General features: G+C 44.9%; 1 protein-coding gene across 4 annotated transcripts; it reads left to right on the top strand.

Annotated features, from left to right (window-relative positions):
- Window positions 1-13,753: 13,753 nt before the first annotated feature.
- LOC147438368 (uncharacterized) lies at window positions 13,754-69,135 on the top strand. Of its 4 annotated transcripts, XM_086487668.1 has the most exons (8): window positions 13,756-14,123; window positions 14,223-14,531; window positions 14,792-14,961; window positions 15,028-15,276; window positions 15,408-15,542; window positions 15,656-15,838; window positions 68,279-68,440; window positions 68,510-69,135. In XM_086487668.1, exons 1-8 carry the CDS (start codon window positions 13,979-13,981, stop codon window positions 68,981-68,983), a joined length of 1,827 nt encoding a protein of 608 aa, XP_086343794.1. In that variant the 5' UTR covers window positions 13,756-13,978; the 3' UTR covers window positions 68,984-69,135. The 4 variants fall into 4 exon arrangements, with proteins under 4 accessions (XP_086343793.1, XP_086343795.1, XP_086343794.1 ...); XM_086487667.1 differs by having other exon boundaries at window positions 13,754-14,531; window positions 14,825-14,961; XM_086487669.1 differs by lacking the exon at window positions 14,223-14,531 and having other exon boundaries at window positions 13,755-14,123.
- The last annotated feature ends 2,954 nt before the right edge of the window (window positions 69,136-72,089 follow it).

Raw genomic sequence — 72,089 nt, 5'->3', positions numbered from 1 at the left:
GCTCTAGTTTCTTTTCAATTTCTTTGCCCACTTCCTCACTAGTGCTTTGTGTCCACCAGTGGTGATGGTTCTCTCTTTTGCACTTCCAAAAGTTCTTGTGTAATTTTTACTAGCTTCTGGCATCCCTCCAATTTAGTTGCGTCTAGCCTAGGGTCTGGGTAATGTTTCCTTTTTTTTTTCTAAAATTTTCCTAATTCATGACCCCACTTGATATGCTTCCAATGCAGCATTAACACTTTATCCAGTAAAGAAGATCCTCTAGAATTCACTATCATTCTGTAAATTGAAGTAGACTTGGAATGCTTCTCAAGAAATCCTTCCGCATTCCTAGGTATGGTGTTTTGTTTCTATTTTCTCGAAGTGGTTCTATTATTTTTGCTTCTCCTAGATTGATAAGATTTCTCACTACATATGAAGCTTCAAGATTTCTTGTTTTAGAGTTGGCTTGAGCTCTCATTATTCCGACATTCACTAGTACAATAGGTTCTCTATCTAGTAAACTTGATTGAAGTACTCCCATTATCATAGCAATACATTATTGGTGGCACCATGTTGATAGTAGTCTTACTCTTATTGCTAGGATTATTAGGAAATCTTTTAGAAAATGTCCACCTTTAGTGCCATAATCATTGCAATACACTATTGGTGGCACCATGTTGATAGTAGTCTTACTCTTATTGCTAGGATTATTAGGAAATCTTTTAGAGTTGGCTTGAGCTCTCATTATTCCGACATTCACTAGTACAATAGGTTCTCTATCTAGTAAACTTGATTGAAGTACTCCCATTATCATAGCAATACACTATTGGTGGCACCATGTTGATAGTAGTCTTACTCTTATTGCTAGGATTATTAGGAAATCTTTTAGAAAATGTCCACCTTTAGTGCCATAATCATTGCAATGCACTATTGGTGGCACTAAGATCTTATCAGGATGAGGACACTTATTCTTCTAATGATCTAGTTCTCCACAATTATGACAACCAGTTGCCCTAGCTTTTGTGTAGGTGGTGGTTGTTTGCTTAATCATTGGAGATCTAGCCCCTTGATTTGTAATAAGATACAATGAAGAAGCCTTTGACATAACACAATCGGCTAGTTATACCATAGACATTGGTTGTGGTACACATCAATCTCACTATATGTGTTGTGATAGGTACTAAGGATTATCCATCTACATGCTCTTTAGGCTGAATAAGTTTAAAAGGAATTAAATATTTCTTAGAAATTTTGTTGACCCAGAATTGGTTGATGTCTCTCCAATTTCATTGCAGGATTTGGCATTTGAGCCATGTGTGGTGGATACCTATGGATGAGTTGCACTTGTAATCTCATGGGCACCTACTACGCTATTCCCTCATACTAAGCCTATAATAGCACTCATGGGTTTCATTATTTTTTCATTTTCATTCTACATCACACTATTTTTGTGGCTTAGTGTTGGAAGCATCCAACACCAGTAGCCATTTTAATCTTCTCCATGAGCACATTTTTCATTCACTATGTATAGATTGACAGGCTCTCTACAATTTTGTATCTGTTATTTTACTCTACGTGCCTTGGAAATTGGCCATTTATTTTTAAAACCTTATGCGTATAAGTGAAGTGTAGGTCCTGTGAAAGGGAAGCGATCACCTAGAGTAGAGAAGGAAAAGAAGGAGGCTGTGGAGGTGGAAGCTTGGAGCCTTATGTACTTGCTTCATGAATCGATGAACGCATGCTATGAAGTTAAGTCCACTTTCTTCTCTCTCGCTTTTCATTAAAGTTGTGTATTAGTGTTTTGATGTGTGTATAAGAACTAATCACTCTCTAATCTCTTAATTGCCTATTGTGTGTTTGATTTTGGTGTTGTGTGCATGATTAGAGTAATGTGTAGAGTAGGGTCTCTGCATATTTAACTCTCATTAGAATCCCATAAGCTTGGGTGAGCTTGTAATTAGGATGTGCCTACAAGGAATAATAGAATGCAACCATTAGCTTTGTGTGATAAGCGTAAGGTTAGCGCGTGTGTGACCACTAATCCTCATCATTAGTTCTCTCTTTTTCCTATTATAAATGCCAAATTGAATGATTTACCTACTCTTTCTCAACTCATAGCTCTCACACACTCACCCATGTGTGATGCTTTCATGCCCTAGCCGCATTGCTATTATCTTTGGATGGGCATTTTTGTTGATTCATTGGAGCTATGGTACAACTGGAGCCAACATTCGGTGCCATTGCTGGGGATAGTAGCTTAAGCTAGAGGAGATTTGTTAGTAAGAGTGAGTGTTTAGTAGTAGATTTAGATGTAATAATCCCCTACATTTCTCTAACTAATCAATAATTTGTGACTAGTTGACTAACAATTTGAGTGCTATCTATGTGTACATGCCTAATTAAAGCCTTGAACATCACTCTTGTGAAAGAAAATTATAAAACCTTCATGTAGATTTGACTGATTTTGTAGTGTGTAATTAAGAGATTTTCACTAATTATCCTCTCTAATTGCATGTGCTTTAAATGCTACACATAGATAAATATTTGATTAGATGTGTGCTTGTCAATCTTAAGTGTTTGATTATTTTGAAATGGAAGCTACACTTGAGATTTTGTGATGGTGTGTTGTAGGTCAAAGCGGTCTTGGAAGTGCAATTTTGGAGCGCCCCCCCCCCCCCCCTGGCCACCAATAGAAGCATCAATTGAACTGGAGAATCAACACAATTTTTGGTGCAAATGTGAGTGCATTAACCCACTCATTTTTCATTTTGCTGATCTATGTGCACATTTTGGAGTAAAGATTAAGTACATGAATTTTGGTCGAATTTTAAGTGCATTAGTGTATGTCTATGTGTAGGAAATGTGCACACATGTGGGTGCAAATGTATGGAAATTTTGGTGCCAATGGATTGATGTAAAGCAACTGGATACTCGTGGTTGTTGATTTGCTTATGATTCATCGTTTTGAACATTCAATTTGCATCAAAATGCCGTCAAAATTGTGCTAGACTTGTATGTGTGCATGGTTACGATTTTGAGCATTTAATTTGCATCAAATTGTCATCAAAATTTTGAATTGTGATGGAAATTGCATCATAATTGTATGTGTGTATGCTTATTAAGTGATTGTGCTTAATGTGCATGTTTATACACTTGAAAATTAATTTATATATGCTAATTGATGTGCAAAATGGAATGATTGATAGGCTAATTTGATTGTGTTTTTATTGATGTGCAATTTTTTCCCCCTAATTAGACTCATTTGTTATTAAAATTGGGTGAAAAACAAAAACAATCCAAAACTATTCAATTTTTATTAGCACTTTGATGTCTAATTGAAATGTCAAATTTTATTGCTAAATGTGTATTTAAAGTAAAATTGGTTGCATGATTCTTAAAGAAATTGGTGAGCTTTCGGCTATTTTTTGTAAATTTTAAGCAAATTTTTGCTAAATTTTTCACAAAGAATAATGAAAATGAAATAACCTTGATGCAAACAGCCTATCTAGAGCATGCATTGCAAACTAGTAATTTTCACTAATTTTTGGATCAATTTTGAGATTTTTTGGATTTTTGGGTAAATTTTAACTTTTTTAATTGTTTGCATATTTTCCAAAAAAACTAAATTAAAAAAAGTATCTACACCCCCATAGTCATCCACATCTCTTTCTCTTCTTTTTCTTATTTTTGGTTATTTTTTGCAAGCTTTTTAATTTATTGCATATTTTTTGGTTTTTGAAAAAAAAGCAATTTTTTTTAAACAAAATAAGGGGTTCTTTTAAAAAAATTGCAAAAAAACAAAACAAAACAAAATTAAAATACAAATTTTAAAATCTCTCTCTCTCTCTCTCTCTCTCTCTCTCTCTCTCTCTCTCTCGCTCTCTCTCTCTCACACACACACACACACACACACAGTTTGATTTTGGTACTTCACTCACATGTATTGCCTATGGTACTAGAGCCCTAAAAGTTCCCTATGTGGGTGCTTTTATTTAAGAAGCAAAAAAATCTAGGCATACAAAATAAGAATGCATGTCAAATGATTTTGAACTAATGTGAGAAGAAAAACAAGAAAGATGAACTGGAAAAGACTTCCATTAAGCTTCAAGTGAAAAATTCAAGCTTTTGTTTGGAGTTGTAAGAGTTAGTTAGCTTATCTAAGATAAAACACACAATTAGCGAATCTCGCATTTAGATAATCTTCCTAACTTAACTAGTACTAGAGTTGTTGTTTTAACCCTTAGTTATAGCTAACTATTTGATAGACTCATATATAAGCCCAAAAGTAATTAATTTTGGCAAGTGTTATTTATTTTTCCTTATTGGCAATGTAGAATTTCATAATTCTTTGCATTTACTCATTACTACAGATATTCTTTGCCTTCCCCTTATGCCTTATTGATGAGCTTGCTACCTTATCAACTTTTTTCTTTTGCATGCACATTCTTTCTCATGCATCCACCTCAACATGGCTTTGTTAAGGATGACAGCTTAGGATGGGGGAAGGTTGGAAGCATCCAACACTAGTAGCCATGTTTATTTTCTCCATGAGCACATTTTCCATTATCTATGTATAGATAGACGGATTCTCTACAAGTTCCAATTTGTCTCTACTATTTTACTCTATGTGCCTTGGGTGGCTAGCCATTTACTTTTAAAATCATAGGCATATAAGTGAATTGTAGGCATGTAAAAGGGGGGAGAGAGATAATTTTGGAAGGATAACCTAGAGTAGAGAAGGCGAAGGAGAGCTATGAAGATGGAAGCTTGGAGCCACATGTACTTGCTTCACAAATCGATTAATGCGTGCATTGAAGTTGAGTCCTCTTGCTTTTTATTAAAGTTGTGTATTAGTGTCTTAATGTGTGTGTAAGAACTAATCGCTCTCTAATCTCTTGATTGCTTTTTATTATGTGTTTGATTATGGTGTTGTGTGCATGATTAGAGTAGTGTGTAGATTAGGATTCATGCATATATCACTCTAATTGTAACCCCATGAGCTTTGGTGAGCTCGTGTTTAGATGCACCTACAAGGATAGTAGAGAATGCAATGAAAAGAACTGCATCAGGGTAACATATGTGTGACCACTAATCCCTTTCATTAGTTCTCTGTTCTTCCTATTCTAGTTGACCACTCATGATTTCCCTACTCTTTCCAACTCGTAGCTCTCACACACTCACCCATGTGTGATGCTTCCATGCCCTAGCCAGCGGGTTGCTACCATCTCAGAATTGATAATTTTGTGGATTCATTGGAGCTATGCTATAAGAAAGCCAACAAGGACAATTGTATGAAGTCAAACTTATCACATCAATTCTAGAAAGCAAAAATAAAAAGTTAAATTGTCCTTCATATTGGGGTTTTGACTCAATTCACTCGTAGACATACTTGAGTACATCTCAGATTTCAAGTTTGGGCTAAAAATACCGACCCGAGAGCAAGATAGAGGCAAGATTTGAAATCAGAATTGTGTTGCAAACCTGAATGGAGATCTGCCATTGTTCATGAACTAGATCAGTAGACATATATGCTCTGTATAACCTTGCTGTTTTGAAGCAGGACCCGGTTTGTTTGTTGGACCAAGTAGTACCAGTGTCTTTAGAAATGTCAATAAGGTTGTGGGAGCCTGTCACAGTGTCCTAGGTATCCTTCTCAGCACCATTAATGACATGTCCCTTCAGCTGCCATCTGTCATTGATATATTCAACCATGTTAAAGTCTCCAATTAGTAGAATAGGACCATCAAGGTCTTGAAATTTTGTCCAAACCCTACATCTATCAATAGTAGACTTGGAAGCATAGAGACTAATAATGGTGAAGCTAAAGGGAGCTATTAGAGACACTGCAACCCATTGATGGGTAGGAGAAGGAAATAATTTTTTAATATGTCCAGCATGCTTATGATTGACCTCTAGCGTAGCTCCTCCTTTTCTGCAATCATGTTCAGTGTAGTACCAATTGAATAGATTTTCACTCTGTGTTTTGATTCCCTGCACGCAAATGAAGTGTTACCATATACATGTGGTAGTGATGTGTGTGAACACACTAGTACCGTCGGAGCATTTTTTCCCTCTTTAGGAGGTTTTTTCCCCCGTGCATTGTATATACGCCCATCACTCTAGGGCTATCTATCTTTCCATTGCACACTAAGTAACACACTCTCTATTGTGTGCCTTGAGCTTCCTTCGTCTTCTCCAAGCCGTGTGTTTCTCTGCAACCCTAATTCCAACAATTGGTATCAGAGCAGGTCACTTCCTCCCGGGCTTAGTCGCCAGCTGCTCCAGCACACGCCTGCTCACTTGCTCAGAATTTTGATTTGGGCTCATTTCGGCCTCCGTTTCCACTACAGACAGTACTGAACAGGCTATTTCGTCATTTTGTGCAGAATTTCTGTCAGTGCCGTTTTCTGCATAATAGGTGCCTTATAGTCTTCTACGGTTTGTGCTATATAGCACAGGTTGTTCCCGCTTCGTTTCTCCTATTTTTGGGCAGTTTTCACATCAGGTGCAGCATTTGCCATAGCTGACAACAACAACACAGATGTGTTCAAGATGTTTGTTGTTGAGGACAGGTTGGATGGGGACAACTACCCTATGTGGGCTTATATGATGCAACATGTTCTTGTGTCAAAGGGTGTCTGGAACATTGTGCAAGGCATTGATGTACGTCCTAGTTCTGAGGATGTAGGCGATGTTGAGGATGTTGCAGGTCTTGCTGCAAGGATTGCAGCTGTTAGAGTTGTTTTGCCTACGGCAGAACAAGCTCGTTGGGATGTTAAGGATGCGCAGGCTCATGCATTGATTGTGTTGTCTGTGAAGCGCACCATTGTTCCTCACATCCGTTCACCAAAATCTGCAAAACAGGCTTGGGATATTCTAGCAGGTCTTTATGTAAGCCGCAATGAGGCTAAAATTGCTTTGCTGCATAAGGAGCTGGAGTCGAAGATATGCATGAGGAAGATGATATGGACACTTTCCTTGCTAGTGTCAAGGATATCAATGAGCAGCTTATTTCTGCAGGTGAAGTCATTTCAGACAGTTCCCTTGTGCAGACTGTTCTTGATGCCTTACCAGATTCCTACCTGACTTTTGCTAGTACTTGGAGACTGATGACCTAAGGAAATCTTGAAGTTGTCAAGTTTGATGCATTATGCACATTGCTGTGCAAGAGTCACTTTCTAGAGAAAACAGGACTAGGCAGCGTGCAGTTGAACAAGCTTTTATTGCTTCTCAAAGAAAGGGTGGTAACAGTAATGCAGCCACTTCTTATGGTTCTGCTGCGAGTGGCAAAAATTCTGTTCCTAATGCTTCTGCTGGCAGCACTTCGTCTGCAATTCTGGTGATAAGGGCAAAAAGAAGATGCGTTGCCATTATTGTAAAGCTAATGATCACTTGATCAAGTCGTGTCCTAAGTTGAAGGCCAAAGAGGCTAAGAAGAAAGAGGGTGGTTCCACTGCAAATGCTGGTTCCACTACAAATGCAGCCAGCCATTGTTGAGTCTTCTGTGAAAGGAGACTGTGTTGCTGATGTTGATGCAGAATGGGCTTTTAGCACAGAGTGCACTTACAATCCTGCTGTCCATGATGCATGCTTGTCAGTTGTTGCTGCAGATTCACATGTGTGGTATTTCGACAATGGTGCTACAAAGCACATTACCTCACATCGTGAATTGTTTACCTCTCTTGAGTCTGTCCCTCATGGGAATTCAGTCACTTGTGCCAACAACGCCTCTTATCCAGTTCAGGGAGTTGGAAAGATTGTGCTCACTTCTGCCAATGGCAGTTCCTTCACACTTGTTGATGCACTTTATGTACCTGGGATCAAGAAGAATCTCTTGTCTGTATCCGCACTTGCTAGGCTTGGACTTGTAGTCAAATTTGTGGATGACAGATGTACAGTTCATGATCTCAGTTTTGGTGATGAAATTGTTGCATCTGGGCTTTTGTGCCGTGGGCTGTATAAGCTCACTTTGTATGACAAGTGTGGACAAAATTTTGCAAATGCTGTTGCAGATTCAAGGGCTATTTCAGATGCAAAACTTTGGCATGCACGTTTTGGTCATCTGAATTTTGCCAGTTTGCTGCGTTTGTAGAAATCTGATATGGTTGCTTCTTTGCCACCTCTTGAAGCACCTATCAAACATTTTTGTGAAGGCTGTATTTTGGGTAAGATGCAGCGTTCTAAGTTTCTAAAGGATGGTTCAGTTCAGGCCACATGCAGGTTGCAGCTTGTGCATAGTGATGTTTGTGGGCCCATGCAAACTCCGTCCTTAGGCAATTACTTGTACTTCGTGACTTTCATTGATGATTACTCTAGGCATGCATGGGTATTTCCGCTTAAAGCGAAGTCCGAAGTTTTTATGTGCTTCAAACAATTTCTGGCTACGGTTGAAAATGTCTCGAAATGTACTATGGGCACCCTCCGTTCTGATCGAGGGGGGGAGTATATGTCTCATGAATTTAATGCATTTCTGGCTAGTCGTGGGATAAAACACCAATGTATAGTGCCTTATACACCTCAACAAAACGGTGTTGCTGAGAGGAAAAACAGGTCACTGACGGAAATGGCACGATGTATGGTCAAAAGTCAAGCTTTGCCGCATTCTTTTTGGCTTGAGGCCATTATGTGTGCCACTTATGTACTTAACAGGTGTCCTACGAAAGCTTTGCAGTCTATTACTCCATATGAAGCATGGCATGATAGAAAGCCTTCTATTGAGCACATGCGTGTTTTTGGCTGTTTGGCATATGCTTTGGTGCCACAAGTGCAGCGCAGAAAATTGGATGATAAGGCTGTCACATGTATTTTTGTTGGTTATAGTGTTGAAAGCAAAGGTTACAGGTTGTATCATCCGCAAACAAAACGTATTTTGGTTTCTCGGGATGTAGTGTTTGTGGAAGATTCTATTCAGCCCTTGCTGTCATGTACTAGAGACAGTAATGTAAGCTCACAGGACATTTATGACACTTTGTTGCCTCTTTTCAGTGGTGGAAATACGAATGTAAGTTCCAATGAAGCAAATGTACAGCCTATGGGGGTTTCTGAAAATGTTTTAGATCAGCCTATTATTGATGCAGATGTACATGATGTACTTGATGAGGAAAGGGCTGAAAATGAGCACGCTAGAGGTATGCCAAAATGGCTGGTGCACACTTTGTGTGACAGTAAATTGGATGCACCTTTGTCTAGTCATACTCATTCAGGCTCTCGCCATGCATCTTATGCATCAGATTGTTATGCTTTGGCTGTGTCTAGTTTACATGATGTTGAGGAGCCTCTATCTTTTGATGAAGCACAGAATTCAGAAAATTGGATGGTTGCCATGCAATCAGAATATGTTGCACTTATAGAGAATGACACATGGACTTTATGTGATTTGCCTCTTGGCAAAAAGGCCATTGGTACGAAGTGGGTTTACAAGTTGAAACGCAAGCCGGATGGTGAGATCGATCCCCATAAGGCTCGACTTGTTGCAAAGGGTTATGCACAACAAAAAGACATAGATTACGAAGAAACTTTTGCTCCCACTTGTTGTATGACTACTGTACGTTTTCTATGTGCATTGGCAGCTCATTTTGGTTGGGATGTACATCAATCAGACATTGTTACTGGTTTCTTGAATGGTGACATATTTGAGGAAGTTTATGTAATGCAGCCTCACGGTTTTGTCATAAAAGGACAAGAGGACAAAGTGTGCAAATGTAAGAAGGCTTTTGTATGGGTTGAAGCAATCTCCTCGTGCTTGGTATGAGAAAGCTGACACTCATTTGGTTAAACGAGGCTTTCGTAATAGTCCAACAGAAAGCACATTGTATGTAAAGCGTGAGGATGATAAATTTCTCATTGTGGTTCTTTATGTTGATGATTTGCTGATCACTGGACCAAATGAGAGACATATTACTGAATTTAAGGCTGATTTGAATGTTACTTTCAAGATGAAAGATTTGGGGCTGTTGCATCATTACTTGGGTATACAGTTTAAGCAGTGTGATGGTGGTATTGCCTTGTGTCAGAAAAGTTACATAGAGACATTGCTATGTAAGTTTGGACTTGAGGATTGCAAACCTCTTGCCACTCCCATGGAAATAGGTTTGAAGTTAAGTCTACATGATGTTGGCGATCCTACTAATGTCACTCTTTACCAAACTGTTGTTGGCTGCCTCATTTATGTATGCAACACGAGGCCGGATATTCAGTTTGCAGTCTCACAGGTCAGCAGATTTATGCATAGCCCAGCGTCTAAGCATTGGCAGGCTGTCAAGAGGATTTTCCACTACCTTAGTGGCACTTTACATCTTGGCTTGTTTTATCCCAAGGGGGGATCATTGCCGCCAGACTTACATGCTTTTTCGGACTCAGATTGGGCTGGTTGTTTTGACACGCGAGTGTCCACAAGTGGTTTTTGTTTCATGCTTGGCAGTTCATGTATATCATGGTTGAGCAAGAAGCAACTTACTGTGGCCACTTCGAGTTGTGAGGCTGAGTACAGGGCAGTCTTCACAACTATGGTTGAGTGTGTATGGCTCAGACGCCTTATGGCTGATTTGGGTGTTGGACAGGACATTGCCAACACTATCTACACTGACAGTCAGAGCGCATTGGCAGTTGCAAGGAACCTAGTTTTTCATGCTCGCACAAAGCACATTGAGGTGCATTATCACTATGTCAGGGAGAGGCTCTCAACAGGAGAGATCAGCTTGGCTTATGTGCCAACACAGGACAACCTTGCAGATCTTTTCACAAAGGCATTGTCTCGTGAGAAGCTTGAAGCTTTCCGCAAAGCTTTGGGCTTACTCCCCTTTGTGGACTGATCCTGTCCTCAGGGCATGGCACTTCCCTTTACTCATGTGCCAGCTCTCGTTCACCGCATCACTCCAGGGGGGATTTGTTACCATATACATGTGGTAGTGATGTGTGTGAACACACTAGGACCGCCGGGGCATTTTTTCCCTCTTTAGGAGGTTTTTTCCCCCGTGCATTGTATATTCGCCCATCACTCTAGGGCTATCTATCTTTCCATTGCACACTAAGTAACACCCTCTCTATTGTGTGCCTTGAGCTTCCTTCGTCTACTCCAAGCTATGTGTGTTTCTCTGCAACCCTAATTCCAACATGAAGTTGGTTGAAATGCTACTATCATGGCCAATTCTTGATTGTCATAGCCCTCACTAGATTAGTGAGTCCTTTGTAGTTATAGCTGAGGACTTTTACTTTGGGGCAATTCATTTCTTTTGAAGTCTTGGAGGGTTTGAGTTGGGACACTGATGCATGGTTGGGATTTGAGGTCTTCTCCTTCTTTCTTTTGGTTTTGGCGGGTTGGGGTAGAGGGAGGGTCTCCTCTTGGCCTGAGTCATTAGGATGTCCATAGAAGGCGGTGGTGAAGAGGCTAGTTGTTGTTTTGCCTCTAAGTCATCCTGATGTAATTCGTCCAGAAAGATTCTGTCATCCTCATTCAAATGGTTGTCTTGTTGGATACAAGGGAGTCTGTTATCTTCATCATCTAATGAGGAATTAGATGAGGAGTCAATGATGCCTCTAGGGTGGTTGCAAGGGTTGTTAGGTGCCTTTAGATTAGACTCTTCATGAGAGGGAACCTCCATTGGTTTATCGGGAGAGAGAGGAGCTATCTGTTCCTTGGCTTGACTTGGTTTCTGTTTATTTTTTTCATAATCATAATCAAAGGGATCAAAAACACTTTCAAGATTAGGGGCAAATCTATTCTTTACCATCATGTTTCATTGTCTTTGTCCTCTTCCTCTCCCCCCTTGCCTTCTAATATGCAGGTTGGAAGGCATTATCCTTATCTGTGCTCTACTGAGTAGGAGGGGCAACATGATGTAAGATGGGACAGTTTTTGACCAAATGTCCTTGTTGCATTCAATGATAGCAGGCATTGGGCAAATGTCTATAAAGGACTTTTTGAATGTGTAGGAGGTATCCTTGGGAATTTTTGAGAGGAATCTCCTGTTTAAGTTCCTGGTTTAGGTCAACCTCTATCGATAGCTGAGGGTCCCATTTGAAATTAAACCCCCCTCGAGCCTTTTGGCCAATGACCCTTCCTATTCTCCCCCCAATTTCCTCCAACCATGGGTAGTATTGGACAGGGTAATCTATAAAATCTACCCATAGAGGCACTTTAGAAGGTTTGTCACCTTTAGGGTTGAGACCAACATACCATCTAAAAAGAGATATGGGTGTGTTCTTAATTATCCAATGACTGCTACCTATAACCTGCAGAGCACTTTCAGGCTTCTCAATTAAGAAGAGGTAATAATTATTAGGGAGGTACTGGACACTGTTAACTTCCCAATTTTTAATAGACCAGGTCTGCTGAATCCAGTTCTTGAGGATGTCAAGGGAGGGTCAAGGACCATGACAGAGGCCTATCAACACTTTGTCTTGTAGCTGCTTTTGTTAGGCATCAAGGGTGTCAGATTGGATGATGAACACATCATCCTGAACCATGTCCCCTTTTGAGTCTTCACTAAGATTAGACTTGTTAGGGCTAGGACTAGGGGGTGGAGAAGGCTGACTAATCTTAGGGATTTGAGTGCCCTCCCTAGTGGGGAAGGTGTTAGGTTTATCTCCCTCATTGTCAGTGCTTCTACCATTAGTGTGGTGCTGGTGTTCTTCATGATGTGCAAATGTAGAATCTACAATAAGCCAATTATTTGAGATAAAGAAGTTGTGAAGAATGTTACCTGGGGGGAGCCCCCTGAGAAAAGCTTCCGCACATATGTGGTTGTGGTTGGCAAGCCAATCATTGGATTGAGGAGATGTGGGCCATAGCCACCATACTGCTGCCCATTGACAACTTGGGCAAAGATGGGACAGAGAACTATTCTGAATTGCATGCCCATGTTGGGCCCGACCTTTATCGGAGGAATCAAGGATGGGGCAAGATGACAAGCTTGAGGGGGTGAACTATTAAATTGATGTTGCAATTGGGGTAGAGGAACAACTCGAACAAATTGATAGTGTGTTGATGGAGCTTGTGTCCTCACATGGCTGATGGGAACCACTGCCAAGAAGCAATAGCAGTGGAAAGCGGCCGCTGAGTGAGGCCATCCCTAAGGGCCTCCTGGAGTGACATTGGGGGAACCCCCTAGGAGGGGGTAAAGGACCTTCATGCTCGATTAGTGTGCTGTCACCCGAGGAGAAGGGGTAAACGCTTCCCAAGGTTGGAGTGAAGGTGGCTATGGCGTTGTACATACCTCGCATGAAAGGCTGTCATCCACTCTCTCTCTCTCTCTCTCTCTCTCTCTCTCTCTCTCTCTCTGAAGTATGGATTCCCTAAGGCATTTGACTTTTTGCCAACTTTGAGAGATGCATACATCTGCTGCAAGGTCATTTGCTTTCGAAAAATGCAGCTTGTGTGTAATCCATGGCGTGTATTCAGCCTTAATTTAGAGCCGAGTCCCGCTATAGCCTTATAAGTTTAGTGGGACTTATTTAATATCATTATGTAATGTTCACATAATCACACACTTGTTTTAATACATTCAAGGGGATAGGTTACGTAATGCTAGTAGTGCCTTTAACATTGATGTTTTCTCTAGGATTACCCCTCCATTCGGAATACCAACGAATGAAAAAGGGCTTATTTCTTTTCCACCTCCCTCAAATCAAAGAAAAGGTATTTGATAAAACGTGCAACCAATGAGATCAAAGCATTTCTTAAAAGTAAAATGATGTGTGACATCTTTTTCCAAAGCATGCCACTTATCCTACTAATCTCATTTATTAAAACACAGCGGGACTCGGCTCTTAGTTTACTTGGATGGTGGACATCAACCCGGCGCCGCCGAGATCGAGGCACGGATAGAGCTCGGCGCAGGGTAGACTGCCATCTGGAAAGCTGTTGGCAGGGCAGGCCTTGCAGCGCCTCCCGGAGCTGAGGAAGACGTTTTGGGTGAACCCGGTCTGGTGTTCTAATGAGAATACACGTCTGCCTGCGAGAAATATATGGCAAGGCGAGAGAATGTGAATAGTCATAACTATGGCTATTATGACTAACCAATGCCACAGTCATTTTTTGGTGCTTAGGCCCGATGGAATTTCTTGGTCTGCTTTTTCTTTTCGAGGATGCAAGGTGCCAAACCCGAAACGAGTGGCCTTTTTTTGCAGGAATGCGCAGGCAACAGGTGAGAATGACGAGGCCTGGAAACATTTCACAGCCTCCTCTCGCCCGTTAAATGTCACATGTTCTACTGCAATCTTCATGCTTGCCTCTATTGCTTTAGGCATCAGGGCTGCCTCGGCATCTGCCTGTGCTTTTCAGGGTGAGCTACCTGGTTATCAGGGCCTGCCTTTAATCAGAGAGGAAGTAAAGGCCATCTCTGAGTTGGAGGTCTCCAGATTTTCTTCGACCTCAGGCGTTACAGCTTTACCAACCGTAAGAGAATTTCTGCAGGTGCAGAATACGGAAGAATATGAATGTGATGCGCATGAGGCATGCATAGACAGTGTATTCAGAACACCAAGGCATTATTCAATCAAGAGGATGCAAGAAACATTGATTGGCTTATCCAAATCACAATCCAAGTCTTCATGTGAGAAAGTTTCTTTCAACTTCGTAGGTAGTGAAATTGACAGCAGTGTCAGTACTCAATTTGTTTAGAAGTAGAGAAACAGAGGAGAGTGACTTGTGCTTTACTGGCTGGATAAGTTTGTTACAACTTATTAGTGCAGGAGTTGGAGTGAGGTTTAGGCGTCTGTTTGTTAGAAATTTATACCATACAGGAGTGTGGCTATATTGTCTGCAGTATTGAAAAAACTGGGTGGTATCTTATTCTAGTTTGCTGTCTTATAGTTGACAAAAGTTCATGGATACAAAATTTGGAAGGTGCAAAGCTGGAGAGGTCTGCTGAAGGCAATGATATGGGGAAGTCTTCTCAGGAATGGGGCTCGGTGCCCTTCAAGTTGACAGTACCTTTGAGGGTTGTCAGCCTTAGAGGTTCTTTGCCTCCCATTTGGTTCAAGGTATGGCTTATATCTCTGATTGGGGGATGTTATTATTGTTTTGAGCTTACTCATGTTCGTGTATAGGATTTCTTGCTGTCACAAGGCAAAAGAGTCAGATTTTCGGTGGAATATCAGAATAGTCTGAATGAGATTATAATAGCTCTGCGCTCAGCTGTGGAAAAAAAGGATGTAAAGCCTAAGTCTATCTTAGCTGCTGACCTTGTCACTGTTGGAGACTCGTGGCTTCCACTTGCTGTTTCTGGGGGTTTGATTGAGCCCATAAAAGATGCAGAGCAGCAAGATTGGTTCAAAAGGTTGAACGTGAATTGGCAGGTCATTCTCTTTTACCTAAGTTTGTGCTCTACTATTTAACTCGGTGACGGAAAATTGCATTTTCTGCATTTGCACTTACAATGCAATGCTCTGTAACAGTTCTCCTAAAGTTTGAGGATATTGGGCTTCAGGCTTTTGTTCGAAGAGATCAATATGGTGATCTCACTCCGGAGGGACTCGTTTGGGGAGTTCCATATCGATGGGGAAGCATGGTAATAGCTTACAAAAAGGACCAATTCTTAAAGAATAACATACCTGCACTTGAGGTCTGGACACAATTTTCTGTTTGTTTCATTTAATTTGGGCATTTAAATCTCCTATGTGTGTATAAATTAAGAATTACAAAATGACGTGAATTTTACCTTTGAATGCCATACAGGATTGGCAAGATCTTTGGAGGCCTGAGCTCAAAGGACAGATAGCCATGGTAGGCTCACCGAGGGAGGTGGTTGGGGCTGTTCTAAAGTCCCTTGGGGCATCTTACAATGCTCAAGATTTTGATCGTGATGTGAAGGGAGGAAAAGAAGCTGTTAAACAACAGTTTCTTGCTCTACAGAAGCAGGTTTGGTTTCTAAGTTTCTTTTGTACATATATATTGTGCCTTCCATGGGCTGTGGGGTATGTTGGGGGAGACAGCGGCAATTGGGAGTATTTACTACGGTTCTGTGTGGAAGAATCCTTTTGGAGATGCAGGAGATGTCACTTGGAAGGAGGAGAGAAATCTGTGTTCTTGGAGGTGATGGCAGGAGGTATCTGTTAGAGTTTGGCATCTCTCTGGATTTGTCCAGTCGGTCCTGGGATCTCCTTGCGGCAGGTGATAGGAATGAGGGTTGTTTTGTGGCTGTGCCTGGCCAAGGCAGGTAGAGGTTTTCTCATGTGGGGCTATGTCTAGCCATGTGTAGTGCGGGGTTTTTGACTCTGTCCATAGCGATATAGCCTTTTGCAGGCTTGCGACATTTTGTCCCAGTTTTGTCCTATATTTCCCTATTGATCTTGTGTGCCCCAGAGGCCCTGAATCTTTATTGCCTATTTTCGCATATTTGCTCCAGTATTCCATGTTGTGGGGGCTAAGGTCTCGGTCGGGCAGCCTTCCTAGTGTCCTATATAGGTGAGGGCAAGGGGTGGCATTTTGTAACAAACTTGGACACTCCAAGTCAAGATTCCACCGTGACACGAGAGAGAATCACTTAAAATACTTCATAACTTTATAATTACAGTTCGATTTGGTCGACACGGCCCGGCGTAGTTCCGTGCCAAGAGAGATTGGCCCCAAAGACTGGCGCCCCTTCTCGGTATTTCTTTTATATTAATCTTTGAGCAAAGTACAACTCCCTCAGGGACCTCTTCTCTCAGACTCTGCGTCCAGATGCTCTGAAGAGTGAGGCCCTGAGGGCTCTTTTATTCTTACATTCTTACAAGGGATGCCAAAAGCAGAGCCCCAAAATCAAAAGCAGTTGAACTCAAAAGCTTTCAAACTTTAAAAGCTTTTAAAATAAAGCAATTGTTCCAAAAGCAACTAATCCCAAAATCTTCCCAAAAGAAAGCAAGAGCGTGATTTGCGGAAATCCGAACAGCAGCCATCGTAATTTTCGGCCCTGCCACGTCAGCATCGTACGGAATTTGCCACGTCAGCATGTCAGCGGAATTTTCGGGATTTTGCCACGTCAGCAATGCAGTGCAAAATGTTGGATTCTGCCACGTCATCTTGTTGCTGTGTGTCCGGGCATGCCACGTCACCAGTTTGTGACATACCCCCCTCTTGAAAGCATTGTAATCGCCCTCGATTACGCCTGCAAAATAGATGAGGCCATAAACTGTCTTAGTAGACACTCATTGTTAGTACTGACGCACTAGACACGACACATCTAGCACATGTACAAAGACGACAGTCATATTACTGCACATGACATCACATGACAAATTACATTCAACAATCATTCCAATCACAGAAACTTCATTTTAAATCTCAGACCATGACTGCAAGCAACGTATTTAGTAACCACATCTAGATCCATTTCGGACCTCACTGATGTCGGTTTAACTAATCCCATATTGCGATCATGTCTAGAGATTTTTTTTTCGAGTCAAGCATTCTCGTGTGCAAGTAGTCATTTGCCTCAAGCACTGTCGTGTGCGAGAAATCTTTCACCTCAAGCACTGTCATGTGAGAGAAATTTTTTCTGGGAATCTTAATCCATCACTAAGTTCATACTGAACAGAGTGGTCTAGTCATTCATTCAATTGAATCAGTCGTGATTCATGATTCGTTATCAGGTTCTTTCAGGAGCTGTCATTGCTCGATCTCATTCTTAATCCTACTCTTTTTTTTTTCCAGATTCTGTCAGAAAACATCAGTTTTATTCAAAATTCAAAATCATCTTCCAAAAAGTATGGTTTCATAAATCCATAAAGCCAAATAAGGCTAATTCTGAAAGCTATTCTGGAACGAGTATCGCCTCGATCTGCTGTTTCGTCAATGTGCCGGTCATTCTGATTCTTGTGTCCTTTTGGGACACTTTGTAGCGATATGTCCTTGTTCTCCACATTCAAAACACTTCCATGCTTTGAAATATTCATCTCTTTGATCTTCTGTCAATGAAGGTCGTCTATCTCTTCGTCGATTGTTTGAGCTATGACTTGTTGAAGGTTCATCTGATGGGTAAGTCAATTTACCCGAATGTATAGCAAATCCGCGCTTCGCATGTCCCATCAACTGTTGTATAGACTCGAACTTCTGTTCGAGACAATAGTCTCGAATTTCTTTGGGAAGCCCACAACTAAATTGTTCAATCTGCTCCCTGAAACTGATCTTCTTAAAGGATGAAACGGGTAGAAAAATTTTCCAAAATCTTTCAAAGTAAGAATCCAATGAATCTGTCTTGACCATGCGAACATGGTTCCAATCAGTAATCACGTCTCGTTCGTATTCTTGTGTGAGCCATGAATAAATAAAGAGTTCCTTAAATTTCAACCACTTTGTCGATGTCTAAGTAACGTGGCATGGCCTTGGGCATGTGGTGATAGACCTCAACACACACACACACACACTTGTTAAATGCGGCAGTGGTGTGGCAGACTTTCAGATTTCACGTCGATAAAAACTGCATGCTGTACGGAATTCCGCGTTTTGTGATGCAAATTGCGGCAGCTGTACGGACAACTTTTCTCTATGCAAAAGCTGGGCAGATTCTACGCATGCTGAATTTTGGCAGTTTTGAAGCTTTTGGGGCTATTTGCTTTATTTAAAAAGGCTTTTAAAATATGGCAGCTTTTTGGGCTCTGCTTTTAGCATCCCTTGTAAACTTATAAATAAGTGGGCAGGGCTCCCACTTTGCAGAGCATATGGACGCAGAGTCTGAGAGTGAGACCCCTCCCACTCCTTGTACTTTGAGTTGCAGATTAATACAAAAAAGAAATACCAAAAGGGGCGCCAGCCTTTGGGGCCAATATCTCTAGGCACGGAACTCCGCCGGGCCGTGTCGAATCAATTGTGAACTGTGAACTGTTTTGAAGTGAATCTCTGCTGTGTCGCGGTAGAATCTTGACTTGAAGTGTCCAAGTTGGTTACAGTGGTATCAGAGCATGGCTGATTTCTCTTCTTTCGGGAAATCAGATCCTTTTTCTCGTGACACTTATGGATTCAAACAGAGATCAGTCGACTTCCTCTGCATCTGGGAATGCGGGAAGAGATCACGAAGAAGATTCTCACGAGGAGTATGGCCCGCCTCGGCCTACTCAAGCGGAGATTGAAGAGATGGAGCGTCGACGATTGGTTGACGATGCGACAAAGATGATGATAAATCTTGCAAAGGATCCCAAATTTGCAAAATTTTTGACAGACATCCTTCGACGAAGTGCACTCTCAGTGGCGGAAGGCCATAGAACCACCCCTCAAGCCCGACACTCAAGAAACCTTCTACTTCGAGGATGTTTACAGAGCAAGAATTAGAAGTGGTGGTTGATACACTGTTTACCAGCTTTTTGACGCAACCAACAAAGGCAAAAAGCAGAAGAAAGGAATTGATTTCTTGGGTTCTTTGGGTCGTCAATCTTCTTTTGCCTCGGCAAGAAAACAGAAGAAGCGTCTCAGATTTGAAGGAGTACCCATGTCACGTGACACATCCAACCCTATGTGTCCGTGGACAAGCTACAACATGACCAAGGTTGAGTTCAGTCAAGTCAGTCTAGAATAGGAAGTGATCTGGCAGTTTTGTGAGTCTGTTCGCAGACCGTGCATGTCTAAACACTTAGTGTAGATGCATATCCTCTGGTTGCACACAGCATGATCATAAGCATTCCCATCAGAATCCTTCAGGGGAATTTTCCAGTGCATTTAGTCTATTTCACCTATTTTTGACATTTTTCACTTATTATTTTTAAGTGAACTTTTTGTTGAAAAGTAGGTAGGGCAAATTGAGTAAGTTTGTATATAAGCAAACCTACACTAGCACTAATTGGCAGAAGAGGCAGCAGGAGCTCCATTGCTCAACAGGCAACTTCTCAAGCAAGAACCCCTTGGGTGCGATTTCCCTCAAGCAGATCCACAGCACTAGTGTTTTCTCATCCTAGCCTCATCACCACAGACATCAGCCCCTTGGCGTTTCCACCAAGCCTCATCGCCATACAGTCCCTGCTCTGGCGTTTTTGGCATCAGCAACCCATCGCCACACACTTCAGTACCTAGCATTTTTCCCAAGCCTAGCGTTTCTTCAATCTCCGCCTGAGTAGGCCCAGGCGGGCCGTACTCTTCGTGAGAATCTTCTTTGTGATCTCTTCCTGCATCTCCAGATGAGAGGAAGTTGACTGTTCGTTGTTGGAATCCATAAGTGTCGCGAGAAAAGAATCGGATTTTCCGGTAGAAGAGAAATCGACCGTGCTCTAATACCATTGTAACAAACTTGGACACTCCAAGTCAAGATTCCACCGCGACACGAGAGAGAATCACTTAAAATACTTCACAACTTTAAAATCACAGTTCAATTTGGTCGACACGGCCCGATGTAGTTTCGTGCCAAGAGAGATTGGCCCCAAAGACTGGCACCCCCTTCGGTATTTCTTTTATATTAATCTTTGAGCAAAGTACAACTCCCGCAGGGACCTCTCTCTTCTCTTTGACTCTGCGTCCAGATGCTCTGAAGAGTGAGGCCCTGAGGGCTCTTTTATTCTTACAAGGGATGCCAAAAGCAGAGCCCCAAAATCAAAAGCAGTTGAACTCAAAAGCTTGCAAACTTTAAAAGCTTTTAAAATAAAGCAATTGTTCCAAAAGCAACTAATCCCAAAATCTTCCCAAAAGAAAGCAATGGCGTGATTTGCGGAAATTTGTACAACAACAAGCATAATTTCCGGCCTTGCCACGTCAGCATCGTACGGAATCTTCCACGTCAGCATGTCAGCGGAATTTCCGGGATCCTGCCACTTCAGCAATGCAACGCAAAATGCGGGATTCTACCACGTCATCCTGTTGCCCGTGTGTTCGGGCATGCCACGTCACCAGTTTGTGACACATTTGGTGTGCGTACAAGCTTGTAGGGCACATGCCCTTGTGGCAGCCCTAGGGGTGGCTGACTCTGGAAGTTCCCTTAACTCTTTTGGGGAGACCCCCTCCTAGCGTTTTGGGCAGCTAGTCACCCACTTCAGATCATGGCTTTGAAACAACACAACCTTGTGTCACGTGCACATCTAACCCTATGTGTACGTGGACAAGCTACTTCATGACATGGGTTCAGTTCAGTTAGATTAGGAAGTGTTATGGCACTTTTGTGAGTCTGTTCGCAGACCGTGCATGTCCAGGCACTTAGAGTAGATGCATATCCTCTGGTTTCACACAACATGACCATCAGCTTTTAGTCAGAACCCATCAGGAGCATTTTTACAGTGCATAGACCTATTTTTCTATTTTAGCCAATTTTCACTTATTATTTTTAAGTGACTTTTGTTGGGAACTAGGTAGGGCAAATTAGCAAGTCAAGTACATAAGAAAACCTAGCGCTAGCACTTTCTCGCAGAATAGTAAGATCTGGCATCCAACAGTGTACCTTCTCAGCAAGACCCCCCCCCCCCCCCCCGGCGAATGACCTAGCATTTTCGGCCAAGAACAGCCAGCGTTTTCTTCGATTGTAGATCAACCCTAGTGTTTTGCATTTGCAGGCCAACTTGGCGACAGTAGGACAATAGACCCTCTAGCGTTTTTGCATCAAGTACCATATCAGCCCTAGCGTTTTTCATTTGCAGATCAGCCTCGGGATTTTGCAGATCTACCGTGACAGAATCATCAGTTAGATCAGCGTTTTCAGTTTTCAGCATCAAGGTACCGCAGTAGAAGCCCCGAACCTCGTAGATCTCACCTTCCCGTAGCAGATCCTCGTCACACAGTCAGATCCATCGAAATTTGCAGATTCAGCCCAGAAAACACAGATTTGAGCATCTGCGTTTTCAGCGTATCGTCGTCGCATCGTCGTCACCGACATAGAGTCAAGAGTCAGAACTCTGCAGATAAAGATTTGCAGATTTTAGTCCTTAGCGTTTTCAGATTTTAGCCAGTCTCGTCGTCGTCCTCATCGTCGTCGACATCGTCGGCAAGTTCAAAGCATTGTAGAGTTTTGTGCAATCAATAGTAGACCGCTCTCGCCATAGAGAGTGGGGCCTTGGGAGGAGGGTTTGACAACATTCTGGTGTCGTATTCTTCTCTCTCTATCTCTCAGTCTCATGCACCTTCATTCACAATGTTCATCACTTTGTTTGTGTCCATTGCACTCTCTCACTAAAGGAACGGAAGGCTCTACCTTCCGCAAGTAAAAGGAACCCTTGAGCATAGTTTGGAGCACTCATCTTGAGCAAAGTTCAACATTCACTTCCTTACATTGGTATCAGAGCTTTGGCAGTTTTCTGTATCACTCAAGGACGGAACCACAAGAATTTTTTTTGCTTGTTGCGGTCGCACGTAACCCAAGTCCTCTTGGGTGTGTCAATTCCTAATCGTGTTTTTGAAGAGTGACAGGAAACCCAAGAAAGAAGGGCTTGTCCAGCCTCCCCTTGTGCCTCTTTTCACTCACTGAGAGCGGACCGTGCACTTAGCGGCTGGCCAATCGACATGAGGTGGGAAAAAGCAATCTTGGTGTGAGCGCAAGGCCGCCAAGGGGTGCGCCTGTGGAAAAGAGCAGAACTCAGGTGAAGAGAAGATCCTTTTCTAACACAGATTGCAAGCAACAGAAGAACCTCAAGAACCCCAAGATCCTCAAGACCGTCAAGAACCTCAAGAACTCAAGAACCTCAAGAATCCAAGAATCCAAGACCCACAAGAACCCAAGTTCCTCGTGAACTTAAGAACCCACAATCTCAGAGTATGGTCATCACCTGAAGCGGAATGGATACTTTGCTTGGAGGTGGTGAGCATGAAAGTAGCGAAGAAGAATTTTCCCACCAAGGAGGTTTTTTTAACCCTCTCCCTTCCCCATCTACGTCAAGGATTGCACTAACTCCTATGGAGGCTTTGGACCATATGTTTATGGAAAGGAAGTTAGAGCGCGAAGAAAGAATGGCAGCCATAGCACGTGAAAGCGAAGAAAGAATGGCAGCCATAGTGCATGAGCGCGAGCAAGCACGCTTGGAAGCCAAAGTAAGAGAAGCAGAATTTGATCACGAGAACAAAGCAAGAAAAGCAATGAACGACTGACACATGAAAGAGATATTGCGGCTCTTTTCTCAAGTGCAGGCACAAATGCAAGAGATTCGAGAAAAGGAGACTCTCTTCGTCTCTTCTTCTCCCAAGCATGACACACATGATTTGCATGATTATGATAAGCATGATGATTTGAATGACAATGATAAGCATGATGATTTGAATGATAATGACAAGCATGATGAATTGCATGATAATAACAAGCATGATGATTTGCATAAAAATGATGTGATTGTTCACAAGGATGATGTGTTAGTTGATACTTTCTCTAGTGAAGCTAACCTCATTGCAGAGACGATCAATCACGAAGCACCGATCTTGGCTCTCGAGTCGAGGTTTAAAGAACCCCCTCAAGAAGAACCGATCTTGGCTCTCGATCTTGGTCCAAAGAAACCCAACAGAAAGTATTATGTATTCGAATGATTAGTCAGCACGCATTGTTCGAGTGTTTCATTCGTGATAATTTCCTGTATTTTAGTCACCATCTTTATGTGATCCCTTTTCATAGGCATGACATATTGCACGATGAACACGATTCACTCATGAATGAGCACGGATGTATGCGGATTACTCATGGAAAGATGAAATGTTTTGCATTCAAGGAATTCACATTCCGTGTTTCTTCCTTGGCATGACACAATATCGGAAAGAGCACAAGAAAGATTGAGCATCAAGCATGGGCATTTCCATTGTGATTTGCCACAGTTGATCGATTTAGATAAGAAAGATAAGATTCGAATCCATTGTTTGCGTGTGTTTGATGAACGGTTTGACACTCCGTCACTTTGTTCATCTGCATTGTATGCACACTTTTTTCAAAGGAATAGAAATTTTTCAGTCACTCTGCATAGAATGGGTATGTTCATGTTTTTGTGTTGGAAGTGGTTTCAAGAATTTTCATCCTCGGAGATTTTTGAAGAAGGTAGACGCATGACTATAGACGAAGTTGAAGCATTGAAGGAGACACAGATGACTTTGTGTTGCTTTCAACGCGGCCCAAAGAAGAAGACATTGTAGACCTTTATGAAGTTCAAGTACTTCACGACCCACACATCAGAGTGGGCCGGCGAAGAGTCCTTTCCAGGATTCTGGATGTTATTGGCGATCTCCCTCGACGCCATACAGTTCGGTACCAGTACCTCACTTTGAAAAGGAGGGGATGTCACGTGACACATCTAACCCTATGTGCACGTGGACAAGCTACTTCATCACATGGATTCAGTTTAGTTCAGTTTGTCTAGAATAGGAAGTGATCTGACACTTTTGTGAGTTTGTTCGCAGAGCGTGCATGTCCAGACACTTAGATTAGATGCGTATCCTCGTTGCACACAGCATGATCATCAGATTTCCATCAGAATCCATCAGGAGCATTTTTACAGTGCATAGACCTATTTTCCCTATTTTTGACAATTTTCACTTATTATTTTTAAGTGACTTTTGTTGGGAACTAGGTAGGGCAATTTTAGCAAGCAAGTACATAAGCAAACTAGCGCTAGCACTTTCTCGCAGAAGAGGCAGCAAGAACCCTTTGTTCATCAGACAACTTCTCAGCAAGACCTCCAAGACAGAAGACCTAGCATTTTTGCATTGCAAGGCCTAGCGTTTTTCACCGAGATCAGCCGTGGCGATTCGGATTGCAGATTAGCTCGGCAGTAGCAAGACACAGCAGAAATCCTAGCGTTTTTGCATTAGGAAGATAGATTTCAGCCAGTGTTTTTGAGTTGCAGATCAGCCCTTAGCGTTTTGCAGTTCTACCGCGACAAAACTCTGAAGAACACCAGTGTTTTCAGTTTTCAGCATAGACTCACAGCAGAACAAGTCCCAAACCTCGCAGATCTCACCTTCTTGTAGCAGATTCTCGCCGCACGGTCAGATCCAACGTAGTTTGCAGATTCAGCCCGGAAAACGCAGATTTCAGCATCTGCGTTTTCAGCACGTCGTCGTCGCATCGTCGCAATCGACATCATCATCGACATAGAGTCAGAATTCAGCAGATAAAGATTTGCAGATTTCAGCCATTAGCATTTTCAGATTTCAGCCCGTCTTGTCGTCGTCCTCATTGTCGTCGACATCGTCTGCAAGTCCAAGCATTGTAGAGATTTGTGCAATCAATAGTAGACCGCTCTCGCCGTAGAGAGTGGGGCCTTTGGAGGAGGGGTTGACAACATTCTGGTGTCGTATTCTTCTCTCTCTATCTCTCAGTCTTAGCACCTTCATTCACAGTGTTTACCACTTTGTTTGTGATTATTTGCTGAAACCGGCCCGTGGGGCGGTAGGCGTTGGCTTTCACCCGAAATTCATTACTTTAAACACACACAGGGAGAACGTGGGAAGGAAACCTGTGACGGGAATTGACACTTGAATACACACGGCTCGGAAGCTAGAATGCCCCGAGCAAACGTCGACAACCTATAGGCCCCAAAATTGGTGCCCCTCTCGGTATTTCTTTATTCTTTAACAGAGGGAATAAAACCTGTGGTCTCCTACGAGCTGCCCCGCATAATCCAGGCTGAGAAACACATGTTCTGGCCCGATTTCGGCAGCATAACTCTACTACGACGCTTCACAGTTAGTATCCCCACGCAATAGATGACTCTCCCGACGCATACGGACACTTTGCAAAACCTGGCGAGAATCTGCAGCACGCTGAATTCTCTGTTTTCTGCCCCACAAATGCGCCAGATCACCTCTACAACGGTCCCCTCGCGTCCTCAAACCTCCTGGGGGTATTAGGGACCGTTTAGGGCTGAAACCCTTAACCTGCAAAATACACAGCAGGCTGTAATTCCCTGTTTTAGGCTCCGTTTCGCGTGCCGGTCGCATCTGCAGCAAGACCTCGAGCTCCCGCACCTGGAGGGCTACTTGCCCTTTGAATCGAATGAGATTTCTCACGTGAAACCTCTCCGAATATACCTGTATCTGCGGGGGATTAGCCACTAGCTAACCCAATACCTGTGCAAGAGGCTCTTGCCTCGGCAATCGTGCATGAATCCACACAACTGTACATCGGTCAAATGAAAAGCCCTCTTGTGGGGCATCACATAACTGCACGTAAGGGAGGGAGAGAGCAATGTGTAGCATGCAGGGCATCACTCCTGACACCACACTGTACATAGAGGGAAAGGAAACACTCCATAGCTCTTAACCTGTGGGGCAGAAAGCAAAGTGAGGCTCTTCCCAGCTTAAAAATTCAGCGCCAACTTTTCTGGATGGGGCAAGTCCATGAAATTCTGCCACTTGGCGCATTTACAAGCATTTTCCCGTTTCGGTTTTGCCGCCTAAAAATCTCCCGACTGGTCGCTCAGTTGACTTCGTGGCAGAGTTGTAAAATGTTCCCCTAGTCATACTGGAGGTAATAACGCGAACACATTTCACGGCCCAAAATAGCAGTTCCCTAAATTTTAGGAAATGATTCCGTTGTGCTCCCATTGGTCATCTGACCATCTATCCTCATTGGGACCGCATCCAAAAGTGCAATGTGGCCGAACTGTCGGATACTTTTTGTTGGTAGTTACACCTTGACTTTAGGCCTTTATTGAGTTCACTTCCTAGTATCCACCAACTTGCTAAGTGCAACGGGGGGACCTATATGATCTTGCTCTGAGCCTAGACATCCTCTTACCATTCGAATTCCAGAGCCGACGAGTACCCAAGATGTAAGAAGTGATAGAAGAAGCAGATACAATAGGGACTGACTCTCCTATAAGCTTTACATCCAAGATGTGAGTTTTGCCCCTATGCTGTACATTGATCTTTTTGTTGTAGGCATCCAAGACTCCATGCACTCGGAACATCCACAGGATCCCGAACAGGGCGTCACATCCTTCCTACGACATGATGTAGAACTCTTTTGTGTCCACATACGACTGAATATGCAGATGCAGCTTTCCAATGATGGGAGTAACACACTTTGAGTGGCTAGGACATGCCAACCCTGCCTCTGTTGTGTACCCCATCTCTTCAGCTCTGATGCCTAGCTTCATAGCTAACTCTGGTGAGATAAAGTTGGCTTTGGCACCTGGATCAAAGAAGATGAGTGCCGTATGATCCCTAACTTTACCCCATGTCCTGCATAACTCACTGGCATCTGTACTGGGCCTATCACCCACCATGTCAGGCACCAAACCTGCCGTGGGTTGAGGCTTCTTGCCTTTCTGGTTTTCTTTATCATCAGAGTCAGCTGGTCTTTTCCTTTGTGGACAATTGGTAGCTAAGTGATCAGGCTGCTCGCATATAAAGCATTTATTTTCAGCCATTAGGATCTTCTTTTCCTCGAGCGACTTGCGCACAAAAGGCTTCCTTTTCTGTTTCTTTGCCTGCGCTCCAGAAGTCCCGGTTGAAGCCTTGTCCTTGGTGGCCTTTTCTGACCCCTGTGATGCATCGGGAGCCGTTTTCGCAAAGGGCTTCTTCGCTGAATTTTTCTTTTGCTTCCCTCCTTTGTCGTTGCTCGGAAACCCACTGTCCTCTCCTTTCAACAAGGCAAGACCAGTGTTCGCAACTTCCATAAGCTGAGTGAGGGTAGCCACTCTGTTCTTTGTAGAGTAATCGCGAAGCCCTTTAGGCAGCTCACAACAGTACTTCTCTATCTGCTCTGTCAACGGCACAAATCTGTAGGAGGTCACTGAGAGTAGCGCTTTACAAAACCTCCTATTGTACTCCGGCAAGCTCTTGCACGAAGCTGAAGTAAGCTGGGGCCAATCTGTCATGACGTCGGCTTCAAATTCATTTGACAGCCAAGCAGATGCAAACATTTGCTTGAAGTAAACCCAAGTGGCGGGTGCCTGTCCTTGCATTAACAATGTCGTCCACCATCTAAGCGCATTGTCCTTCAAGAAAGTGGCAGCTTTCCTAACTTTCGAGGCCTCTGTAAAATTCCCTCCTGCATAAGCTATATCAAACTGCTGGAGGAAAGTGAGAGTCTTTGTCTTATCCTCGAAACCACTGAAGGTACTGAACTTTACAGTTGCACCACCTTCTTTGTAAGCTTTTGGCTTCTCCAATGCCCCCAAATTGTCATAGGGAATAGTCTGCAACATGGGCACTGTAGTAGGCATGATCGGCACATCTTGCCCATTCACATTTTGCGTCAGAGGTGCGACATCTGGCTGCTGCCCAAAAAAACCAGCCATGCCAAAATGACCCTGTGGCACCTCAAACTGGCCGCGGTTGCTCTGAAAACCCTGCTGCATGCCGATACTACCATACATGGGGTTTGGCATGATGCCTTGCATACCCCCAAACACTGTTCCTGGCATGTACGGCTGACTTCCAGGCGCATAACCAGCCTTACTTTGGAACACTGATCCACCCCCGAAATACCCAGAATGTACCGTGGGTGGTGGAAAAACTGGGTGCATAGCCTGGTATCCAATTCCCTGTCCATTCAAGACAGCATGCTGGCTTTGAAAGGTGGCGGGCTGAACTGGCATAACCTGTGGAATAGGCGTTCTAGCCACCTGTTGAGGCACGGGAGGAACCTGTTTTGGAGCCCCTGACTCCGCAACATGCGAGTGTTCCCTATCCTCCTGAACCGCATGAAGTACCTGGGCTTGAGCCTCAACAAGCTTCGTACGCGGCGTAGGTTGCCTATTTTGCTGTTGCACTGGTGGCGCTTGCAAGAACTCCATAAATCTTGGATTCTGCACCAGCTGCGAAAAGACATTCACCGCGGCAACTAACTTTTAACCGGATGATGGACATGATTTTTCGAGAGTACAGACTATTTGTTGGCACTTTCTTTGACGACATCATTGTTTTCTCCAAGGATGAGAAAGAACATAGAGAACATCTGCTTCAGGTCTTTCAGGCATTACGAGATCACAAGTTGGTGATTACTGCGAAGAAAAGTGAATTTTTCCTACCAGAGATGCACTTTTTGGGACACATTGTGTCAGCAGACAGCAGGAGTGCAGATGGACCCGGCCAAGATAGAGACTATCCGCGATTGGCCCGATTTAAAGAATGTCCATGAAGTTAGAAGCTTCTTGGGTTTGTGTTCGTACTATAGGCGGTTCATTAGAAAGTTTGCAGAGGTTGCTTCCCCTTTGCATATCTTGACAGAGAAAGGAGTCCCTTTCTCGTGGGGACCCACAGAGGTGATTGCCTTTCAGACTTTGAAAGAGAAATTGACTAAGGACCAGTTTTGACTTTGCCGGACGTGCAGAAGTGATTTGAAGTATATTGTGATGCTTGTGGTCGTAGTCTGGGTGCGGTCTTAATGCAAGAAGGCCATGTCATTGCCTACGAGTGTAAGGTGCAGCGGAATGAATGTTGTATTTTCTCAAGATTAGTGATCTTTATTGCTCAAGGTTCCTTTTAGTTCTTAGGGAAAGAGAGAGCTTTCCGTCTTGTAGAGTGCTGTGGTCACGAACAAAGTGAGTGGATATTGTGCGTGCAAGTGAATGAGACTGAGAGAAGGAGAAAGAAGAGATACGACACCTGAGAGGTTGTAAAACCCTCCTCCGAAGGCTCCACTCTCGTCGGCGAGAGTGGTCTACTTGATTGCACAAAGGTGTACAATGCGAATGCAATGGGACTATGCCGATGACGACGACGACGGCTTTATGGCTGAAATCTGTAGGCTTCTAATTGCTGAATTTGGGGACTGTTTCGGTGGCTGAAAATGACTATTTTGGCTGCGTTTTTCGAGGCTAAACTTGGGGGAACATCTGCAACCGTCTAAGGCTGATCTGCTACTGCGTCTATGGCTGAATTCCTGCGTTTTGTCACTGCTGAATTTGCAGGTTTCCTAGCGTTAGTAGTTGGGGCTGAAAACGCTGGAAAGGCTGCTGGTTTGGGCTGAGGATCAAAAACGTTGGATGGCTATGTCTATTGTCAAAAACGCCAGGCTAATCTGCATCTTCAAAGCAAAAACGCTGGCATGGCTGAACTGTGGGAAAAACGCTAATGCTGATGATCTTTGCGATGGCAACAATCTGCTAACGCTAGTGTGTTGAGGGTGATGGCGATGACTGCTAGTGAGGAAAACGCGAGAGATGGGGGTTTATTGCTGGGAACAGAAAAGCTAGGGGTCCTTGAGGGGGGGTACTGCTGAGAAGTTGCATGTTGAGCTGGAAGCTCCTGCTGCCTCTTCTGCCAGAAAGTGCTAACTTGGGTTTGCTTATATATTAACTTAGCAAAATTGCCCTACCTACTTTTGTTGGAAAGTCACTTAAAAATAATAAGTGAAAATAACCAATAAATAGGAAAATAGGCTAAATGCACTGGAAAATTCCCCTAACTGATGCTAATGGATTCTGATGGGAATTTCGATGATCATGCTGTGTGCAACCGGAGGATATGCATCTATGCTAAGTGATTGGGCATGCACGGTCTACGAATAGACTCACAAAAGTGCCAAATCACTGCTAATCTAGACTTGACTGAATTGATGGGAACCCTGCTATGGTGTAGCTTGTCCACGGACACATAGGGTTGGGATGTATCACGTGACATCCCCTCCTTTTCAAAGTGAGGTACTGGTACTGAACTGTATGGCGTCGAGGGAGATCGCCAACAGCATCCGGAATTCTGGAAGGGACTCTTCGTCGGCCCACTCTGATGTGTGGGTCGTGCGGTACTTGAACTTCATAAAGGTCTGCAACGCTTGCTTCTTTGGGCCGCGCGGAAAGCGACTCAAAGTCTTCTGAATCTCCTTTCTTGCTTCAACGTCGTTTAGAGTCCTGCGTCTTTCTCCTTCGAGAATCTCCATGGTTGAAAATTCCTGAAACCATCTCCAACACAAAACCATGAACATACCCATTCCATGTAAAGTGAAGGAAACAAATCTTGTCTTCTCTAAAGACTGTGTATGCAATGTAGATGAACATAGAAACGGAGTGACAACCCGTTCATCAAACGCATGCAAACAATGCGGTCGAATCTTTTCTATATGATCGAAATCAATCAACTGTGGCAATTCACAACGGAAATGCCCAAGATTGGTGCTCATACTATCATGTGCTCTTTTGGAAACTGTGTCATGCCAAGGAAGAGACATGGAATGCGACTTCCTTACATACAAACTTTTCAGCTTTTCATGAACAATCCGCATACATTCGTGCTCATCCATGAGAGAAACGTGCTCAACATACAATATGTCATGCCTAGTAAAAGGGATCACATAACGATGCTGACTAAAATACAGGAAACCTTCACGAATGAAACACTCGAACAATGCGTGCGTATCAATTATGCGAACACATAATACTTCCTGCGAGGGTTCCTTGGACCAAGGCTCGAGAGCCAAGATCGGATCTTCGTGATTGATCGAATCTACAATGAGGTTAGCTTCGCTAGAAAAAACATCAACTAACACATCCTCATTGTGAACAATCACATTTGGTTCATGCAATTCATCATGCTTGTCTTTATTATCCAAATCATTATGCAAATCATGGTCAATCAAATCATCATCATGCTTCCCATAATCATGCAAATCGTGTGTGTCATGCTGTGGAGAAAGAGAGGTTGAGAAAATCTTCTTATCCCGAATCCTTCAATCTTGTCGTGCATATTAGCAATGAGAGATGGAGAATGAGCAATGTCCTCTCCATGAATGACAATAGGAGAATCACTTTTGGCATTGAGAGTTATAGTGTTAGTTAGAAAATCCATGAGAGCGTCATTATCACGAAACCATCGAATGCCCAAAATCATATCACATCCTGAGAGAGGAGAAACAACAAATCTTCTAGTGAAGGCAGTCTGTTTAATTGCAAATAACACATCAAGGCATTCCTCGGTGATGAGAGCATCCATACCAGGACAAAAGCTAGAGACCTCGATAGGAGATCTCGGACTAACTTCGAGGCGGGCTCTCTCAACAAGAGAGGAATTGATCACATCATGCATACTACCTGGGTCAAACAATATGACAAAACGGTGCCCCGACGTACGACCATAACATTTAATGAGAGAATCATCAATGGGAGGGTCCTGAGAAACTTTGGGCACAATCGTGTTATCATTCATTGCATTGACAGATGTAGTGGGTGCTGTGGATTCTTTAGATTCATTCGATTCAAGCTTAGGACATGTTCTTTTTATGTGACCCTTAATGTGACAATGAAAACAACGACCTTCCTTAGAATACATGCTTTGTTCTTCCGAAGTGATGTAACCTCCTACAATTCCTTGTGCTACCTTTTTATTTGGAGTAAGCTTAGGTTTAGCAGTTGTGTTAGCCTTACCCTTAGATTCATTGGAAGAATTCTTTGATGAGAGACTGTTGGAAGATTGGTTAGAAGAGTTATCATTCTTACCATTCTTACCGTTCTTACCGTTCTGAGGGTTCTAAGAAGTCTGCGAGGTACTTGTAGAAGTCTTGTTCTCCTTAGGCTTTCCCTTGTTGTGCTTCATCTCCTGTGCGAGAGCAATCGCTACCGCCTTGTTGAGATCGATTGGATCGAATACGTCGACATCGTACTTGATATACTCGTCCAATCCAAAGAGAAAAGCCTCTTTGCGCTCTTCATCCGACATTCGTAATTGAGTGCCTAGCTGCAAAACACGATTAGAGAAAGACATAACCGGCATACCATTTTGCTTGAGAGCTCGCCAATCGTCCTTCAATCGTGCAAGGTACTGAGGTGGCATAAACCGCGTCTTGAGCTTGTCTTGGAAATCAGCCCAACTAAAAGAGAGGGACGTGAGATCGTCGACTGCCTCTAGGTGCGCGGCTAGCTGTGCCTCTTGCCATGCGTGGTACCAATTAATGGCATCACCGGCAAGGTACATAGCTGCCGTCAAAACTTTGCTATTTCCTGTCTTCTTAGTTGTCGCAAAATAAGCATTAAATTGATGCAACCAAGAATGAATAACTGTAGCATCCATCTTACCGTCATACTTACTGAAAGTCAACTTTTCTGTAACTGGATGGTTGGAATCCGCGTCGTGGCTTGCGCCACTCGACGAACTCCCACGATCTTTGGGTGGTTCGGTCTTCGAGGCTAGGATGTGGGAAATAAACTCTTGATGACGAATCTCCCTTTGAGCCTCTCGTTCATTGCGCTCGCGTTCGGAAGCAAGTCTATTTTCTTCTTGTTTTGTGGCAAGAGCAATGCGCTCTCGTTCTTGAGCAAGGCGATTTACTTCTTGTTTTGCGGCAAGTGTGGCGTTTCTTTCATCGCGCTCGCGGTCCTTGGCTTCTTGTGCTTCTGCTTTGCTTGCGAGTTGTGCCAATGCAACTCGATTCGTTTCTTGTTGTTGTGCCATCATGTCCAACATCGACTTGACCATCATCTCCATAGGAGTGAGTGCAACTCATGGCGTAGATGGCGAAGGGGGAGGGTTGAAAAAGTCTCCTGGTGGGGAAAAATCTTCGCCGCCTCTCTCATGCTCATCACCTGTATGCGAAGTATCCATTCCGCTTTGGGTGACGACCATGCACTATAATCTTGGGTTCTGAAGCTCGCGAGGAACTTGGGTTCTTGAGGGTCTTGAGGTTCTTGAGGTCCTTGATTCGTGAGAATCTAGGGTTCTTGAGGTTCTTGAGGTTCTTGAGTCTTGAGGGTCTTGGGTTCTTGGGGTTCTTGAGGTTTTCTTTCGCTTGCAAATCGCGTTGGAGAAGGATCTTCTCTTCACCCGAGTTCTACTCTTTTCTGCGGGCGCACCCCTTGGCGGCCTTGCGCTCACACCAAGGTTGCTTTTTCCCACCTCACGTCGATTGGCCGGCCGCTAAGTGCACAGTCCGCTCTCAATGAGTGAACAGAGACACAAGGGGAGGCTGGACAAGCCCTTCTTTCTTGGGATTCCTGTCACTCTTCAACAAAACACGATTAGGAATCGACACGCCCAGGCGAACTTGGGTTCGTGCGACCGCAACCAGCAAAAAATATTCTTGTGGTTCTTTCCTTGAGTAATGCAGAACACTTCCAAAGCTTTGATACCAATGTAAGGTGCAGTGGAATGAATGTTGTATTTTCTCAAGATTAGTGTTCTTTATTGCTCAAGGTTCCTTTTAGTTCTTAGGGAAAGAGAGAGCTTTCCGTCTTGTAGAGTGCTGTGGTCACGAACAAAGTGAGTGGATATTGTGCGTGTAAGTGAATGAGACTGAGAGAAGGAGAGAGCAGAGATACGACACCTGAGAGGTTGTAAAACCCTCCTCTGAAGGCCCCACTCTCGTCGGCGAGAGTGGTCTACTTGATTGTACAAAGGTGTACAATGCGAATGCAATGGACTGATGCAATGGGACTATGCCGAGGACGACGACGACGACTTTATGGCTGAAATCTGTAGGCTTCTAATCGCTGAATTCGGGGACTGTTTCGGTGGCTGAAAATGACTGTTTTGGCTGCATTTTTTGAGGCTAAAGTTGGGGGAACATCTGCAACCGTATAAGGCTGATCTGCTACTGCGTCTATGGCTGAATTCCTGCGTTTTGTCACTGCTGACTTTGCAGGTTTCCTAGCGTTAGTAGTTGGGGCTGAAAACGCTGGAAAGGATGCTGGTTTGGGCTGAGGATCAAAAATGTTGGATGGCTATGTCTATTGTCAAAAACGCCAGGCTAATCTGCATCTTCAAAGCAAAAACGCAGGCATGGCTGAACTGTGGGAAAAACGCTAATGCTGATGATCTTTGCGATGGCAACAATCTGCTAACGCTAGTGTGTTGAGGGTGATGGCGATGACTGCTAGTGAGGAAAACGCGAGAGATGGGGGTTTATTGCTGGGAACAGAAAAGCTAGGGGTCCTTGAGGGGGGGTACTGCTGAGAAGTTGCATGTTGAGCTGGAAGCTCCTGCTGCCTCTTCTGCCAGAAAGTGCTAACTTGGGTTTGCTTATATATCAACTTAGCAAAATTGCCCTACCTACTTTTGTTGGAAAGTCACTTAAAAATAATAAGTGAAAATAACCAATAAATAGGAAAATAGGCTAAATGCACTGGAAAATTCCCCTAACTGATGCTAATGGATTCTGATGGGAATTCCGATGATCATGCTGTGTGCCACCGGAGGATATGCATCTATGCTAAGTGACTGGGCATGCACGGTCTACGAATAGACTCACAAAAGTGCCAGATCACTGCTAATCTAGACTTGACTGAACTGACGGGAACCCTACTATGGTGTAGCTTGTCCACGGACACATAGGGTTGGGATGTGTCACGTGACAACGAGAGCCAATTGTTCTCAAGGCTGGAATTGACAGCATAGATTTATGAGAGATAGCTTTTGGTGGTTATCCATGCTCTTACTCAGTGGCGGCATTACCTACTCGGAGCGGATTTTAGTGTCTTCACAGACCATCGAAGTTTACGCACCCGCAGAGTGACGGGCAATATGAGATTGCCAATTCAGTGGTTTTAGATTTATTGAAGTCTTATATCTCCGATCAGAAGACTCAATGGGAAAAGTATTTATTGAAGTCTTACATCTCAGATCAAAAGACTCAATGGGAAAAGTATTTACCTTTGGTGGAATTTGGCTACAACACGATACACTCTTCGATGGGGACTGCGCCATTTGAGATTATTGAAGGTGCTACGAAGGTTCCACCCTTCCTAAGCACGAAAGATAAGATTTTCGAAGCCGATGAGTACATGCGAGACTTGGACACAGCTTTTGCCAAGGTCCACGAGGCTTTGCAGAAATCTCAAGAAAGACAGAAAAAGGCAGTAGATCGCCATCGTCGCGATTTGAAATTGAAGGAGAACGATTGGGTGCTCTTACGTTTTGAGAAGGCACGCCTGAGAAAGAAAAAGGGAAAGGAGAGGCCTTTTCCAAATCTTAGTATGCGATACCATGGACCTTTCCAGATCTCCGAAAAGATAAATGATGTCTCCTTCCGACTGAAGCTGCCTGAAACTTGGAGGATTCACAATGCTTTTTATGTGAGTCTCCTGAAGCCTTTTAAAGGCGATGTGTCCGAAGATGGGGAGCCCGATGAGCAACTCGAAGTGGAAGAAAACGAGGAGATCCTTGTTCTAGAACAGATATTGACACATAAAGACAGAAAGATTAAGGGTAAAGTTAAAAGGCGGTTCTCAAGAACTATCTTGCATTGGATGCGAAGTGGATGGAGGAGGAGGACCTAGCACATACTCCTCAGATTGTGAAACTTTACCTTGAAGCTTTTGGTTTAGCATAGTCTATTCCAAATGGAACCCCAAATTCAGCTTGACCGGATATCTGGTGCACCGGGTATGCACAAGAGGGGAGTTACGCCGCTCCTTTGTCAACAGATGCCTCGATTTTTGATACTAGAGTCACTAATGTCTCTTTGAGCTTCAGGGATACTGAGAGCTGACAGTATTTTGTTGTATGACTTTATGAACTGGAATTCCCGATAATATGATACTAATTTGTTCTTGACTTGTTTATGTGCAGGAACTGATAGACGAAATGATTGCAGCATTTTGGTTTGAATGATCTCGATAGACATGGTTGCATAGGGATTAGTCAATCGGGCATCTATGAGGTCATGAGTGGATCTAGATGCGATTGCTAATTGCATTGCAGATAAATCATGGCCTGAGATCCGAATGAATGTTGAATGTGAGTTGTCATGTGATGTCTAGTGATGTCCTGTGATGTCATGTGATGTGACTGTCGATTTGGTACGTGTGCTAGATGTGTGTTCCTAGTGCGTCGGTAACTAACAGTCAAGACAATTTATGGCTTCTGTCTGTTTTGCAGGCATAATCGAGGGCGATTACAATGCTTTCAAGAGGGGAGTGTGTGACGTGGCTGCCGAGCACACACACACACACACACACACACACACACACACACCTTTTGGCATGAACAGTCCCGCGAAGAACTTGGCTGAAATGCTGACGTGGCATGTCTGTATGGCAGCCCCCGGAAAATGCGGCGCACTTTTCGAAAAATCAGCCATGTGGCATGTTGTACGGATGCCCGCTTTTTGCGGCGCAATTTACGGCAGCAAGGGTAGAATTTTGGGACTGCTTTTTGGCTACGCAAATTGCAAGAGAAAAGAGAGAGAGAGCTTTTGCTTTATTTTTGGCAAGGCTTTTGATTTTGAAGCTTTTTGGGCTCTACTTTTAGCATCCCTTGTAAACCTATTTAATAGTGGCTTGGGCTCTCACTTCTCAAAGCATCTGGACACAGAGTCTGAGAGTGAGTCCCGACCACTTCCTTGTACTTTGAGTTGCAGATTAATAAAAAAAAGAAATACCGAAAGGGGCGCCATTCTTTGGGGCCAATATCTCTAGGCATGGAACTCCGCGGGCGGGCCAGTGTCGAATCAATTGTGAACGGTGAACTGTTTTGAAGTGAATTCTTGTGGTGTCGCGGTAGAATCTCGACTTGGAGTGTCCAAGTCTGTTACATCCTTCATGTCATCCAACTCATGATGATAAGGAATTGACACTACTGAAATTTGTGGCTTCCTTGATAACGCATCAACCACAACATTCTTCTTGCCTTCCACATGCATAATCTGGAAGTGGAACATAGAAAGAATGTTTGCCCGTCGCATATGCTTTTCGGATAGCTTTGACTGTGTCAAGAAGTATCCCAAAATCTGATGGTCTGTTTGGACAACAAAATCAACACCTAAGAGGTAGTGCTTCTGTCACCAGGAGGTGTATTTTTCCTATTGCCTTCCGTAAATAAGTATTAGATATATTTATTTTATTTTTACTTGTTTGTCCCGGAACCCTTGAAAAGGTGCAAGTGGACATTGCATGGCTAGTGTGAAACGGTTGTAACCAAATGGGTTTCTCACATCGGGGATCTAGGTCGGTCAGACAGGGACTGCCCGGGCCAGTTAGCACTGAATTCTGATGAGTATGGAAGCTCGTGTGCGCCAAACTGGAATTTGGGCCACTCGTCAAGTCACTGCAACTTTATAAGTTGAAAGGGGCCAGTAAATTAACCCACATTGTAGATGTTGGTCAAATGGTAGTCTTCAATGATGGTCAAGAGACCGATAGGGACGCCATGGAAGCATCTCCTAAAATTTAGGGAACTGCTATTTTTGACCGGAAAATGTGTTCGCGTCATTAGCTCTGGAATGACAAGGGGAACATTTTATTGCTCTGCTGCCAAGTCAACTGATTCACCAGTTGAGATATTTTTAGCAGGGAAAGCCCAAACTCGGAAACTGGGCGACTTGTCAGCCTGTGAGCGATTCTGCTACTCTGGGAGGCAAAAACGAGCTGCATATCAACAAAGGGGACGCCATTTTCAGCCTCAGGTGGATTGTAGCAGGTATAGAAGCTATGGAATGCTTACCTTGCCCTCTATGCACAGTATGGTGACGGGAGTGATGCCCCACACGCTACATACTGCTCTCTTTCTCCCCTACGTATAGTATGTTATGCCCCACTAGTGGGCTTCTCATTTGACCTATGTACAGCTGTGGGGAAATATGCTTTCGTGCTGAGGCAAGAGCCTCTTTGCACAGGAACCGGTGTAGCTAGCTACTGCACCAAAGCAGGTACACGAGAGGGTGATAACCTCTCGATTGCGCAGTAAATTCAGCATTGTACGCTTGCTGTTTTTACTCTATTTTGGGGCTGTTTTGAGCCCAAAATGTTTCTAGAATCAAGGGGCACTTAGCCCAAGGTGCCCAAATCAGGTCAAAAACAAGGCTGAACCAGAAATTACAGCGACCTGCAATTTACTGTTTTGTGCTCCCGACTGAGGGAATATGTCCGTGGAACAGAGGGCCTACCTTAGAAACTGATTCGGATTGATTTCGGTATCGTTATGTTGCCGAAATTTTGCCGAATCTGGAGCGTACTAGCTGGACGCAGGTGTTGTCTTCTAGGGGCTCTTTTTGTAATTCTCTCTCTCTAAATTAAAGAAATACCGAAAGGGGCGCCAGTCTTTGGGGCCTACAGGGTGTCGGTCTCGTGTGCGCAGTGACATTCTAGTCGCTGGACGCAACTGTGTTCTCTTCCCTTCTCAGTGCTCTGTGTAAAGTTTACAGGTAATTGAAATAGTACCGCCCTCTACGTTGTACGGGCCGGTTATATGGTTCCATTGAGGGGATAGTCACTTTTTCTTCAAAAAGGGCAGCGTGGATTGTTGTCAGTGAAAGCAACACAAAGTTTGTCGATATGGCAGAGAAGAGAGACCAAGTACCTGAAGAGGGATCTTCCTCACATGGCACGGAGAAAGTTCCTTCAACTCTTCAAGAAGAGGATAGGTTGTTTAGAAGTCAACTGCGTTGCTGCATGGACATGTTTCAGTAGTTGGCTAACAACCCAAGGATGCAGGAATTCTTACAGGCTCCGACACAGGGTTTTCAGCCTCCTACACAAGGCATGACTGAGCCGTTGCAGGAAAAGGAGATTTCCAATGCGCAGAGGACTCATGATGCTCGAGGAAAAGCCCATGTGGTTGAGCAACTAGCGGTGTCCAATGATCCAAAGCAACTTGCTTTAGCTGGACAGGAACCGTTTGTGAATGGTCAAGGGAGCAATGAACAGGCTATGCGTCAGACCCTTCCATTACCTAATACTTATCCTGGTTATTTTGGAGGTGGTTCAGTGTTTCAAGCTATGGTTGGACCTTCCATTGGTTATATGCCAGGGAATGTGTTCAGGACAATGCAAACAGGCATGGGTAACCCTATGTATGCGAACATGGGTGTCCAACCAGGTTTTCAGGGTGCCTATGGCCAGTTTCGAGTGCCTGGAACACAATTTGGTATGGTTGGTTTTTTGCAGCCATACGTACAAAATGCAGATATGACAGGGAAAACAGTTGATGCGAGTGCTGGAATGAACACTCATGGAGCACCACTGTTACAGGCACCTGTTTATGGTAGTGTGGCTCCTTTGAGTCAGCCTAAGGATCACAAGGAAGGTGGGCCGGGAGTGAAGTTTGAAACTTTCAGAGGAACTGAGGACCAATTAAAGGCTTTGACCTTCATACAGCAGTTCGATGTAGCTTATGCTGGAGGCAACTTCACGGAATCTTCAAAGATACGCAAGGCTGCCACTTTCTTGAAAGGGAATGCGCTTCAATGGTGGACCGCATTGTTGAACCAAGGTCAAGCCCCAACAATGTGGGTCCAATTTAAACAACTTTTTGCGCCTGCATGGTTGACAAACACTTTTGAAGTGGATGTGATGATGGAATGGCACGAGTTGAATGCTAAATAGTGTGCGAATCTGGAAGAGTACAATAAACGGTTTTGGGCCGCACTGTTGCGAGTCACCTCTTACAGGTTTCTGCCTTTGTCAGAACTAATTGAGAAGTACTGTTGCGGATTGCCCAAGAAAATCAGGGACTACTGCACAAAGACTACTGTCATGAATATGTTTCAATTGATAGAGAATGCAAGAGTGGCCAACAATCTGTCGAAGGGAGATTCCGATGGATTTAATAGCCACAAGAAAGGGGCCCAGGGCAAACAGTTTTCAGCCTAGGGCAATGTTGCAGCAAAGCCTTCTGAGTCTCCTGCAAAGAAGCCCTCCACTGAAGAAGCTGATACGTCCAAGAAGCAGTCTAAATCTTCTTTGGAACGAGGACAAGGACAAAAAAGGCATTTTTCTGGCAAAACTTTTCAAGAAAGGAAAGCTCTTAGGGAGGCCAAGAAATGCTACATTTGTGAACAGGAAGGACACTTTGCAAATGAGTGCCCACAGAAGAAGTCACAGGATAAGGATGACAAGTCAGACCATAAAGGGAAGAAGCCAAAGCCGAGTGCAGGACTTGTTCCAGATTTGGTTGGAGATCAGCCAAACACAGATGCCACGGAGTTGTGCAGAGCTTGGGGCAAAGTTAGAGACCAGACAAGGCTGGTTTTCTTTGATCCAGGAGCCCGTGCAAATTTCATATCACCAGAATTGGCATCAAAGTTGGGCATTCGTGCAGAGGAGATGGGTATGATAGGCGAAGCAGGTTTGGCATGCCCAGGACATTCAAAGCGTGTTACTCCCATTCTGGGAAAGCTTCGTCTGCACATTCAGAGCTATGTGGATGCAGAAGAATTTCATATTATGCCGCTTGAGGCCTGTGATGTGTTATTGGGTATCCCATGGTGTTACAGGTTGCATGCTATGGTGGATACTTACAACAAAAAGATTACCCTTGTACATAGAGGAAAGACTCATGTCCTTGATGTAAAGCTTAAAGGCGAGTCTGTTCCAGTTGTTTCTGCTTCTGCTATTTCATCTGTAATAAAGAATCATCTTTCTGTGTACTTGATCTTCGCAAAAGAAGTACCTCAAGTTGTATCTAATTTGTCTACCTTAGATAAAGACAGGTCAACTTTTTTGAGTGGTTTCAGTGATTGTTTTTCGGACTCTTTGCCAGGGGAGTTACCTCCTGAGAGACCTGAGGATCATACTATAGATCTTGTGCCAGGGTCTAGTCCACCGAATAGACCACCATACAGGGTTAGTGCAGCCCAGCAGAAAGAGATTATGGGTCAGGTCAACGAGCTTTTAGAGAAGGGGCTGATTCAGCCCAGTTCATCCCCTTTTTGTTCGCCTGTACTCTTAGTGCAGAAGAAGGATGGTTCATGGCGCATGTGCATTGACTATCGCGCCTTGAATAAGAATACCATCAAGAACAGGTTCCCCATACCGAGGATAGATGACATTCTTGATCGGCTTGAGGGAGCGTCATTGTTTACAAGAATAGACCTAAAGAGCGGGTATCATCAGATAGGCATTAGACCAGAAGATGTCCATAAGACTGCGTTCAGGACAACATTTGGTCTCTATGAGTTTCTTGTCATGCCATTTGGTCTCACAAATGCTCCTGCCACATTTAATAGAATGATGGACAAAATTTTTAGACCACATAGAAACTTCGTGGGTACCTTCTTTGATGACATGATTGTCTACTCAAAGTCTGAAGAGGAGCATAGGGATCACTTGACCGCAGTTTTCAATGAGCTACGCAAGAATAGGCTACTCATTAATGAAAAGTGAGTTCTTTTTGCAAGAGATTCACTTCCTTGGGCACATTGTTTCAAAGGATGGGGTACGCATGGATCCCGCTAAAGTGGAAGCAATTAGGTCATGGCCAGACTTGAAGTCCGTACATGACATTCGAAGCTTTCTAGGCTTATGTTCCTATTACAGGAGGTTCATCCGAAATTTTGCTGAGACTGCTTCTCCACTCCATGCACTGCAAGGAAAAGGAGTTACTTTCAAGTGGACAGCCAAGGAAATTTTAGCGTTCAAACACTTGAAAGAGAAGCTGACTTCAAATCCGGTAATTATTTTACGAGATCTTTCTAAACCTTTTGTGGTTCAATGTGATGCGTGTGGCCATAGTCTTGGTGCAGTTCTAATGCAGAATGGCCGAGTATTTGCATATGAGAGCAGAATTCTTTTGAAGACTGAAAGGAACTTGCAAGTCTATGAGAAAGAATTGCGGGCAGTAATTCATGCTTTCACTAGTTGGAAACACTATTTACTAGGGGCTGATTTTGTTGTCCAAACGGATCATCAAACCTTGCGATATTTTCTTACACAGACGAAGTTGTCTGAGAAGCACATGCGATGGGCAAACATCTTGTCAATGTTCCATTTTCAGATTGTGCATGTGCAAGGGAAAAAGAACGTGGTGGCTGAAGCGTTGTCACGAAAGCCCCAAATTTCAGCAGTGTCAATTCCGTACCATTGTGAACTAGACGAAATGAAGACACAATATGCTGAAGATTCAGATTTCGCAAGGATCTATGACCAGCTTGTTGATGGGCAACATCATGAGCACTATATGCTTAAGAATGACTTTCTCATGATGCATGGAAAGTTATGCGTTACTAAACAGTTACGGCCAAAGATTTTGATGGAAAGTCATGCTCCACCTTATGCTGGGCATCGTGGAATTGATGCGACAGTGAAAGGGGTTGAGGCATTCTTCTATTGGCCAGCTTTGCGTCAAGATGTTGACACATTTGTAAGATCATGCTTAGTATGCCAAAAAGTCAAATTTGACAGACAAAAGCAACCGGGATTGTTGCAGCCATTGCCGATCCCTGATAGGCCATGGGAAAGTATAGCAATGGACTTTATCTTTGATCTTCAAAGGACGCAAACAGGAAATGATGGGATTTGGACTATCATTTGTAGGTTCAGTAAGCAGGCCCATTTCATTCCTGTCAGGAAGAAGATAAAGCCAGAACACATGGTCAAGATATTCATGAGCAATATCTTTAAATATCATAGGATGCCTCATTCAATTGTCAGTGACAGGGATCCACGTATGATGAGTCTTTTCTGGAAGGCATTGTTTGAGAACATGGGCACTACGCTCAAGTTCTCTTCTTCGTTTCATCCGCAAACTGATGGACAGTCAGAAGAGGCAAATTCTACTGTCTTGGACCTGCTCAAATGTTATGTCTCAGAGCACAAGGCAACTTGGGAACACAATCTCCCATTGGTTGAATATGCTTACAATAACACTGTGCATACGTCAACAGGTAAGGCACCATTTGAGATAGTGGAAGGAGGAAAGAAAGTCCCGCCCATTTTGCAGACTAAGGACAAGATATTTGAGGCAGACAAGTATGTGCAAGATATGGATGAAACATACAGGAAGATAAAGATTGCTCTTGAGAAGACTCGGGCTAAGCAAAAGAAAGCTGCTGATTGTCACCGTCGTGAACTTGTATTTTCACTTGGTGATTGTGTACTTTTGCGCTTTGAAAAGGCCAGGTTAAGGAAAAGGAAAGGCAAGGAACGCTTGTTTCCTAAACTCAGTATGCGATATTATGGTCCTTTTAAGATTTCAGAAAAGATCAACGATGTAGCTTACAGGTTAAAGCTACTAGAAGGCTGGAAAATACATAATGCTTTTCATGTCAGCCTTCTAAGGCCCTTTGTTGGTGATGTGCCAGAGAATATGCTTGATGAGGAACAACCCGAAGTGGAAGAATTGGATGAAATCCTTGTTCCTGAACAGATATTGACACATAAAGAAAGAAAGGTTAGAGGAAAAGTTGCAAGACGCTATTTGGTGAAGTTCAAAAACTATCCATCGTTAGATGCCAAATGGATGGAAGACTCTGAATTGGTTGATTCACCTCAGCTATTGCAATTGTATCTTGAAGCCTTTCAGATGGAACCCACAGTGACTTGATGGAGCCTTTTTGGAGCAAGGCAAGAGCATGGTTCATGATGCTCAAGAGAGTAGTTAAGCAATTGTATCTACTCTTTCCATACAGAATTTAGCTAGAGAAGTTTGTGCTCAAGAGTACACTAGAAGACTTCTATGCTTGATATATGTGTCGTAGCCAGGTTGGTGGGATTGTTTAATCGTCCAACGCTACATTTCCGGAAGCATGTATATCTTGGATTCCCATCATAGAATATATGTGATATCAGGAGATATCCGCATGTATTATTGGCATGCAAGCGAGGTCGCTTGCAGTATTTCAAGGGTGGGGTGTGTCACCAGGAGGTGTATTTTTCCTATCGCCTTCCGTAAATAAGTATTAGATATATTTATTTTATTTTTACTTGTTTGTCCCGGAACCCTTGAAAAGTTGCAAGTGGACATTGCATGGCCAGTGTGAAACGGCTGCAGCCAAATGGGTTTCTCACATCGGGGATCTAGGTCGGTCAGACAGGGACTGCCCGGGCCAGTTAGCACTGGATTTTGATGAGTATGGAAGCTCTTGTGCGCCAAACTGGAATTTGGGCCACTCGTCAAGTCACTGCAACTTTATAAGTTGAAAGGGGCCAGTAAATTAACCCACATTGTAGATGTTGGTCAAATGGTAGTCTTCAATGATGGTCAGGAGACCGATAGGATCGCCATGGAAGCATCTCCTAAAATTTAGGGAATTGCTATTTTTGACCGGAAAATGTGTTCGCGTCATTAGCTCTGGAATGACAAGGGGAACATTTTATTGTTTTGCTGCCAAGTCAACTGACGCACCAGCTGAGATGTTTTTAGCAGGGAAAGCCCAAACTCGGAAACTGGGCGACGTGTCAGCCTGTGAGCGATTCTGCCACTCTGGGAGGCAAAAACGAGCTGAATATCAACAAAGGGGGCACCATTTTCAGCCTCAGGTGGATTGTAGCAGGTACAGAAGCTTTGGAATGCTTACCTTGCCCTCTATGCACAGTATGGTGATGGGAGTGATGCCCCGCACGCTACATACTGCTCTCTTTCTCCCCTACGTATAGTATGTTATGCCCCACTAGTGGGCTTCTCATTTGACCCATGTACAGCTGTGGGGAAATATGCTTTCGTGCCGAGGCAAGAGCCTCTTTGCACAGGAACCGGTGTAGCTAGCTACTGCACCAAAGCAGGTACACGAGAGGGTGATAACTTCTCGATTGCGCAGTAAATTCAGCATTGTACGCTTGCTGTTTTTACTCTATTTTGGGGCTGTTTTGAGCCCAAAATGTTTCTAGAATCAAGGGGCACTTAGCCCAAGGTGTAGGGAACAGTGCAGGGACAGTCGTGTGCCCAAATCAGGTCAAAAACAGGGCTGAACCAGAAATTACAGCAACCTGCAATTTACTGTTTTGTGCTCCCGACTGAGGGAATATGTCCGTGGAACAGAGGGCCTACCTTAGAAACTGATTCGGATTGATTTCGGTACCGTTATGTTGCCGAAATTTTGCTTAATCTGGAGCGTACTAGCTGGATGCAGGTGTTGTCTTCTAGGGGCTCTTTTTGTAATTCTCTCTCTCTAAATTAAAGAAATACCGAAAGGGGCGCCAGTCTTTGGGGCCTACAGGGTGTCGGTCTCGTGTGCGCAGTGACATTCTAGTCTCGCTGGACACAACTGTGTTCTCTTCCCTTCTCAGTGCTCTGTGTAAAGTTTACAGGTAATTGAAATAGTACCGCCCTCTACGTTGTACGGGCCGGTTATAGCTTTCAACTAGAAAGCGCATGAATCACGGCAAATAGCTCTCTCATAGACATGCGTCTTCTTTGGCCGTTGCAAAATTCGTCTTTCATAAGCTACTACCTGTCCATCTTGCATTTGCACTGCTCCAATGCTACTGCCACACGCGTCACACTTGACCACAAATGACTTCCTGAGGTTTGGCAGAATAATTACTGATCTGAAGTCAACTTTTCCTTTAAGAGACTAAAAGCTGAAATCTCTTATTGGGTCCATCTGAAAGTGACCTCTTTCTTTTGCAAAGCGTGAAGAGGTGATGCTATCTCTGCAAAATTCCTGATAAACCTTCTATAGTAGGAACACAGTCCCAAGAAGCTTCTGACATCCTGCACAATCTTCAAGTCTGTCTATGTTTTGATAGCTTCGACCTTTGCGGGATCCATTTGACACCATCCTTTCAGATTGTGGCCAAGAAAGTGGATCTCTTCCAGGAAGAATTCACTTTTCTTAGGATTGACAAGTAGCCTGTGGCTTCGCAGCTCTTCGAACACAATGGTCAAGTGACTGTCAAAGGTGCAATAGAAAGCGAATCGGATGAGGAATTGTCTGCAACTGCGATCAAGACACCTCTCTGTGACGGGCAGCCAATAGATCTCTAATCTATCGCGATGAGTCTCCTTGCCGTGTAGGCACAAGCGCGTACCGCCCACCGAACGGGCATTGGATCTTGCCGGGGATGCACAACCACTACGGAGCAGTGGTAACATGCCAGAAAGGGAAGGGCTAAAGCTAGAGAGAGAGATTGATGGCTGATATCGCCTCCTGCAGAAAATGCTAGAGAGAGAGTGCTCGCCACAAAGTGAAAACATTAGAGAGAGAAAAGACTAGCAGAGAGAGCCCAAAAGCTGGTAATCTGCATTCAACAACTTGCCAAAAGTACAAGGGGGGGGGATTGCTTATATAGGACAAACTCTAGTTTGCACTATTCAGTTGGGAAACCCCATGATTCTGAAAATTGGCCAAAATGGCTAATAAATATGTAAACTCACTAAAAGTGATTTGGAACATATATTTCCTGGCCTAAGTGCAGATGACTCGAGACTCTGACCCCGGGAAACCCTAGGAATAGGAGTCCTGGCTAATGCCACCCTATAGGGTGAGCAATACCATGATGTGCATCGTTGAGAATAAGTACGCCTACCTCTAGTACGGCCAAGCACAACCACAAAACAACCCACTCCCTAATCTGCTCCTGGGAGATACCAGAGCTACCACGGGACAGGAAGATGAACTCTAACACCCCCTCTCAGCTCCTGGACGTGGATGGAGTCCAAGGGAGCTGGCATGAGAGGAAGAGGTTTTGTGAAGATGTCAGCAGGGTTATCCAAAGTCGGGATGTACTCTAGTCGGATAGAGCCATCCTGTGTCTTCTCACGAACAAAATGGTACTGAATCTCTATATTCTTGGTCCAGGCGTGAAACACCGGATTCCTTGCAATGGCAATACAACTTTGGTTGTCTGAGTACATAATGGTCGTCTCCTGCGGAAAGCCCATCTTCAAAAGTAGCCTCCTAATATAAACTGACTCACATGTAGCACTACAAACAACACGGTACTCTGCCTCTGTGGAAGACAAAGCAACTGTTGGCTGTTTCTTGCTGCTCCATGAAACTGCTCTTGAGCCAAAAGAAAAAGTAAAACCTGTGGTCGACCGTCGTACGTCTGGATCACCTCCCCAATCTGAATCACTCCATCCTCGTAGAATGACTTCGGGATCCGAACCTCCAGCTGCATAGTGAATGCCAAATGACTGGGTCGCCTTCAAATACCGCAGGACCCTGATGGCCTGCTGCATGTATAACCGGCCTGTACAACGTAGAGGGCGGTACTATTTCAATTACCTGTTAACTTTACACAGAGCACTGAGAAGGGAAGAGAACACAGTTGCGTCCAGCAACTAGAATGTCACTGCGCACACGAGACCGACACCGTGTAGGCCCCAAAGACTGGCGCCCCTTTCGGTATTTCTTTATTCAAATTAAGGTAGACGATCCGACCACTTCGCACAAGCTTTCAGAAAGCTTTCCAAATCTGACGAGGGCTGAAAACGCAGGTTTTCGACCTGATTTTGGCAGCATAACGGCGCAAAAACCCCTGTAGGTCAAAAGCACCTGTCTAGGACGGATTCCCTCGCTATCTGGAAGCTTTCTGGTGAGCTGTCACAGAATTTCAGCGGGCTGTAATTCCCTGTTTTTCACTGCCGCGTGCCCAAAAGCGTGCATACGCATCCCAAGGCTCTCACGAGGCTCCCCCAATGTTCCCTTGCAGTTTAGGTGCGAAACCCTAAACCTGCAGAAAAACACAGCAGGCTGTAATTCGCTGTTTCGGATCGTTTTTAGCGGAGCGAACACGCCTACGCGTGTCCCAAGGGCTCCCACACGCAATGGGACAGTTCCCCTGTGAATTGGACGTGTTTTCACGCGAGAAAACTCTCCGAACTTGCAATCTTTCGCGATGGAACTGTGCGTACCTGTGGGGGATTAGCTAATGGGGATTAGCAATTAGCTAATCCGGTTCTTGTTCAGAAGTCTCTTGCTTTGGCAAACGCGCATAAACCCCTAGAACTGTACATGTTCATCTGAGTAGCCCATCTTGCGTATCTTTGAAGATTCCGTGAAGTTTCCTCCAGCATAAGCTACATCGAACTGCTGTATGAAGGTCAAAGCCTTCAATTGATCCTCAGTTCCTCTGAAAGTTTCAAACTTCACTCCCTGCCCACCTTCCTTGTAATCCTTCAGGTGACTCAAAGGAGCCACATTATCATAAACAGGTGCCTGTAACAGTGGTGCTCCATGATTGTTCATTCTAGCACTCGCATCAACTGTTTTACCTGTCATATCTGCATTTTGTACGTATGGCTGCGAAAAACCAGCCATACCAAATTGTGTTCCAGGCTCTCGAAACTGGCCGTAGGCACCGTGAAAACCTGGTTGGACACCCATGTTCGTGTACATAGGGTTATCCATGCCTGTTTGCATTGTCCCGAACACATTCCCTGGCATATAACCTGTGGAAGGTCCAGCCATGGCTTGAAACATTGAACCACCTCCAAAATAACCAGGATAAGTATTAGGTAATGGAAGGGTCTGACGCATAGCGTGTTCATTACTCCCTTGACCATTCACAAACGGTTCCTGTCCAGCTAAAGCAAGTTGCTTTGGATCATTGGACACCGCCAGTTGCTCAACCACATGGGCTTTCCCTCGAGCATCATGAGTCTTCTGCGCATTGGAAATCTCCTTTTCCTGCAACGGCTCAGTCATGCCCTGTGTAGGAGGCTGAAAACCCTGTGTCGGAGCCTGTAAGAACTCCTGTATCCTTGGGTTGTTAGCCAACTGCTGAAACATGTCCATGCAGCAACGCAGTTGAGTTCTAAACAACCTGTCCTCTTCTTGAAGAGTTGAGGGAATTTTCTCCGTGCCATGTGAGGAAGATCCCTCTTCAGGTACTTGGTCTCTCTTCTCTGCCATATCGACAAGCTCTGTGTTGCTTTCACCCACAACAATCCACGATGCACTTTTTGAAGAAAAAGTGACTATCCCGTCGATGGAACCATATAACCGGCTTGTACAACGTAGAGGGCGGTACTATTTCAATTACCTGTTAACTTTACACAGAGCACTGAGAAGGGAAGAGAACACAGTTGCGTCCAGCGACTAGAATGTCACTGCGCACACGAGACCGACACCGTGTAGGCCCCAAAGATTGGCGCCCCTTTCGGTATTTCTTTATTCAAATTAAGGTAGACGATCCGACCACTTCGCACAAGCTTTCACAAAGCTTTCCAAATCTGGCGAGGGCTGAAAACGCAGGTTTTCGACCTGATTTTGGCAGCATAACGGCGCAAAAACCCCTGTAGGTCAAAAGCACCTGTCTAGGACGGATTCCCTCGCTATTTGGAAGCTTTCTGGTGAGCTGTCACAGAATTTCAGCGGGCTGTAATTCCCTGTTTTTCACTGCCGCGTGCCCAAAAGCTTGCATACGCATCCCAAGGCTCTCACGAGGCTCCCCCGGTGTTCCCTTGCAGTTTAGGTGCGAAACCCTAAACCTGCAGAAAAACACAGCAGGCTGTAATTCGCTGTTTCGGATCGTTTTTAGCGGAGCGAACACGCCTACGCGTGTCCCAAGGGCTCCCGCATGCAATGGGACAGTTCCCCTGTGAATTGGACGTGTTTTCACGCGAGAAAACTCTCCGAACTTGCAATCTTTCGCGATGGAACTGTGCGTACCTGTGGGGGATTAGCAATTAGCTAATCCAGTTCTTGTTCAGAAGGCTCTTGCCTTGGCAAACGCGCATAAACCCCCAGAACTGTACATGTTCATCTGAGTAGCCCATCTAGTGGGGCATTACCATATGTGCCAAAGGGGAGAGAGAGATGCACGAGAGCAAGTCATCGCGCTACATGAGACAGAGGAGAAGGCAAGCTTTCCATTAAAGCTGTAGACCTGCACCCACTACTCACACACACACTGTAGGTCACTTCTGAGTGAAAAATCAGCCCCCTCTCTCTCTTGGGCGCCTCCTCCAGCTGAGGTGTCCTGTAGATGGCTCTACAACTGCCAAGTCCAGTTTGCCCCTTTGAGTTAATTCCCTAGGCTCTACAACTGCCAAGTGTCCAGTTTGCCCCTTTGAGTTAATTCCCTAGTTCCCACTGACTTATAAAGTTATAAGTGACTTTCCAAGTGGCCCAGAGTTCATTTGGCACACACAGGCTTCCATACTCATCAGAATTCAGTGCTAACTGGCCTGACCAGTCCCAGACTGACCGACCCAGACTCCCGCTGTGAGAAACCTATTCGGCCGCAGCCGTTTCACACTGGCCATGCAATGTCCACTTGCACCTTTTCAAGGGTCCCGGGGAAAACAAGTAAAAATAATAAAAAATAAAAAATATATAGTACTTATTTACGGAAGGCAACAGGAAAAATACACCTCCTGGTGACAGCATGTGTGACTTGGCGGGCTTCTGCATAAAAGAAATGAGTAGACCCTCCAGGAAACTGATATCAAATAGAGTGTTGAGGACCCAAATGAGAGAACCAATCAGTTTCCGATACTCTGTTGCATCTGCTAGAAGATGAAGATCAAATTGTGACAACTTTTGATTGGGATCCATTGGAGTAGAGATGAATTTGCACTCGGTCATACCAAATGCTTCCAATAATTCTTGGATATACCGCTCCTGAGAGAGGAAGGTGCCCCCCTCTATCTGTCTAACTTCTAATCCAAGAAAATGATGAAGCAAGCCAAGATCCGTCATCTCAAACTCCTCTGACAAGGTTGCCATAATACTGCGGATGTGCTCAACATGGCTACCTGCAATCACAAGATCATAGATGTAGAGGATAACAAGTGTCACTAACCCTCCCTCACAGAAAATGTACAAATCTGGATCAACGGAAGGTCTCTGGAAGGAGTGTCGTAGGAAAAGGAATCAATTTTCCGGTACCACGCTCTAGGCGATTGCTTGAGGCCATAGAGAGCCTTAAGCAACCTATAGACCATGTCTAGAAACTCCGGATCCTCGAACCTTGGAGGTTGCTCCACATAAACCTCCTCCTCTAGATCGCCATTGAGGAATGCCGAAACCACATCCATCTGAAAAACCAGCCACCCGTGAAGGGCAGCAAGAGCAAAAACAATCCGAATAGTCGCCATCGGTGCGGTCGGTGCGAAGGTCTCCTCATAGTCTACACTGGGTTTCTGGGAAAAGCCTTTGGCAACAAGTCTCTCCTTGTGCTTGTCCAGAGAACCATCAGCTTTATACTTGGTTTTGTAGACCCACTTGACCTTAATCACTTTCCGCTTGGGAGGTTGCGGAACCAACACCCATGTGTTGTTCTTCTTGATGGAATCAATCTCTTTCTGCATGGCCAACTTCCACTGAGGTAGTGAAAGTGCCTCCTCAACTGTAAGAGGAACTCTGTCATGGAGCTCTGAAGAAATCAATGCATAGTTCACCTGTGGTAATGGGTCATCTACCTCGGCAAGTCGAAGTCGATGAGAGCCTCGTGAGGTACCGGAATCTCGCCAATTCGGTGGAAAATCTGAGATTGTTGAATCTCGCAAGGTCTCCAATAACCACTTCGGTAACTTGTCGGGCTTGCTCCCCTCAAGGGGAGCTATTGGCAAATCTTTCTCTACATCGGCACTGTGATGAGATCCACTGTCAAGTGTATCTTCGGGAATGGGTACATCCTCCTCCGTGGCCTGAGGGACAGGGGTAGGAGAAGAGAGCTCATCATAGGGCAAGTCAAAATCTGGATCTCCAAGAATCAGAAGGTTAGGAGTCGTCGTGGAAGGTTTGGGAGCGGGAACCCCCTTTGAAGGTAAGGTCTCATTGAAGACTACATCACGGTTGAAAACAATCTCCTTCTTCTTTGGATCATAAAGTCTATATCCCACTGAAAGAGAGTTGTAGCCGACAAAGATCATGCTGCGGGTCTTGGGGTCAAACTTCCCCCTTTGCTCCTTTGGTACGTGGACTTAGGCATCGCTCCCAAAAATTCTGAAATGGGAGACGTCGGGCTTCTTACCAAAATAGGCTTCAAATGATGTCATCTTTGGAACTGAAGAGGTTGGAGATCTGTTGAGGGTGTGGACAGCCGTCGCAACTGCCTCAGCCCACAAGGACTTAGGCAAATCTCGATGCTCAAGCATGGTCCTAGCCATCTCTACTACTGTCTGGTTCTTCCGCTCCACAGCTCCATTCTCTGAAGGTGTATTGGTATTTGCAAGCTCTCGCTTAATACCATGGTCCTTACAAAATTGAATGAAAGCATTGGAGGTAAACTCCCCACCTTTATCTGATCTGATAGTCTTCAATACATGATTGCTTTCCTTCTCCAGAAGAGTATGCCAATTTTGAAGAGGCCAAAAGCCTCGTGCTTGTGTTGTAGAAAAAATGCCCAAGTAAAGCGGCTAAAGTCATCCACCAATAACATAAAGTAAAGAGGTTTGCCGAGGGAAGGGGTTTGCATAGGTCCACAAAGGTCGGTGTGAACCAACTCCAACACGGCAGTGGCTCGGCGTGTAGAAAGCCTCGGGATGGATTCTTGATGTTGTTTCCCACAAATGCAGGAAATGCATTTCCCATGCTTACTCCTGACATCCGGTAAGCTCCCGACATCTGGTAAACCTTGAAGCAACTGTTCTCGAAAAGCAAGTGGAAGGGCATCATTGTTCAAATGGCCAAACCTGTAATGCCATAAATCACCTGTGAGTATCCGATTCGAGGAAGAAAGAGCGTGGAGTCGATAAAGGCCGTTCTCTACCGAGCCCCCTTTGACTTCTACACTGGTCTGTCAATCCCGTATAGATATTGAGTTCTCCGTGAAGATCACCTCCATGCCAAGCTTGCATACCTCGTGTACTGACATGAGATGAAAACCTAGTTTTGGAGCATAAAGTACCTTGGAGGTATGCATGCCTCCTCTACCGTCGGGAATTAGCTCCATGGAACCCTCGCTGTGAATAGGAATTTCAGATTTGTCGCCGATGAAGATTGTACCACAGTGTTACCGCATGTTGGATAATAGATCCTTCGTAGGTGTCATGTGCCGTGAGGCACCACTGTCAAGAATCCAATCACGACTATCTCGAGGAGAATGGGTCACCAGTACCTCCGATGTCTTTGGAGAGTCCGTCGAAGGGAGAATCTCCAAATGAACAAAGGCCGGTGACTTTACTACAGTCGCCAAGGAGGTTGAAGCTCCTCCAACTCGCTTCCTCCAATAATGTCCTTTCTCACCACAATTATTGCAATGCCGCTCCGCCTTCAAGGAGTCACACTCGGCATCACTCTTCTTGTCTTTGGTGTTGGTGCTTTTCTTCTTACCCTTCTGCTTCTTGTTGTTGTTCTTATTGGAAGAACCGGCCAAGGCTTCGGAGCTTGACTTCTTCCCCCTTTAGGAAACGCTCCTCTTGGTCTAAAACCATTGGAACTAGCTCCTCCCATGTGATAGTATTCAGCCGTCCACTAGTAATCAAGGAAGAGTAGAAGTTGGTGTACTGGGGAGGCAATTGAGCCAAAAGCTGAACGGCCATGTCCTCCAAACTGATAAGCTTTCCCATATGAAGTATCTCCTCATGAAGCTCTTGCATCTTGTTGATATGATTCTGCATGGAAGTGTTCTTTGCATCCAAGGTTCTCAACTGCACCTCGAGGGCTACCGCTTCATTGGAGAGACTCGATCATATAGAGAAGAAAGTCGATCCCACATCAACTTCGCATCTTGCATTAGCCTAATGTGGCCAATCATTGTGGGTGAATTGTTGAGGATAATAAAAGACCGGATCCGGGCATTTACTCGTTCCCATAACTTCTCTCCTTTAGAGTCCTTTGGCTTTTGAAAGTTGCTTGAGACAAATCCTCCAAGCTCGTAAGAGTCAAAGACCGCCATCATAGTTGCTTTCCAAATGGCATAATTGTCTCCACTCAATCGCCGATCCGAGGGAAAGGTAGGAAGTGTAGGTATCTTGATTGGTTGATCACCTACTTCGGAATAGAACTGGACCAATCTCCCAATTCGTCATTGACGGTGTGGTCACTGCCAGCGATCCCATCCTCTTGGTGCCCGTCATCACCATGGGCTGAAAATGTGTGAGAATCATCACTCTTATCCATGGTGTTGGAGAATTTGGGCATGTGAAGCGGCTAGAATCAAGTGGAAGATAGGAAATCTGCAAATCTGCTCATTACAGCCGAAATCAGCCCCAAGAAAGTGAAAATGCAGAAAAAACAACAAACTGCCTCTTTTTGTCGCAAAAAAAACAGCAACTCAATCTGGCACAAATCACTGATCCGATTCAAGAGCACGCTGTGGCTCTGATACTATGTCTAAGGTGCAGCGGAAAGAAGGTGAATCGGATGAGGAATTGTCTGCAACTGTGATCAAGACACGTCTCTGTGTGACGGGCAGCCAATAGATCTCGAATCTATCGCGATGGATCTCCTCGCCGTGTAGGCACAAGCGCGTACCGCCCACCGAACGGGCACTGGATCTTACTGGGATGCACAATCGCTACGGAGCGGTGGTAACAGGCCAGAAAGGGAAGCGCTAGGGCTAGAGAGAGAGATTGATGGCTGATGTCGCCTCCTACAGAAAACGCTAGAGAGAGAGTGCTCGCCACAAAGTGAACACTAGAGAGAGAAAACGCTAGCAGAGAGAGAGAGAGAGCCCAAACGTTGGTAATCTGCATTCAACAACTTGCCAAAAGTACAAGGGGGGGGACTGCTTATATAGGACAAACTCCAGTTTGCCCTACTCAGCTGGAAAACCCCACGATTTTGAAAATTGGCTAAAATGGCTAATAAATATGTAAACTCACTAAAAGTGACCTGGAACACATATTTCGTGGCCTAAGTGCAGATGACTCGAGACTCTGACCCCGGGAAACCCTAGGAACAGGGGTTTTGCCTAATGCCACCCTATGGGGTGAGCAATACCATGATGTGCACCGCCGAGAATAGGTACGTCTACCTCTAGTACGGCCGGGCACAACCACAAAACAGCCCACTCCCTAATCTGCTCTTGGGAGGTGCCAGAGCTACCACCGGACAGGAAGACGAACTCTAACAGTGATGCCTATGCTCCTCTTCATTCTTCGAATAGACTATCATGTCATCGAAGAACATCCCAACAAACTGTTGATGCGAGCGGAAAATCCGGTCCATCATTTTGTTGAACGTGGCAGGAGCATTTCAAACGGCATCACTAGAAACTCATAAAGACCAAATGTTGTTCTAAACACAGTCTTGTGCACATCCTTTGGCCTTAAACGAATCTGATGGTACCCACTCTTAAGGTCTATCCTGCTGAAAATTGCAGCACCCTCTAAATGATCGAGACTATCATCAATCCTAGGAATAGGAAACTTATCCTTGATGGTTTTCTTATTCAACGCACGGTAATCAATACACATGCACCTTGAACCATCCTTTTTCTGTACTAGGAGCACTGGGGAGCAAAAGGTTGAAGAACTAGGCTGGATCAGCCCCTTCTCTAATAACTCCTCAACCTGGCTCATAATCTCTTTCTGTTGCGCCGCGCTAACCCTGTAGGGAGGTCTATTTGGTAGGCTACATCCTGGCACCAAATCTATCCGATGGTCCTCAGGTCTCTCTTGTGGCAATTGCGACGGTAATGAATCAGAAAAACAGTCACTAAACTCTTGCAGAAATGTTGACCTTTTTTAATCCAACACAGATAAATTTGACCGACAATTACCTGAGACATCACGTGCAAAAATCAAGTACACAGAAAGATGATTCTTTATTACAGAAGTGATAGCCGAAGCAAATACAATAAGGACAGATTCCCCTTTGAGCTTTACATCCAAAACATGAGTTTTGTCCCTATGCTGAAGGATGATCGTCTTGTCAAAGGTATCTAGCACGCCATGTACTCTGAACATCCACGAAATTCCAAGTACCGCAAGTATGGAGCTTGATTTACCCCTTGTAATTTTCTGTGGTAAAAACGCACATTTGTAAGGCCCCCATTATAAGGAGAAGCCATCGTGCATGAAGAAAAAATCACTCGCCGGAAACCAAAATTTTCATGGCTTCGCCAGAATATTATGGCCAACCGGCGGCCGAAAAGTGGTCGGAAAACGATTGGTCGATTGGCCGGTTGGTCTGTGGCCGGTAGTCAAATGGCCGGTGGCCGGTGGCCGAATTCAAAAGCGGAGTTGTCTTCTCAAGGGCGGCCACACATAGGCGGCTTGGAGGGTCCGATTTGGACTTATCTACACAAGGGCGGCTACACATGGCTGTCGCCTCTCATGAGAGAGGGCAGCCCTTTTGGCCTATTAAAGGAGGCCATTTCTACACACATTTCATAGTGTGAAGTTGATGCAACAAGGTGGGTGTGAGGTGGAGAGAGTGAAGCAAGGCGGGAGCTTTATTAAGGGTATAATTCCTTTGTAACCTTCTTCTTGTTTGAAGTACTAAAGCCATTAAGTTGCTGCTTTCTCGTGGATGTAGCCCACATTGGGTGAACCACGTATATCGTGTGTACACTCTCTCTCTCTCTCTCTCTCTCTCTCTCTCTCTCTCTACTCTATAATCTCTTGTGTGTGAAAATTATCTCTCTCCATTAAGTAATCTACTCAATTATCTACTTAGCTATGTCATATTTCCTAACACATCGCACCCTTCCAATGGCATGATATAAAATTCTTCTGTGTCTACATATGACTGAATACGTAGATGCAGCTTTCCAATAATGGGAGTAACACACTCTGAGTGGCCAGGACATGCCAACCTTGCCTCTGCAGTGTACCCCATCTCTTCAGCTGTGACGCCCAGCTTCATAGCTAACTCTGGTGAGATAAAGTTTGCTTTGGCACCTGGATCAAAGAAGATGAGTGCCATCTGATCTCTATCTTTATCCCATGCTCTGCATAACTCGCTGGCATCTGTACTGGGCCTGAGCCGTGGGTTTAAGCTTCTTGCCTTTTTGGTCCTCTTTATCATCTGAGTTAGCTGGTCTTTTCCTTTGTGGACAATTTGTAGCAAAGTGACCAGGCTGCTCGCATATAAAGCATTTGTTTTCAACCATTAGGACCTTCTTTTCCTCGAGCAACTTACGCACAAAAGGCTTCCTTTTCTGTTTCTTTGCTTGCGCTCCAGAAGTCCCGGCTGAATCCTAATCTTTCTTGGCCTTTTCTGACCCCCGTGAGGCTTCAGGAGCCCTTTTCACAAAGGGCTTCTTCGCTGAATTTTTCTTCTGCTGCCCTCCTTTCTCGTTGCTCAGAAACCCAGTGTCCTCTCCTTTCAACAAGGCAAGACCAGTGTTAGAAACTTCCATGAGCTGGGTGAGGGGGTAGCTACTCTGTTCTTGGTACAGTAGTCTCGAAGCCCTTTAGGCAGCCCACAATAGTACTTCTCTATCTGCTCTGTCAATGGCACAAATCTGTAGGAGGTTACTGAGAGTAACGCTTTACAAAACCTCTGATTGTACTCTAGCAAGCTCTTGCATGTAGCCGAAGTAAGCTGGCGCCAATCTGTCATGACGTTGGCTTCAAATTCATTTGACAGCCAAGCAGATGCAAACATTTGTTTGAAGTAGACCCAAGTGGCGGGTGCCTGTCCTTGTATTAACAATGTCGTCCACCATGTAAACGCATTGTCCTTTAAGAAAGTGGTAGCTTTCCTGACCTTAGAGGCCTCTATAAAATTCCCTCCTGCATAATCTGTATCAAACTGCTAGAGGAAAGTGAGAGCCTTTGCCTTATCTTCGAAGCCGCTGAAAATACTGAACTTTACACCTGCACCACCTTCTTTGTAAGCTTTCGACTTTTCTAGTGCCCCCGAATTGTCATAAGGAATTGTCTGCAACATGGTCACTGTAGTAGGAATCATCGACGCGTCTTGGCCATTGACATTTTGCGCCATGGGTGCCATATTTGGCTGTTGTCCAGAAAAACCAGCCATGCCAAAATGACCTTGTAGCACCCCAAATTGGCCGTGGTTGCTCTGGAAACCTTGCTGCATACCGATGCTACCATGCATGGGGTTTGGCATCATGCCTTGCATACCCCCAAACATTGTTCCTAGCATGTATGGCTGACTTCCAGGCGCATAACCAGCCATACTTTGGAACACAGATCCACCCTTGAAATACCCCGAATGTACCTTGGGTGGTTGAAAAATTGGATGCATTGCCTGGTAACCTGTTCCCTGTCCATTAAAGACAGCATGCGGGCTCTGAAAGGTGGCGGGCTGAACTGGCATAGCCTGTAAAACAGGCGTTCTAACCACGTGTTCAAGGGCGGGAGGAACTTGCTTTGGAGCCCCCGACTCCGCAACATGTGAGTGCTCCCTATCCTATTGGGGCGCATGGAGTATAGCTCAACAAGCTCTGTTCGCGGTGTAGGTTGCCTATTTTGCTAAGGCACTGGTGGCGCTCGCAAGAACTCCATAAACCTTGGGTTCTGTGCCAGTTCTGAAAGCACATTCACCGCGGCAACTAATTGAGTCCTGAACGCATCATCCTCAAGTTGCCCAGTCATAAAGCCCTGTACTGGAGGAACATTCACATCAGTCGGAGGTACAAACAGTCGTGGCCGTGAACTCTCGCCAATCTCGAACACCATAGGAATTTCCTGTTTGTCCTTCGAAGAGGAACCCTCTTCCATAATGCCCTTCCCTTTGTCGGCCATAGTGTAATCCCACGTTTCTGTACTCCGTGTCTTTACCCAAAACAACCGAGGCTCACTTCTTGAGAAAAGTGATTTATGTCCCGGCAACGGAACCTTGAAACCAGCCTGTGGGGCGGTAGGCTTTGGCTTTCACCCGAAATTCTTTACTTTAGACACACACAACGAGAACTTGCAAAGGTAACCTGCGAGGGGAATTAACACTTAAGCACACACACGGCTTAGAAGCTAGAATGCTCCGAGTAGACGCCGACAACCTGTAGGCCCCAAAATTGGCTCCCCTTTTTGTATTTCTTTATTCTTTAAGAGGGTAAATTACAAGAAGAGTCTTGGGAATTCTTTACTTGTATCCAGCTAGATACCACTTGTTTTGGTAAAATTTCGGCAGCATAACAATCCCAAAACTTGCCCGAAACTAATTCCCCTGTTGAAACTCGCTTCCACTGACATAAACCCTCTGATTTCTGCCCAAAAACAGTAAATTCAGCACGCTGTATTTATTGGTTTTTGCTTTTTTCCAGCCCTAAACAGTCCTTGAACTGTCCTCTAACAGTGGGGCATTGTTCCCAATGGTTCAGGCGTCCGTATGGCTGAAAAACAGTCGAAATTCAGCGCATAACCAGGGCTGGAAACGCACCTGTACGGTGAGGTTATCACCCTCACCAGTGCATGCTTTTGGAGCAGCAGTTAGCTACTCCTGTTCTTGCTCAAAGAGGCTCTTGCCTCAGCAAAAACGCATGTAACCACACAGCTGTACATGAGTCAAATGAAGAGCCCTCTTGTGGGGCATCACATTACTGCACGTAGGGAAGAGAGAGAGCAGCGTGAGGTGTGCAGGACATGACTTCTTGCACCCGCACTGTACATAAGAGGAAAGCTTGCAGTCAATAGCTCTTAACCTGTGACAACTTGCAAATGAGCTCTCTTAGCTAGAAATCGAGCGCTGAGTTTTCTGCATGAGGCAAGTACATAGGAAGGTGTCACTTGGCACATTTATAAGCAGTTTCCCGCCTAAAAATCTCCTGACTGGTTGCCCAATTGACTTTGCAGTAGAGTTCTAAAATGTTCCCCTTGTCATTCCAAAGGTAATGAACAAATTTCGTGGCCCAAAACAGCAGTTTCCTAAATTTTAGGGGATGCTTCAGTTGGACTCCCACTAGTCATCTGACCATCTATCCCCATCGGGACCGCATTCAAAAATGCAATGTGGCCCAACTGTTGGGTACTTTCCCTCGGTGACCCCACCTTGGCACTATGCCTTTATTGAGTTCACTTCCTAGTATCCACCAACTTGCTAAGTGCGACGGGGGGGACCTACATGATCTTGAATTGAGCCTAGACATCCTCTTACTATGCGAATTCCAGTGCTGATCAACTTCTCGTATGCGGGTGAAACTACAATTCACATTGGCCATACAATGTCCGACCATTTGCAACTTCAAAAAGAGGGTCTCAAAAACAAAAATCATTGGAAAGAAACCAACAACTAAGGTTAGCAGTTGCCACGTCCTTGTGACATAGTTAACAGTTTTCACGTCCTCGTGATAGTACGAATCCGAAGGAGGTGTTACAAGTGTGCCATTCATGGCCATATTTCTCGGGATTGCCCGACAACCCCGAACAACAAACGACCACTTCTTTCGAAAAACACAAGTCCCTACTTTTGATCCATCCAATGAACCCTGTAAAGCTATGGGAAAAGCTAGAGATCAAGATGCCGTTATACTCTTTGATTCATGATCCATGCATAATGTTATCCGCCCACAATTAGTTGCAAGATTGGGCATGACGAATATGCCAAAGGAACTCAGATTGAAGCACAAACGGCCAATGGGACTTACATATCATCGACACCATTGGTTGGATCACTTTTGACTTCAAGTTGGGACATTTGCAGATTCAATTGATTTCTACATTATGGAGTTTGCAAAATGTGTTGTATTGGGCATGCCTTAGGTTTACAAGTACTATGCCAAGCTCGACGCAAGAGAACGAACTATCCGATTGAAGCACAAAAACAAGGAGTTATTGTTGGACTTCAGTATACCAACAGATGGAGGAGCGACAGAGCCTCAATAATGAATCCTATTATGAATTGCCTTTTTGTATGAAATTTGTATGAATTTATGACAAATGATGATTATGATTATGATTATGATGATCTTGGGTGTGCGATCAACACCAGACATGATCCAATGTCCTTTTATAGGCATTGGCTATGATACTGGCCACGTGACATATTTTCAGATGTACTTGAGATGTTTGTAGCCAGCTTATCCCTTTTATGCACACTGCCATCACTGCACAAGTATGCACGATTAAATGATCACACATGGGATTTACTTTGGGAAACATTGTGTAAATGTTAAGAAGTGTGGACATCCTTTTATTATTTTCTTTTCTTTTGCTATAACCTGCATTACAATCAAAGATGATTGTAGGGCGGTATGTGACGAGGTCTAGGGTCATAGATGCAACTAATCATTGCGCTTGTTTGGCTAACCACAGACTCTCTCTCTCTCTCTCTCTCTCTCTCTCTCTCTCTCTCTCTCTCTCTCTCTCTCGCGGACCTGCTGCTGTTCTACTGTGCTGCACCAGCGCGGACCTGCTGCTCTCTCTCGCGCGGACCTGCTGCTGTGCTACTGTGCTGCACCAGCGCGCGGACCTGCTGCTGTGCTGCACCAGCACGCGGACCTGCTGCACCAGCGCCCTCCTCCTGCTTCAGGCACATTACTGCTGTACAGCGCGCTGCTGTTCACCCCAGCTGCTCAGCGCGCCCACTCCACCTGCACAGCACCCCCAGTACCTGCCTGTGGCTGCCGCTGTTAAATCAACCTGCTGCTGCTGTTGAACTGTCCCCCTCCAGCCTCCCACTCACGCAGCCCCTCCTCGCTCCCGATCACACAGCCATCTCTCTCTCTCTCTCTCTCTCTCTCTCTCTCTCTCACACACACACACACACACACACACACACACACTCACACACACACGGATACATACCCACACACACACTACACACATACACGCATACACACACGTACTCCCCTTCTCCCCTCTTCTTCACAATATGAAGAGAGGGTAGCTCTGAATACAACCATGTCTTCCCCCATCATCAAGACGCCGACATCGACAATGAAGACAACCTTCATGCTCACGAACAAGAGGCTTGCACAATTGGAGAAGGACATGAAAGAATGGTGGATGGAGAGAGAGATATGGAGGGAGGAGAAAGCCACCTTCATCAAGCTATGGAACGAAGAGAAAGAGGACATGAGAGCGGAAATCCAAAACCTCAAAGAGGAGAAGGAGAGAAGGGCACGGGAGAACGAGAAGGAGAGGGAGAGATGGAGGAAAGAGCAAGAAGAGATGAAGGCACAAATCGACCTCCTTCATGCTTCCATCACATCCCTCACCCCAGAGGAAGGAGAGATTAAAGAGGAGGCTAAGGAAGCCCTCAAGGAGGAGATCACCAAAGCCCTCACCGCAAGCATTGAGGACAAATTAGAAGCCACCAAAGAAGGATGGGTCGAAGTGGTCAAAAAGAATATCAAGAAGGTAGCAAGAGAGGAAGCCCAAAAAGATGAGGTACTCATCGTACACACAACCATCGAGGAGGAGAAGATGCGACAAGCTCGCCGTCTCAATGTGCGAGTGACCGGCATCAAAGAAGAATAAGGGTCCACACCCGAGAGCGATGGGAAAGCCTTATGCAAGAAAGTGGGATACAAGGAAGAAGAGATCCCTTTCTCCAAAGTTTGGAGAGCCGGCAAAGATCCAAAGAAGAGAGCTCTCATCCTCCAATTCGCCTCTGAGGAGTCTCGAACTTCTTTCCTCCGAAAGAGGGTCATCTTGAGAGGGCTCGAAGGCCCCCCGATTTATCTTGATGATGACCTCACAAAGATGCAACAAGATCACCGCCGCACGTGCATGCCTAGAGTCCACCAAGCCCGCAAAGAAGGGAAGAAGGCAGTATATCGAGATGGTAGGGTTATCATTGATGGCAAGACCATCGCATAGGGACTCGCGGCCTGTGGGACACACGAGGAGATTCATGTCACGGTTTGGAATTGCAATGGAGACCTATGGACACACCCAGAGAGACTTGAGGAGGTGATGAGAGGTCGAGACATGATTCTACTTACAGAGACACACGAGAGCCCAGAGAGAGGGTTACCACGGATACATGGATTCCAATGGGAGTCTCTACATCGGGGATGTATGCGCCAGCACACCACTCGCGGTTCAGGAGGAGTGGCCATACTCTTTAGACAGGGGCTTCACAGCAGACTACAGATTGTTGCCCGGGACCCACAGGCCCGATACATGTGGATTCGCCTCGAGCTCTCACGAGACAGGATCGTCTACATTGCCCTTTGCTACTTTGCTCCCACAGGCTCCAGATTCGCCCCTATTGAGCAGGAGTCACCGTACGCATGCCTCACGGAGGAGATTATGGAGTACTCCACACTGGGTGAAGTCTTCCTTATGGGAGACTTCAATGCTCGTACGCGCAGTGAGCAGTGTGAGGCATATGACCACGAGGACCCAGAGGCACTACACACTCTAGATGAGGAGGCTACTATGAGAGATACATCAGACAGAGCTCCAGTCACAGCCTATGGACGACACCTACTTCGACTTGGCTCCCAGCACCGTCTCGTTATTTATAACGGGATGGCCCAGTGGCCCACCTCAGGGGGCCTGACTTGTATGCCACATGGAGTTACAGAGGGAGGGGGGAGTACAGTCGACTATATTCTGGGACCCAGGGAGGCTACACACCTTATCGCATCCTTCACCATTCCACCCATACCCATCGGAGCCGACCACACATACCTCTCTTTCTCCATCACCGGAGATACCATCCCACACAGCTCCACAGCACACACTCCACACACCACCATCCATTTCACACATGAGCTAGCCTCTCTTTACTCAGCCGAGGTCGAGCATGGCCTATGCCTCCTCCACCCATCCACACCACTCTCAGTTCTCACATCACATATCTCTTCCGTTCTCCACACTTCAGCTATTAGCTCTTTTCCACACACCACTCACACAGGACGCACTCCCCCCCCGGGACTATGCCTCAGAACCGCTGGTATGATGATGAGTGGAGAGAGTTATACCGACGCCTCCGTGCACGGCGAGCCTTAGGAGAGATCACAGAGAGAGAGGCCAGACGAGATATGAAGACGCTGACACGCCAAAAGCGGCGAGCATTCGAAGAGGCACAGGAGCTTGAGCTATACCGCCTATTCATGAGCATAGATAGCGCGACGGCATGGCGCACCCTGCACGAGCCACGTCCGACCACAACTATTGAGGATCCACAGATATGGCATGATTATGCAGAGCGCCTTTATGAGGTGCCAGGGCAGCCTCCTATCCCACAGCCACATGAGCCACGCCCCACGTGCTCCTCCTTCTTTACAGCAGAGATGGTAGAGAGGGCCATACGCCGCATGCAGCACAGACGATCAGCTGACCACACTGGATTACAGAGTGAGCACATCATTTATGCGGCCTCCACTATAGCCCCGTTGATTGCACATGTCTTCAACCGGGCTATAGGGGAGGGCTTCCCAGAGGAGTGGACACAACACACCATAGTGCCTATCCACAAATCTGGCGACACCCTGGACCCAGGGAACTACAGGACTATCATGATTGGCCACACGATGGCCAAGCTATATGGAGCAGTACTTGAGGCACAGTTCAGCTGCTACGCAGAGACCGAGGGTTTACGAGCTCCAGGCCAGGCAGGTTTCAGACGAGCTTTCTCCACCATTGACCACATCTTCGTTCTGCGCTGCCTCATTGATGGGGCAAAGGCGCGGAAGAAGAGGCTTTACTGCTGCTTTGTGGATTTCCGCAAGGCCTTTGACACAGTCCCACGCGAGAGACTCTTCCAGGCGCCTTCACAGCATTGGGGTATCGACAGAGATGATTTGGGCCATATATACTCTCTACGAGAGGGTGACGGGTCGGGTTCGTTGCCCAGGCGGCTTTTCAGAGACCATTGCTAGCACCATTGGTGTTAAGCAAGGATGCCCACTCTCCCCGACACTCTTTGGGCTCTACATCGACGAGATCTCCGACTACATACTACGAGCAGGGGGAGAGGGGAGCGACTTGGCAGGTACTCCGGTCCACATCATGTTATATGCTGATGATATTGTGTTGATTTCAGAGTCACCCGAGGGCTTGCAACGCCATCTTGAGGCCTTGGACGAATTCAGCACACACAAGGGGTTGACTGTGAACCTTGGCAAAACCAAGGTCATGATCTTTCACACATCCAGTGCAGTGAGGAGCGCTGCCACCTTCACAGCAGCAGGAGGACAGGTTGATGTAGTCACCTCCTATGTCTACCTTGGCATCACATTCACCAGCCTACCAGGACCCTTCACTATGAGGCAGGCTGCTGCTGACAGGCTCACCCGAGGATATGCAGCTCTGACCATGCTAGAGCGGAGATGCCACCAGGCACACTTTCAGGAGCCCCGCACGAAGGGGTGGCTTTTCGACACCTTAGTCACCCCGGCCCTGATGTACTCGGCGACAGTATGGGCACCAGAATTGACAGCTGACCAGTGGACACAGCTTGAGAGGCCACAGGTATGTATGATCTCACGCTTGCTCCGCAGCAAGAAGACAGTGCCACATGACATTATTAGAGCCGAGCTCGCCACACCACCTATGGTTGTAGAGGCATTATTCCAGACAGTCTGCTTCATCCAGAGGATGAGAGAGCTACCTCCTGACAGACTTACTCGTAGAGCATTTGAGGCAGCTATACAGCTATCAGAGAGTGGGCATGAGAGAGCTTGGTACTCACAGGTCAGAGCATGGTTTGAGGGACACGGTCTTGACATGGAGAGCCTACCACCATTCCAGTACGACCCCCACTCACCATCTGTTCACCTCTCTCGCAGTGAGAGAAACTTGGTATTGAGACAGGATCTGTGGCAGCTATACACTAGGAGAGTCTGGGAGTCACCTGGCTTGGGGACGAGGATGTCAGATTACAGAGACCAGTTTCTCACCATATTGTCTGGGGGGTTCATACAGAGACCACGCTATATGGACACATATATGCCACATAGCTCACGGGTGGCGATTGGTCAGCTGAGAGTGGCTTCACACAGGTTAGAGATTGAGATCGGGAGACATACTGGTGTTCCCAGGGAGGAGCGAGTCTGCAGAGCCTGCACAGAGGAGGTGGAGAGTGAGGAGCACTTTGTATGTAGATGCAGAGCATACACTGAGATCAGAGGCAGGTATGAGGCCTTATTCAGAGGACAGCCCACTCTCCGAGAGATCATGGACTCTCGAGATCAGAGACAGCTCGGACGTTTCTTACTAGAGATACAGAGCCATCGGGACACACTACTACAGCCACGCACAGCTACACAGACAGAGGGGAGACAGTCGCAGCTCACAGACTTCTTTCAGAGGATTGCCACCCCTACCTCACCAGATACTCAGAGAGGAGTGACACTCCCACAGGCGGAGGTGAGCCGAGCTAGACGACGACCACGAGTCACAGGCTACAGGGGCGCGAGCTCCCACCACCGACAGATTGAGGAGATCCGAGCCCGGGAGCGCCGCGCCACTGAGGAGCGAGTAGCTCAGATGAGGGCCGACCCGACAGCTTTCATCCGGGTAGCCTTGGCACCAGCCCCGCCCATGTACCACATCTTACATCCCCCCATTTGTACAGGATGGAGCTAGATAGCTTGATGCATTCTCATGATTGTACTACCTTGAGCATATAGACATGCATATACCCCTAGAGATAGAGCTCCATCCCTCCTCAGATACTCCATTACCTACATTCAGTTCAGTTTTGTATCAGATCAGTTTTGTTTCATTTGTCTTTCCGATAGACGGATGACATACACACCATGTACATTTGATTTGTCTCATAGGCCGATTTCGGCCTGACATAGACGTTAAAAATCTTTCTTTCTTTCTTTCTTTCTTTCTCAAGGTGGTCCATGCCAATCTCTTCAATCTCTTTGTCAGAGCTGGAATCCTCTAAGCGCATTGGTTTTCTCTCTCTCTAGATCTGTTGATTTTCTCTAAACATGAATTTTTGAGTTTCTCTCTACTGCAGATTTTCTCTCTAGAATTCAATTCTCTCTAGAATCGGCTGATTTTCTCTTTCTAAAAACGAGTTTTATCCTCTAAAACTGTATCTAAAATAACATTAAAAGAGAGCCGTTGCTTTTTGGGACCTACTGTTGTTACAGGTCCTTTGGGCCTATAAAAGCAACCTCTCTGGCATCACTTGCACACAGAACTCGCAGATTGACGCCTCGTGATTGCTTGAGCTCTCGGATTGCAGCCCTCCAACTCCTTGTACGAGAAGAGTTCGACTAGTAAAGAAATATCCGAACGGGGGCGTTAACAGTGGCAATTCAGGGCCACCAACTATGTAAAGGGGCATTCCGCTCCGATGTCTTCTCTCTCCCTCCCTTCACTCTCTGTTTTAGCTCAGTTAGTCAAGTTGTTTGAAGCGATAGTGTTTCCAAAGTTTTGCAGATTGTAGTTGTCTCTGTGTTTCCGTCTGATCCCTTGCCGGAAGTGATTACATTTTGTCTTTTCTTATATTTATGGCATGTCTACTTCTCACGTATTTGTTGATTTGGAAACGTTCGTGATGATTCTTGAGAGTTTTTTAAAAACCACACCATACAAATCAAAACTGTACAAAGTAAATTGAAATACACTATATTTTCTGCTGTAAGACCGTACCGTACTTTACCATACAACCGCAGGATGATACCTATCATAGGTGCCTGGGCCCTAGTGTCTGGGAGGATGTTAGTTTTTTAAAAAACACACGGTAGGAATCAAAACTGTACAAAAGAAATTGAAATACACTATATTTTCCCCTTCAAAACCGTACCGTACTGTACCATACGACCGTAGAATGACACCTATCATAGGTGCCTAGGCCCTAATGTCCGGGAGGATGTTAGTGCAAGTATAGCTAGTTGGGCTGGTCATTTGTGATTACGACCACGTGCTATTGAAAAAGGGTTCCGGGTTATAGGTGCTTGCCACGTCCTCAATCGCTACGCTAAGGAATGGTGTTTATGGTTCGGTGCTTTGTCTGGAAAGGTAGCTAGTAGATCTCCTCCTCTCGCTGAACAGAATCTGTGTTCTTGTGAGTATGATCGAACAAATTGAGGCATTTCTTAATATTGTTGACGTCAAGACTAACTATTTTATTTATGTTTACGTTGGCAAGGTCGTACAGTTTACGTAGGTCTGGCTGTTTATTTTTATGTGGGTTTGTTTGATTAATACTTCTGTTTCTGGTTGTCCTATGGTGGTTGCTTTTTGCAGGTGAAAGTGTTTGATAATGTGCACTACCTTAAGGTGTTTGGGTCGGATGAAGTATGGGTTGCTGTTGGCTGGTCAAGTGATGTTATCCCTGTTGCAAAGAGGATGTCTAATGTGCAAGTGGTTACACCTAAGTCGGGTGTCAGCTTGTGGGCAGATTTATGGGTATTTATAATTGGTTTGTTTTCATTCATCATGCAAAAAAACAGCTTATGCTGGTCCCTTGTGATGCAGGCCATTCCAGCTGTTAATTCAGTTTCAACCAAGAGGATTGGATCCCGAGTGCATGGAGCATCTCCTCTTGTCCATCAATGGTTTGATTTCTGTTTACAGCCAGTGCGGAGCTTACCTTTCAAGCAAGGAATATTCATGGGAGTATCTCCTTTATTCTATCTGGAAGGTGATTTTGAAACAGACGCCGAGCAGCGGGGATTGATAATTGATACTCTGGGAGCAGGCACGGAACATAATTCTGGAGTCGTCAAGAACGATACAGCAGGACCGGCAATGGATACAAATATGATGGAGGGAATGCCACCAAAGCATTGTCTGGAGAAAAGTGAATTCCTGGAACCACTTTCAGATAAGGCTGTTGCAGAATATCGATGGCTGTTCTCACAGGTCCCAGAGCACCAAAGTTTTAGAAAAGAATTGGTGGGAAAAGTGAGAAAGTTGTTCACGTTTTCTGGTGGCAGCAGCAGGAAATGATAATCTTGTTCATTTTTTCTGTGAAAGAAGTACACTGTTTTTTTGATGAAGGATTCTAACAATCATGTCTTGTGCCATGTATGAAGCTGTATCTTCATGTAACCCATTGTTTGAGTTAAAAATGACGAGCAGGTGTTGCTCATTTTTGGCCCTCCCTTGAGCACATCACCGCCCAATTTTTATTTCCTCCATATTTTCTTGCTTCCTCTACTGGCTTCTTGTGGAAAGTGTTGCTTGCGCGTCGAGCAAGCTTCATATGTTCTGGCAATTCAGTAAATGCTTGTAAGTTTAATGTAACTTATTTCTCAGCAGAAGTTAATATAATTTCTCAAGAGAACTTGTCACGAATGTGATCGCTGCGACCGACACCAAGTTGCTCTAGCATTAGATTTTAACATGATAGTGCCTTTGCCTTCAACGAGACAGCATGCAACAACTGGTGATGTGCTCGCTAGTGCCACTATTGATGGCCCAATGGCTGCCTGCTCAATTGACAAGTTTATTTCAGGTTGGCCAATAGAAACTGTCCTCTGATCTCAATTGTCACTCATCCACCATCGCTTTGTACGTTCAGCTTCAGGATTCTGTGCCGTATCAACATGTTTTTTCAAGTGTTACCAAGACGTAGTCGACAATTGGATCCGCCCGGCTTGTCACATATGCTCTCTCTCTCTAGAAAAGTGGCCCATGGCAAGAATCCTTATACGCCCCGCGAGTTTATTCTCTCCCTAGACTTGATTTTATTTCTCTAGATCGTCTTAACTAAAACATTTCTCTTCCTCGGTATATTTTCTCTTACTAATTAATTATCTCTGGAAATTTTGTAGAATTTCTTCAAAACAAATTTGATTTTTTTTAATCTCTAGCCTCTATGTCTAGGTGTCCTAGTTTATTCACACACATCACTACCACATATCCACACAAATTCCCCTTGGGAGTGATGTAGTGAACGAGAGCTAACACAATGTGTATAGGGAAGTGTCATGCACTAAGGACATTATCAATCCACAAACGGTAGCAAACTTAAAGCTTTGCGGAAAGCTTCAAATTCTCACGAGGCAATGCCTTTGTGAATAGATTTGCAAAGAAAAATATTGCAAGGTTTCTTGTGTCGACACATAAACCAAGCGGATCTCTGCTCGTCCGAAAAGCTATCTTGTAGACATCTCTCGGCGTGACTCGACTTGATGATATCCGCTTTTCAAATTGATCCTGCTGAAACAAGAGGATCCCTGTAATTTGTCAAGAATATCATCGATCCTCGGAATCGGAAATCTGTTCTTGAAGGTGAATTTATTGAGAGCTCTATAATCAATGCACATTCTCCAAGATCCGTCTTTTATAAAACCAACAACACCAGAGAGCAGTAGGGTGAAGTACTCGGCTGGATAAGACCCCTTTTCAAGAGGTCTTTCACTTGCTTCATAATCTCTTCATTCTGGGACTCTCCCTGACAATGATAATGCATATACATATACATATATATATATATGTGTGTGTGTGCATATATACATACATGTATAGATACATATAACGACTATGGTGAGAGAGCTCAACATATATTTCTCATCTAATTTTTTCTTGTCTTTGGGACCTGGCAGAGCTAGGTAATTTAACCAGTTGTGGTCTCTTTTGTAGTGAATCATGTTGAATCCAAGGCTTGACCCGTGGCATTGGGTAGAAAGTGACATCTTTCTCCAGTGGAGTGGGTGCTTTCATCATGTGAATTTGTCATTTAGGATGCTTTTCCAGCCATGCCATTCCCCATTTTGGTTGTCGCCCACTTGGTTGAGCTTCAAACATTTCCTGCTCAATGGCGGCTTTCCTACGAAGATACTCATATCGCATCAATGGGAGTGAGTGATTGAGTATACCGCCCTTCGTTGATTGTCATTGGCTTTAGTAGTTGAAGAATAACTGAATGCAGAATTCCAATCTCCCATTCCATTGCTTTTTTCCTATGTTCTTCCTGTATTTTTGCAATTCTTTTTTGTCAATCTGCGTGTTCTTTTCGCAAGAGTTTTAGGTAGTGTTGACTTGCTTGTACCTCCTGCTCTTGTCTCTAGAGCTCCTTTGATAGTGTCCATTGCAGCATGCTATTTTTATGTGTCCAAACCATTTTTTGGAGTTGTGGGTTACTTCCGATGATGAATTTGTTTGCTCTGGTTGTGGTTGCCCTTACTGCCCTTCAAAATCCTTTTGTGTATCTCCCTAGTCACCATGGGCATTACCACCATGATCATCTATCTGAGTAAACTCAGGCTGCCTGAAGTCGATTTTTGCTTGAAGGGCGGCCACCAAAGCTCGTAGGGTTTCCTTTCTTGAGAGTTGCTTTTTTCTTTTGGAGTTTTTCTTCTCGTGCTAGTGTAGTTATCATGGCATCTTGCTGCATACGTTCTTGAGCTCTGATAGCTATTTCCAACTCTAAAATCCTAGCACTAGCATCAAAAGTTGTAGCATCGGTGTCTGTCAGTCGGGTTAGTCGAGGGTTGGCCTTGATCTTCTCGACTATGCATTGTTGGGAAATCAAATCCTCTTTGGCACTTTCCAGTTGCACTTTGGCTATGGCTAGCTAGTTCTCTAATGTATTTGCATGTTCAACTAAATCCGTGAAAACCGCTTGCAGATTGTCTATTACACTTTTGTGTGCATATATGGCTCTTCGAGCTACTGCTAACTCTTCGTAAGCATTAGCCAACTTTTGTTGTTGTGGTAGTAGTTGTCCCTTGGACTCTTGAGCTTCCTGTCTAGCTACTTGAGCCTCTATCATAGCTTCCTCCTGTTCATTTCTCAGTGTGTGCAACTCTGCATAAGCTTCTGATAGTTCATTTTGCAAAGCTAGAATAGTGCTCAAGTCTTGGGTATGCTCTTGCACTTTGACATTGTACATATACGCTGCTACTCTTTGCAAAGCTTTATAATAAGGGTCCGTCATGCTCCAATGTCGAGGTGAAGTGATGGGTCACCTGATTGCTTCTTGCACCATAGGGGGATTCTGAGGCTTCGGGCAACTATCTTGATCTTTAGGTTCCTCTTGGGCTTGGGATGTTTTTGGATGAGACTCTTCTTTTTGTGTTGTTTCATGTTTGTAATCTCCATAAGAATG

The sequence above is a fragment of the Adiantum capillus-veneris genome, chromosome 17 (genome assembly GCF_014529385.1).
Source record: "Adiantum capillus-veneris isolate H3 chromosome 17, ASM1452938v2, whole genome shotgun sequence".
Classification (NCBI taxonomy): domain Eukaryota; kingdom Viridiplantae; phylum Streptophyta; class Polypodiopsida; order Polypodiales; family Pteridaceae; genus Adiantum; species Adiantum capillus-veneris.
Note: the sequence above shows the minus strand (reverse complement) of the source record. Positions and strands in the feature narration are given on the sequence as shown.

Excerpts from the sequence above, each read along its gene's own strand:
- LOC147438368 (XM_086487666.1), top strand. The coding sequence starts at position 13,979 with ATGGCTATTATGACTAACCAATGCCACAGTCATTTTTTGGTGCTTAGG. Across the intron at positions 14,962-15,027 it reads TGCCTCCCATTTGGTTCAAG|GATTTCTTGCTGTCACAAGG; the intron begins GTATGGCTTATA and ends GTTCGTGTATAG. Across the intron at positions 68,441-68,509 it reads GCTTGTGGGCAGATTTATGG|GCCATTCCAGCTGTTAATTC; the intron begins GTATTTATAATT and ends CTTGTGATGCAG.